The 72,089-nt window shown below is 40.7% G+C and overlaps 3 protein-coding genes and 1 pseudogene across 4 annotated transcripts; 2 read left to right on the plus strand and 2 right to left on the minus strand.

The window, feature by feature from the left end:
- Positions 1 to 20,752: 20,752 nt before the first annotated feature.
- Positions 20,753 to 25,010, minus strand: LOC125195548 (uncharacterized; annotated as a pseudogene).
- A 9,595-nt stretch (positions 25,011 to 34,605) lies between these two features.
- On the plus strand, positions 34,606 to 35,244 carry LOC148932563 (uncharacterized). Its single transcript, XM_089065158.1, has one exon. The coding sequence runs from the start codon at positions 34,606 to 34,608 to the stop codon at positions 35,242 to 35,244; it is 639 nt and encodes a 212-aa protein (XP_088921284.1).
- A 22,177-nt stretch (positions 35,245 to 57,421) lies between these two features.
- Positions 57,422 to 58,824, plus strand: LOC125200742 (putative methyltransferase At1g29790). The gene has a single exon (XM_048098493.2). It carries the CDS (start codon positions 57,589 to 57,591, stop codon positions 58,717 to 58,719), a length of 1,131 nt encoding a protein of 376 aa, XP_047954450.1. The 5' UTR covers positions 57,422 to 57,588; the 3' UTR covers positions 58,720 to 58,824.
- Positions 58,763 to 66,036, minus strand: LOC125200741 (potassium channel SKOR-like). Of its 2 annotated transcripts, none has more exons than XM_048098491.2 (13): positions 65,490 to 66,036; positions 63,558 to 63,782; positions 63,409 to 63,472; positions 63,003 to 63,342; positions 62,375 to 62,670; positions 61,540 to 61,620; positions 61,113 to 61,211; positions 60,453 to 60,674; positions 60,149 to 60,337; positions 59,725 to 59,800; positions 59,349 to 59,643; positions 59,139 to 59,266; positions 58,763 to 59,061 (listed from the first exon to the last, which is right to left on the minus strand). In XM_048098491.2, the coding sequence occupies exons 1-13, from the start codon at positions 65,729 to 65,731 to the stop codon at positions 58,808 to 58,810; spliced, it is 2,511 nt and encodes an 836-aa protein (XP_047954448.1). In that variant the 5' UTR covers positions 65,732 to 66,036; the 3' UTR covers positions 58,763 to 58,807. The 2 variants fall into 2 exon arrangements, with proteins under 2 accessions (XP_047954448.1, XP_047954449.1); XM_048098492.2 differs by having other exon boundaries at positions 58,763 to 59,058; positions 65,490 to 66,035.
- Between the last annotated feature and the right edge of the window lie 6,053 nt (positions 66,037 to 72,089).

The following is a 72,089-nucleotide window of genomic DNA, read 5'->3' on the forward strand; positions in this document are numbered from 1 at the left end:
AGAGATACTCCCAGAGGTGAATTGAATGGGCAAATCGTCTTCGTCTTCAAACTTGTTGACGAATCAGACTCTTTGTCGCTTCAATCTGCTCTCAAACGTGGAAACTGCTTCTAGGGCGTGTGGAAAGTCTGCTGGAGTTTAACCCTAGGCCCTATTTATACCCGGGGTGAAAATAGAACAAAATCAGCAATTACGAGCAATTCGCCCGGCTGAGCGTTTTTTAAGTAAAGAAACGCTCGACCGGGCGTTCTTCTTAAACAACGGCTTTGCACAAAACGCTCGACCCGGGCGTTTTTCCATGGGAAAACGCCCGACCACAGTGGATATGCCCGGTTTGGGAGGCCGAACGCCCGGGCTTGCGTTTAAAAACGCCCGACCAGATGTAGTAAATCGCCCGGCCTCCGGTGTTGGTACCATTTTCGTCCGTTTCCACCTGTTGTGACTACAAAAACTCGACAAACTCATCAAAACACTAAAATAGGGGATCATAGATGAAAACTCAAGTAAAGTGCTACAAAATACTCAATTATGCACTTTCAAACATCCTAAACACTTGCTAAACTGCGAGTTTATCAACTCCCCCAAAGTTAAACACTTGTTTGTCCTCGAACATGAAGAAAACAAAGAAAAATAAACTCTTGCAAGTGTGTTGGATTTTCATCATTGCCTCAGTAAAAGAAAACAAGTCATCATGCATCATTAACTTCGCAAACAAGTAGAACCATATCGAACATTGTTTCAAGCTACTAACACGTATTCCACCTTGTCAATTACCCTCACTGGATGTATATAGTGTAATTTTTTTTCAATATGCTCTCACGCTCAAAGTGTATGGGTAAAGTATGTAACTCTCAAGTCAATCAAAAATGTATAGTTTACCATAGGCTTGCTCGAAGTCTAGATTCTCCTCTGCTATGTTGTGACTATAGATTTAGGATCCGAAAGGTCTTTTCTTAAGGTTGTAATGTAAGGCTTTTTGGTTAGGTGAGGAACATTTGGCCAAAGTGACTTATAATCCCAAAATGAAACTACAACTACTCCGCCCATGTGTATTACAAATCTCAGTAGACTTAGGCTTTGCCTAAACTCTTCTCAACTTCCCAATCCTCAAAAAAAATTTCCTTAACAAATCTTATTCAATCTCAACTCAACTCTCTTATCCAATCGAACCCAGACTTTCCCTTTTCTTTCTTTCTTTCCCTTATTTTTTTGAATTTTTGGCTATCAAAGAAAAAGGCTTAAGCTCAAAATTGGCTAGCAAAGAATTATGATTCGCAATTTGGTTCAAGATTAAGATAAGGCTCCAAAGGATGGCCTAACGTCCTCTCCTATCACTATAACCACTTTGCAGATTCAAACAGACCGCGAGCAAGTTCTAGAAACATATAACATAGTTGATGAAAAATCACACATATATTTTTTTTTAAAATAGGAGATGGTCTTAATCATCACAAGGTAACTTTTGGCAATAGACAAGACAACGAGCAATTCACTTTAGGCAAATCACAAATAGGAAACACAAGTCACTTAGATAAATCAACAAGTTTTCGCAAACATTTTAACCATAATCATCATCGGCAACTCATCCAACAAACATGCTTAGTTTATCTTGCCAACTCAACCATTTCCCATTTCAATTTAACCCAAGGAAAGACTCGACCAATAAAAACACACAAAAGCTAGACACCAAAAAGAAGAAAATCAAAATCAAGCAAATAAACTGTCCTACTAACACCACATAAGATGCCATCATATCAAATTAGGGTACATGCCAGAATCACTCAAATCACCACAAATTACATCACGGGGAACACGAATTAGGGAGAGGGGAAAGAGAAAAAGGCCCAATTCCACTAGACACCCCCCCAAACTTATTCGAAGCCAAAGGCAAGGATAAGTTTGAAAGAATGTGGAATTGGGGCGGACCTCTACTGATTCGGCGGGTGATGAGGCGGTCTCCAGGCGGCCTGAAATCCTGCTGCTGCTGCACAAAAGTGGCCCATCTTTCATCGTATTGGACGTAGAAGTTCCCAAACTGGGCATTGATGTTCGCCCACTGCTCGTTGCTCTGTTGGTGCCACTGAGCCCATTGAGCGTCATTGTTCCCTTGCAGCTGCTGCACAGTCAGCTCCACGCTATCCAGCCTGTTGTTGATGGCATCAACTTCCTCCTCAATCCTCACCCCACGGTTCCTCCGTCGTGAGGTGCTTGGCTCGGCCCCATCTCCTCCTCTTTGTTGGGTCGGTGCTTCGTCATGCTCCTCGTCCTCTTCTTCCTCATCTCCATCTGCTGCTTCATCACCGCTTGGCCCCGGGCTCGCCACATATCCGGGTGGTTCCCTGATGTGATTTGGTGGTAGGCTGGACTGTTCATCAACCAGTTCTCCCTTTGCTCCGGTCCGTGGACATGAGTGGTGTCGGAGTTGGGGAGTGGGAAGTGATCGTCGGCCTTTTGCTTTAAGTAGATTTGGCCATGTTTGTCCGAGGCGATCACAGCCGTTCTCTTTAAGAACGTGATGTCCAGCACCGGACTCGGCGACTCTCCAACATCTGCTATCATGCCATTCAGTGGCACCTCGAGATGGAGGGCAATGGCGGCCACCACAGCACCAACACACAGCATCCCGTTCTTCTTCTTCGCGGCCCGTTCTAGATGTTTAATCATAAAGGGCCCAGGTTCAGAGCTGGTTGTCTATACAAGATCTGCCACAAAGGAAACAACTCGTCTCTAGTAATGCTCCTAAGCTCCACTCGGGCAAAGGGGAAGCAGACGCATGCCTTCTGGAGGATGCGTAAGACAGGGTTCCGGATGGAAGAGCTCTTTGCCCTGTTGGCAGATGACTTCCTTTCGCCCGTGATCTCCTGCTAGAACGTGTCTGTACTGTGGCTGAACTCATAGGGAATCTTGGACACCTCCCCCGTAATTCGAAATATCTCATTAAACAGTGCTAACGGCATATTGTGTACGGTATTCCGCAGCTGAAACGTGATGGACTCGATTGCATTCCGAGTCTTGTTCACCGTCAGCGTCGAAAGGAACTCCAGGGTCGAGAACTAAAAACGCCCGGCCACAGTGAGAACGCCCGGATTGGGTTCCAAACGCCCGGGCTCGGCGCCCGGTCGGGCGTTTCTCTCGCGTATAAAACCCGCGCGCCAGGTATGTTTTTCTAACCCTAGATTCTCGCCTCTCTCTCGTTTTTTTCGAAATAAACTCCCTCCACTCTCAAATTCCTACCACAATCTTCACTTTAGCACACACCCCACCCATCCTATTCTTCCAATTCAAGATTTAAACCAAGCAATTGGTGATTTTGCTCAAGAACAAGGAACAAACTTGGAAATTTTGAATTTTTCACCTCCTAAGCTACAAAGGTATGAATTTCATTCTTTTCCTCTTGATTTCACTTGGTATTGTGATGGGTATTGTTGGTTTGTTACTTGGGCTAGCTTAATTTTTGAATTTGTGAGGAATTTAGTGCTAAATTGCTAGTTCAAATAGGATTTGGTGTGAACGGTTGCTTTGAGCTTGAAATTGGTTTATTTATCTCATGGGCTTGTGGTATTATGTCTTGAATTCTAGCATGCCTTGTGTTGTGATGATTTTTTGTGGTGAATTGCTAGTGTGAATGTTATTCTGGTGTAATTGGTTGTGTCTTGAGCATGAATTTGGTTATTTCACATGGATTGAAGTTATAAAGGGATTGAGTCTATCTCCCAACTATGATTACTTGTGGAATTGTTGAATATGATGTATAATGGGGGGTGAATGCTTGTCTTGATTTTGGTTTTGTAATGTTAGGACTTGAGTCTATCGTCCTAATTTCTCGGTTGTTTGCACGATTTACATGACTTGCTTTGAGAAACATATAGGAATCGAGTCTATCTTCCTAATGTAGTGAAATATGTGCAAGACTTTGGTTTGAATAAAGTTTGGGGGAGTTGGGTAGCTTGTGGATATGTATGTGGTTTATTGTGGAACGGATCTAATACTTCCAATTTCTAGGTACCACTTGCATCATCATGGCTCCCAGCCCCACCGGTGTCAACCTCACCTCCGACTAGAAAAAGACGTGGAAAGCCTTCGCCAAGCTGCCTTACCAAGTAGCTAGGCTCCCATGCCTCTTTACACTGCGCCAGCTCGGGATCGAGCAATCCTTCTTGGATTTGTGTGAGGTCGGACAGCTTTTGGGCTTGTTCCTTGCACAGGGTCGTCCATCATACCATCGGCTCACCCTGGGGTTCCTTTCGACGCTGACGGTGAACAAGACTCGGCACGCAATCGAGTCCATCACGTTTCAGCTGCGGAATACCGTACACAATATGCCGTTATCACTGTTTAATGAGATATTTGGAATTACGGGGGAGGTGTCCAAAATGCCCTATGAGTTCAGCCACAGTACAGACAGGTTCTGGTAGGAGATCACGGGCGAAAGGAAGTTTTCTGCCAACAGGGCAAAGAGCTCTTCCATTTCAACCGGGAGGTGGCACGACTTCCCAAACACTAATTGGTAAGGTGACATTCTGATGGGGGTCTTGTAGGCCGTCCGATACGCCCACAAAGCATCATCAAGCTTGAGCGCCCAATCCTTCCGGTTTGCCTTGACACTCTTTTGAAGAACTTGCTTGATCTCTCTGTTGGCCAACTCAGATTGGCCATTGGCTTGAGGGTGATACGGAGTTGTCACCCGATGCTTTACTCTATATCTTGCTAACACCGCCTCTAGCCACCTATTGCGGAAGTGGGAACCTCCATCACTAATAATAGCTCGTGGTGCGCCAAATCGCGTAAAAATGTTCTTTTGAACAAACTTCGTCATGTTTAAAATAAATCGAGTCAAGTTTTTAGTTCTCGAAACGCCCGGCCGGGCGTTTTGTTCTGCCACCCGGGCGTTTCCATTTTCTGCGTTTTTTTTTTTTTTTTTTTTTTTTTTTTATACTCTGCAACAGAAACTCAGAACACACAACGTTAAAAACACCAAAAACCCAGCTCAAACGAATGTAGGGAAAAAAATTAAGCACTAAACATGTAAACATTCACACACCAAAAAGATAAGCCAAAATACACACTAAAGCAATAAATGTACCTACTAGGGGTTGCCTCCCCTATAGCGCAACTTTTTACCGTCGTATGCTCGACGCTCTTCAATCTCCACCTACTCAATCAAGCCAACAACAAAGACTTCGTCTTGTTGCTCCCTAGTATAGAACTTCTTCAAGTTTTGACCATTGGCCTTGAAAGTGGTGCCATCGGGTCCAAAGAGCTCCATCGTTCCATTGCTCATGACTTCCTTAATAGTGAAGGGGCCGGACCACTTAGATTTCAGCTTGTCCGGGAAGAACCTCAACTTGTGGTTGAAGAGTAGAATGGTGTCTCCCGGGTAGAACTCACGCCTCTCGATCATCTTGCCGTGGTGAGCTTTCATCCTCGCCTTGTAGATGGAGGAATTAGCATATGCTTCATTCCTAAACTCATCAAGTAGATTGAGGTGAAGCATCCTCTCCTTGCCGGCCTTAGTGAAGTCCATGTTCAATTGCCTCACCGCCCTATACGATGAGTGCTCCATTTCAACCGGGAGGTTGCACGACTTCCCAAACACCAATTGGTAAGGTGACATTCTGATGGGGGTCTTGTAGGCCGTCCTATACGCCCACAAAGCATCATCAAGTTTGAGCGCCCAATCCTTCCGGTTCGCCTTGACAGTCTTTTGAAGAACTTGCTTGATCTCTCTGTTGGCCAACTCAGTTTGGCCATTGGCTTGAAGGTGATACGGAGTTGTCACCCGATGCTTTACTCCATATCTTGCTAACACCGCCTCTAGCCACCTATTGCGGAAGTGGGAACCTCGATCACTAATAATACCTCGTGGTGCGCCAAATCGCGTAAAAAGTTCTTTTGAACAAACTTCGTCCCCACCTTCGAATCATTGGTTGAGGTAGGAATGGCCTCCACCCACCTTGATACATAGTCCACGGCTAAGAGGATGTATTGGAATCCATTAGATGGAGGGAAGGGCCCCATGAAGTCGATGCCCCAAACATCAAATAGCTCGACTTCCACGATCGTCGTCATCGGCATCTCCTTCTTCTTAGAAATTCCCCCCATTCGCTGATATTCATCACAATTCTTCACGTACTCTTGACAATCCTTGGTGATACTTGGCCAAAATAAGCCACTTTGTAGTACTTTCATGGCAGTCCGGTTAGCTCCAAAGTGCCCCTCCGACTCCTCTTGAGGGGCACACCTCCAAAACAAGCACGGGTCATCCCAAAAATAGAACTTCGCGTCATGGAAAAATTTCTTCTTTTGGTAATCTTCAAGTCCTTCAGGAACCATGACGGCCTCTGGTTGGTCTCTTCCACTCTCTCGAGTGTTGATGGCTTATCGTATGTAATTTGGAGTGTATCCAACTGATCAGGAAGAGATTCCCGACCCAGCTGAGTCGTTGGTACGATAACCGGAACCTGGCTTCAAACAAGTTTCCTCAACCCACTTCTACTGTTTAGTATAATGGAGGTAAGGGTCGATTCCCACGAGGATGGACACGTTTTAATAACTGCGGTGACTTTCCTGGGTGTTTTGGTTAGCTACCACGCTTGAGTTGAGATTTTACCTAAACAGGAAATAAAGGTGGTACTCTACTGACTAGTAGGCGTGAAAATAACAGACATGTGGGAGTGTTCGTGAAAATAGGGGACAAGGTGTCTCAGAGACATATGAAAAGTAGACAGTTACTAAAAGGGGAAATTTAGACTACAAGGCATATTTGGTGGCTGGGTGGTTCTCTGACAGGTCTGGGCAGTACATCTGAAAAGTAGGGAACAAAAGCAAAAGTAACTTAAAAGTAAGGTAGTTCAAACTAAAGTTGATTTTGCCGTTTTCTTCTTCACCAAGTATTAACAGAATTCAGATAAACACAAACACCATGACTGAACTTCAGATTCACAAATTCAAACTCAAGATCCATCAATTAAATGCTCGAACTTAAATTAAACAATGAAACTGCAACTTTACTTCTACTGACTGACATGCAAGGTGGTAATCACGGCGCAGAAAAGAAACTCATGCACGAAAACTTGACTAAACATAGCTACAACTTTGAATCAACAACTCCAGACAAGAAATACTTAGAAATTGAAAGTAATAACTAAATCTAACTTTCCTAGGCAGAATGAAGCAAACTCGAACCAAAGTGACATGCAAAATAGGAACTTCATAATGTAAATGTTTGAAAATAACAAAGTACTTCAAAAGAGCAACATCGATGAGTGTTTGCAAATAACTAACGATGAAAACAAGTAAACTTTAAACTAAGAAAGCGATTAAGATTGTTTGTGCCACTCCGGACGATGATACTACTACACTGCTACGATAACTGGCTGGAACGGCGGACTGATGACTTCTCCGGCAAACTCTTCGACGTCAAGTGACCATGGCTGTGGCGAGGAACGAGAGGTGGGATAATTCTGAAGGAACTGATCTTCTAGAGAGAATTCTACTAAGTGTGATTGTCCCCACTCTTCTCTCTCTCCAAGTGGCTTCTTTTATAGGGAGGCTTGCCCTTGCTTTTAGGGTAGACTTCTCCCGCGTTTTGACCTTTTTGCCCTTGTCAATGATCATCCCAGCTGTCCTCCTTCTCCATCTCGAGCCTTTTCTCTGGCATGCATCCTGGTCAGTATCGCACCCTTCTGGCGCCCTTTTCACTTGCGTCACCCGAATCGTCTCCTACTGACTTGGATCCTTTAATCCTGCACACTTAAGCAACTGTTTTGCAGATAATACATGCATTTCACGACATACTGACCAGTAACCAAGGCTTAAAATACGACTTATCAAACTGCTCACACTTACCACATGCTTGTCCTCAAACGTGAAGACAAACAAAAAGAACTAAGTCGAATTCGAGCCTGGTTACTCCCCTGACCGACTCTACCTAGCTAGACTCAAGACTCTGACGAAAAAGAAAAGAACACAAAATAACGACACAAACACATAACACATATAATTAACTTAAACACATAGAACAGGCTATATTTTCAACCACCCTTCCCCTCGAGATCAGGTGCAATCCGGCCTTAGGCAGCCTTGAACTTCTGCCGCTTCCCTTTTCTTCCCCAGTCAGTATATCTGCTTGTCAGGATCACCCAATCCTAGGCCAAACACTGGGATCACTCAGTCACTCATTCCTCACAGGGGATGTTAGACTGTTTCTCTCAATGCTAAACCACAGATATTTCGGACTAGTGGTTTGTAGTGTTTGGGGTAGTTGTCCCTAAGGCTCTAGGGTTCAAAAACTAACTACTTATTTGATGAGGGAGAACTGTGTGCACTCGGGCTTCTGGCTAGGGCTTCTTCTTCGGATGGACAATTTCTGACATTGGCTTCCAACTGGTCAGTAGCTTCTTTGTGGCTTCGCCACCCTTATTCCTTCTTCCTCCTTTCTCTTTTTGTGGTCAAGTATCTGCGACCATTTTCTTCAATTTTCCTTTCTGTGGCTTTGCCACCCTTATTCCTTCTTCTATTTTTTTTGGATCTGGAAACTTCATATCGATTTTCTCCTTTTTTCTTGTTTTTCTTTTCTTCAGCTGGTTCCTTTTGTATGTCCTCCTGGGCAGTTGCTTCCTTGCCTCATGCCTTGCACGCACACAGTTCCAGTGGCTGATGGGTTATTTCGGGGTATAAGTTAGGCTAGAAAATGGGGTTCTAAGGGTAGGTTTTTCTTTTTTTTTTATCTCTTTTTTTTTCAAGGGGGTTTCCTACTGCCTTCAGGGTTTGCTACACGCGGTCACCTTGCCCTAGACATCATGTGGTAGTCTCTCTTCTTTTTTTCAATATTTAGTGGAAAGTAGTTCCACTTTGGGGTTTCTAACTCACCTTTTAAGAGGGCTTTCGTGTCTGACCTAAGGGATGAGTTTTTCCTTCATACTTGCATCATCTATACTGACTAGGGGTTACTGGAGGGGGTGGTTTCTGTTTTTCAGCATGCCTTATCTCCCTCAATTCCCCTCACCGTCAGTTCGAGGCAGTTGAGTTTTAAGCCCATTCATAAAAAAAACATGACACATAATTCCTAGACCTAAACAAACCCCTAAAAAAAACTAACATGCACTGACTCAAATAACACATATATATATGTCATACTGGCCATTTGCTCCCCCCTCTCACTTCACAAGTGTCTGCCCCAGATACGGGTTGTGAAGTGAAAATTGGGAATGGCTAGTATGACAGACACACATTTATAACAAACACATATTATATCTAAAAACTTCTCACACTTAGACTATGCAATAGGCTAAGTGGGAGAGTTTCAGATATATAACTAGATTTATAAACAAAACAAAGCAAAATTTTACAAACATGAAATATAAACATATAAACTCCTCACACTTAGACTGCGCAGTAGGCTAAGTGTGAGGTAACATGCCCATCACAAAATACAAAGAAAAAAAATAATAAACATATGCACCAAAGCAGCAAACCCTTTACTTCTCACACTTAGACTATTAAATAGGATAAGTGTTATGAATGGGGTTTGCATACAATTAAAACACATAAATCTACCTACTTAATAAAAGTACGAAAACATAAACAAAAGAAAAACTTAAAAACTAAAAAGAAACTAAGTTCGGTCAGATGTTCCTCCTGCTCCTTCTTGGGGCAGGGTTCTGTGCAGGTGGGTCCGTTGGTTCTTCTTCAGTAGGTCCGGGTTGGTTGTCATCATCTTCCTGTTGTCCATCTCCTTCTCCTTCCTCAGGTCCGGTGGGTTTTTCCTCCTGTCTTCCATGTCCGCTTGTGCCAGCTCCACTTCTTGCTTTCTCTCTTGCCAACTCCTTTAGGACGCTCTCCATTAGGGCTGTCAGTTTCGCCATCTCTGCCCGCGATTGTTTATTCTCCTCAGCCAGCTCAGTCACTGCTCGCTCCAGATTTTCTTGCCTCAGCCTCTGCGCTTGGTCGATCTGGGCAGCTTGCACCTCCTGGCCTTGTTGTGCCCTTCCTCCAGGGGCTTCTCCCATTTGGTAGAATTGGGGTACACCTTCTCTGTAGTATACCAAGTTGGTGCGGACGAAGAAGGGTATATCAAATAGGCCAGGAGCGTCGACCATGTACATTGGAGACAGGTCTTCTGCCTCTGTTATGATGATGTTGTTGCGCATGAAGGCTCCTAGTATGTGGCAGAGCGACAAGTTTCTGGCTGGGTAGGTGGCTATCAGGTGGCATTGGTAGGCTGTCCAAAATCCCAGATGTAGTTTCCTTCCATGCTTAGCGCACCATACCAAGTACTATTCGGTCATGGACGTTTTTGCAGCGGAGTTGCTCTGCCCCAGTAGGTTATAGCCTAAGTAGAGCTGCACCAATTGCAGCATGGAATTGTTGAAGTGGGTGGATCTGGATTTAGTAGAGGCGAACTGGCCAGCATTGGGGTGGGTTAGCTCCTCCCAAGCTTCCTGGGGCTCAAATTCTATATGTCGCCTTGGTACCCCCCTCTCACGGCTTCTCCAGTCCGAACCTATAGCCTTTTCCAGGCTACACATACCCAGTCGCACAGTCCACTCTACCAGACTCATCGACAGTTCTCCACCGAATATCCTAAAGGAAATTGACACCTCGTCTAGGTCCGTAGTGAGTTGGAATCTAAACGTAGTGAAGAACTCCTTTGCTAATCTCAAAGATATCTCCGGGTCCCTATTCTCTAACAGCCATTCAAAACCCAATGCTTCCATACTGGCCAGGAAGGAATCACGAACAGACAACTCATCCAAAGAGGGTATGTTGAGTACCTTTCCGCATTTGACTTGCTTGCTACTGTCATCCTTGTCGTCAAATGCATCTTGAAGCTTTTTGGTGTCGTAGTGCTTCATGTCCTCCATAAGCTCATCAGTGAGCGTTACCCTCCACCGCCGGTACACGATCCTCTCTATCGGAGGATGGACTAGTTCAAGGTGGTTGTCGGGGAGCTGCTGCTCATGATATTCTTCTCCTTCCAGAGAGATATCACTCTCCGAGTCAGACTCCTCGCTGGAAGTGAAGTCGGTGTCGCTTGATCTCTCTTTCTCTTCCGGCTCTCTGATCACTATGCTTGCATTGGCAGTGCGCTGTTTCTTCATGACTTGTTTCTTCTTGACAGGGACTTTCCCCTTCCTCTTCCTTTCTTGAGTGTACTTGGTTTCTTCGATTTCCATTGCCTCTGCTTCTTCGTCGGCTTGTGTTGAAACGTCCTCCTGGGTGGTAGGCTCGGCCACCATGCGGGCACTAGTATCACTTCTTGCTGCCTCCTCCCGACCTACTGACTCTGATGCGAGGTCCAGACCCTCAGCCACCTTGTCAGTATTCTCCTCCTGGTCAGTCGGCGTTGCTGATACTGTCCATGTTGCCATTTGGGTGTCCTCCTGGCTAGCATTCGAGGGCTCCTCCCCAGGTTTTGTAGAACTAGTCCTCTCGTCATCACTCGAAACCTCCACTGCATCTGCTGCTGTGTTTGCTCCTGCCTTGTTGGACGTCCACTTTCCTAAGCATCTCTGTGACACTCTTTGGGGTTTCTGCCTTTCTGCCTTGGGGTCGTTTTTCAACACTAGCCTTCTTTTAACTGGTTTCGGTTTAGTTACCACTGAGGCTTCCTCTTGATGTGGTTCTGGCTCTTGCCTCTCCTCCTCAAGTTGTTCGGCCCTTTTCGGTTGTTCGTCTGTCTTCTCCTCTGCTGATTGGTGGGCTACCCCTTCCGACATTTCCGCTTCCTTTGTTGCTTCCCCCTTCCCTACTGCCTGGGATGCGAGGTCCAGTACCTCAGCCACCCCTTCAAGGTTTACCACGATCCTATCCCCTTTGCCCAAAACCGCTTGGAATTCATCATCCGTCATTAACCCTTGTTTTCTGGCCATTTCGTTCAGATCTATCGCCTCCCTCTCTGCTTCATCGATTTTGGCCTCAGTAGCCATTATCTCCTCCGCTTCACCTTTCTCGCTCTCGCTTGCTCTCCCTCCACTCTCCTTGTCTTCTGTTTCTCCCCAGTTGGGATCTTGATAGGCGGAAAAAGGGCTGACATTCAGCGGCTCTGTTTGTTGGTGTATGGGAGAAGGGTGGGAGGGTTCTGATTGTGCAGCAATTGTTGGGGAAATATTTTCGGACATTGGAATTGAGGTTTTTGGGGTGGTGGTAGGTGGGTTTTCTGTGGTTGCAGTTGGGGTAGGGTTTGATGTCGCCGGTATTCCTCCGGTTAGGCTAAATCCGGCTAGGGTTGTTGTCCAGTCTCTGTTGGGGTCTTGTTGCCTTAGAAACGCCGCCAGTGCGTCTAAAGGAACCATCGCCGGAATTTGTGTCGTCGGCGGTGGTTGTGATCGTTGTGGGCTTGGCGGCCGCGACTCGGTTGTTGGCTGGACTTCTGACGGGGCTTCGTCGGTGGTAGATGTTGGGTTGTTGGTTGCCTTTTGCTTTGCCATGACTGTACCGGTGGTGGTTTGCGGTGGTTTCTGTAGTGGGTGGTGGTTGTCGGAGTGGTTTCTGTAGTGGGTGGTGGTTGTCGGAGTGGTTTCTATAGTGGGTGGTGGTTGTCGGAGTGGGGTGGATAGTTGAGGGTGAGAGAATGCAGGTAAGGGTTTGTAAAGTGAAGGGGAGTAGGCGGTTTGGTATTTTATAGAGGGGTGGGTAGTTGAGGGTTTTGACCGGTGGTAAACGGTCGCCCGGTCGAGACGCTTCGTGTGGAAGGCGGTTGCACTTGCTGGCAGCTGATTGGACGTTGCTTGTCACGTCCTTGCTTCACGCGCCTCCCAGCCTCTGCACTCGCCTGCAAAGCTGCAACACCCCAAAATTCAAACTTTACTCATCTCCCTCTTCTCAATTAGCTAGAAATAGAAATAAAGCAAATTAATGGCTCTTTAATATAATTCAGAGTTTCACCCAAGTGGTATCCTCGTGGTCAGTACGAACTCCAAATTAATATTTAAGATCCGAAAAATCTTTTTGTTGTTTTTCCTTCTTAACTTAAATTAAATTACCAAATATTTACAATATTTACATCATCACTAAGGGTATTTGAAGTTTTACCCGGTCAGTAAGTACAATACATATGACGTTGACCAGGTGGAACTTCAAATCCCTTTCCTACTGGTCATTTAGACGCTCTTAAAGTGTACTGGAATTTCTTCCACTACACACACTTCTTCATTTTCCCTATATATTTTCAATCTATGTCCATTAACGACAAAAGGTTCAGAGTTTGGGATACTCCCTGAAATCTCGACCGCTCCATTAGCACGTAATGCAGTGATAATGTAAGGTCCTGCCCATTTGGATTTGAGCTTCCCAGGCATTAGCTTCAATCTTGACTGGAAGAGTAGTACTTTCTGACCAACTTGGAGATCCTTGGTTCTCAGATTTTTGTCGTGCCACATCTTTGTTTTCTCCTTGTACCACATGGCTGAGTCGAATGATTCCAATCTGAGTTCTTCCAGCTCCTGTAGTTATAACTTCCTTTCCTCTTCACAGGCCTTAGCATCCACATTAACCTGTTGTACTGCCTAGTATGCTCGGTGTTCAATTCCCACTGGCAAGTGACACATCTTCCCAAAGACGATGCGATATGGGGACATCCCTATAGGAGTTTTGTAGGCTGTCCGATATGCCCACAGAGCATCTTCCAACCTTGTGCTCCAATCTTTTCTGGAGGGGTTGACGGTCTTCTCTAAAATGCTCTTTATTTCCCTGTTTGAGATCTCTGCTTGCTCGTTGGATTGAGGGTGGTAAGGACTGGATAGGCGGTGGTGAACTCCGTACTTCTTCATCAATGCTTCGACCGTTCGGTTGCAGAAGTGAGTCCCTTGATCGGAGATGATTGCCCTTGGTATCCCAAATCGGCTGAATATATGACTCTTGAGGAACTTGGCGACTTCCTTAGATTCACAAGTGCTTGTGGCCTTGGCTTCTATCCATTTTGATACGTAGTCAACTGCCACCAGGATGTAGGAGTTCCCATAAGATGAGGGAAAAGGACCCATGAAGTCCATACCCCAGATGTCAAACACCTCACAAACTATTACTGGAACTTGCGGCATTTCATCCCTCGCGGAGATCCCACCGGTCAGTTGGCAACGGTCACAGCCTTTGCAGAACTCGTATGCATCTCTATTCAGGGTCGGCCAGTAGAATCCGCTATCTAGCACCTTCCTGGCAGTCTTTCTTGGCCCGAAATGCCCTCCACATGCCAAGGAGTGGCAGTGCGTCAGTACATCCCGTTGCTCCCAGTCAGGAACACATCTTCTAATGACCTGGTCTGCTCCTGCCTTCCACAAGTATGGGTCGTCCCAGAAATAATACTTTGCTTCGCTCTTGATCTTCATCCTCTGAGCCTTTGTTACGTTTGGCACCATTGGCAGCTCTCTCCTGTTACTAGGTAGTTTGCCAAGTCCGCATACCAGGGTTCCTGTCCTACCTTCTCCTTGCCCTTGGTTGTTGCATCCTGACCAGTAAGCCACATCACTTCTTCCCAATCGATCTTCCTTGCCGAGAAAATCACTTCACATAAATGCTCTTCCGGGAATCGATCCCTCACATCTTCACTGTTCCCTTCTTGTATTATTCTGCTCAAGTGGTCCGCTACCTTGTTTTCAACTCCCTTTTTGTCTTCTACCTCCCAGTCGAATTCTTGTAAGAGCAGCACCCATCTGATCAGTCGGGGCTTTGACTCCTTCTTTGCAATGAGACATTTGATCGCCGCATGATCAGTATAGACGATGACTCTGGATCCCAGTAGGTACTTCCTGAACTTCTCGAATGAATAGACAACCGCCAACATCTCCTTCTCGGTGGTGTCATAATTCCGTTCGGCTTGATTCAAGGTTTTTGATGCATAGAATATCACGTACCTTTTCCCATCGATCTTCTGACCCAGTACGGCCCCCACTGCATAGTCACTAGCATCGCACATCACCTCGAAGGGGTGATCCCAGTCAGGAGCCTGAATGATCGGTGTAGAAATCAATTTTTCCTTAAGGAGGTTGAAGGCAGCCTTGCAATGCTCATCGAAGACGAACTCCACCTCGTTCTGGAGAAGCCTGGTAAGAGGTTGGGCAATCTTGGCGAAATCCTTGATAAATCTTCGATAAAATCCAGCATGGCCAAGGAAACCTCTTATTCCTTTCTGATCAGTAGGGAAGGGTAGTTTGGATATAACATCCACTTTAGCTTGATCCACCTGGATCCCCTTTTCTGATACCACGTGTCCTAAAACAATTCCTTCTGTAACCATAAAGTGGCATTTCTCAAAATTTAAAACCAGACTCCTTGCTTGACACCTTTCCAGCACCACATCTAAATGTTGCAAGCACGAGTCGAAAGAGTCTCCATAGACAGTGAAATCATCCATAAAGATCTCTATACAATCTTCAATCAAATCCGAGAATATGCTCATCATGCACCGTTGGAAAGTACCGGGGGCGTTGCATAGGCCAAATGGCATACGCCTATACGCATAGGTTCCAAACGGGCACGTGAACGTGGTCTTATCCTGGTCCTCCAGGTTCACATAAATTTGAAAGTACCCACTGTACCCATCCAAAAAGCAGAAGTACTTCCTCCCAGCCAGTCGCTCCAGCATTTGATCAATGAATGGCAGGGGAAAATGGTCCTTCCTGGTTGCAATGTTCAACTTTCGGTAATCTATGCACATTCTCCACCCGGTAACTAGTCTAGTGGGCACTAGCTCATTTCTCTCATTCTTAATCACCTGGATCCCTGACTTCTTGGGGACCATATGGATTGGGCTAACCCATTCACTATCTGGTACTGAATATATAATGCCCAGTGAGAGCAACTTCAAGATTTCCTTCAGTATCTCTTCTCGCATGTTTGGGTTCACCTTTCTTTGAGAATCTCTATGCGCCTTGGCTCCATCCTCCAGCCTAATGTGGTGCATGCAGACATCCGGGCTTATACCTACCAGGTCCGTAAGGCTCCATCCAATAGCCTTCTTGTTTTTGCCCAGCACGGTTAGTAGTCTTGCCTCTTGCTCTTCAGTCAGCCCGCTATTGATGATTACAGGGAATGAGTCTCCCTCCCCTAGGTAGGCATACTTAAGATTCGCTGGCAACTTTTTCAACTCCACTTGCGGGGGCAGTGTGTCTGTAGGTAAAGGGTTCTTCTTTGAATCCTCCTCTTGCTCTTGTTCAGCATCTGATTTTTCCTCCATACTGGCCGGTGCAACGGCCCCTACGGATCCTGCTAGTTCTGACTTCTGACAGAATTCCGTAATTGCTTCTTCGATCTCTTCGTCAGTCAACCCCCGGCTACTGATCTGATCACACCATGCAGCTGCTTCCACATCAACCTGGGCATACACATCCAAGGCTTGGAGCTTTTCCTGCAATAATTCGGTCTCAAGAAATTCTTGGACTAAGGGGTCAATTACATCAACATAACATAGATTTTCAGAATCTATTGGTTTTTTCATGGCTTCATTGATGTCAAAGACAAATTTCTTACCATTAAAGTCAATGCATATTGTCCCCTCGGCCATATCCACAATTGTTTTAGCCGTTCTTAAAAATAGTCTTCCTAACAATATCCCGCTAGACTCCCTAGCTTCTGGTTCACTCATTTTAATGACATAAAAATCAGCGGATAAGTAAAGTTCTGTATCCTGACCAATACATTTTCTAACACACCCTCAGGATTGATACATGACCTATCAGCCAGTTGGATCAACACCCTAGTATTCGACAATTTTACCCCTTTTAACCGATTATAAATGGATAACGGCATAACATTGATAGATGCTCCTAGATCACACATTGCATGCTCGATTTTCACATCTCCAATTGTTATGGGTAGGGTAAACATACTTGGGTCGGCTCTCTTGGGTGGTAGCTTCTCCTGTACAATGGCTGACGCTATTCCCTCCACCATGATCTTTCCATCCTCCTGGGCCTTCCCGGCTATGAACTCCTTTATAAACTTCCCCAGAGGGGGCAGTCTCACGGCTTGGAGGAATGGTATGGTGACATCCAGCTTCCCAAAGATCGACATGAAATCCACCGGGTTTTCTTTCTTCCTCTTTGTCACAAACCGATATGGAAACAGTTTTTCTCCCTTAGCCTCTCCAGTCAGTCCTTGTGGAATCCCCCTTGGCTCCTCCTGGGCTTGAGGTCCCGATGTGGGCATTACTCCTCCCGGTTACTCATTCCCAGGTTGTGTTTCTCCCTCCTTTTCTTCCACGGTAGGCTCCTTGTTTAGAAAAAATGGATCCTCCATCTGAGGCAGAGGCCTCTTGAGTTCTTCCGCTGGGATGACGTCGCTCAGCACCCCTTTTCTACTAGACTCCCCAACAGGGTTCTTGAGCTGAGGTCCATTATAGGCTATCCCGGACCGCAGTGTAATTTTGCCACATTTGCCTTTTCAGGTACATGGACTGTAGATGGGAGTTTCCCTGAGTTCCCTTTCATTTCGCCCACCGAGTTAGCGAGCTGGGCCAACTGCCTGTTCATCATATCTATATTCGCCCTATGCTCCTTCTGGGCACTTTGCATCCCTTGCATTGTTTCATTACTGGACTGCAAGTCATTTTTAATGCTTTGCTGCGAGGCAAGCATCTCCCCCATCATGTCCTCCATAGACCTCCTCGACCTGTTTGGCTGATGGAATTGGCTTGAGCTCTAGTGCTGGTTATACTGAGGTGGTGGGTTTGATTGGTAGCCTGAGAAATTTTGTTGGTTTTGGTTCGGTGGGTACTGGTTATACTGGGCAGGAGGGTTATACTGGTCGTGGTTGTGCTGGTACTGACTTTGGTTTTGGTGGTGGGTGTTATGTTGAGGCCCTGGGTGAAATTGGTTCTGGTTTTGGTTCTGGTTTTGGTTTTGGTTGTTTCGCTGATGGGGTGGCACATAGGTAGGGTTCGGGTTCTGGTTTTGAGAGTTTTGGTTCTGAGGATGCTGGTTTCTTCCTACCCAGTTAGATTGGTAGTCAGGGTTTGTTGGGCCACGGTAGGGATATTGGTTCGGTTGGGGGTTGGGTTGATTTGGAGCCTGATTTTGGTTCTGATTCTGATTTCCATCTCCCCATCGGAAATTTTGGTGGTCCCTCCACGGTGCATCTCTTTGCTTCCCCGGAATTCAATTGTCGTTGGAATTGTAGTATCCTGCGGCATTTGCTTGCTCCACATCCAACGAGTTGTCCGGCTGATCATACGGTAGTGTTGGGGCTTCTTGGCCTCCAGTTGGAGAAGGTGGTGGAGTGTTCTACTTGATTGCAGTCAGCAATTCCTTCTTTAATTCCTCCATCTTCAAGTCCATCCATTCCTCCTGGTCAGTAGCCGAAGCACTCGCTACCCTTTCTCTGCTGTACCCATCTCTCGCGTTGTCGTACGTCTTCTTCGCATTCAACAGCTTGTGTAGCACCTTCTTGGCTTCACTTACTCTCAACTGGGTGAAATCGCCTCCAGATGATGAATTCTCCAGATCCTTGGTTTCCTTATTCATCCCTTCATAGAAAGTGTGGTGCACTTCTATCTCCTTCATGCGATGGTTGGGGCATGACTCCAGAAGGCTCATGTACTTCTCCCAGTACTCACTCAGAGTTTCATCATATTCTTGCCTTATGCACGATATTTTCCTCTTCAATGCACTTGTCTTCGAAGACGGGAAAAACTCGGCTAGGAAAACTGACTTGAAATCAGCTCATGTATTGATAGAGTCGGCTGGCAGGCGCATGAACCAAGTGTTGGCCTCTCCCTTCAGGACAAAAGGTAGGGCTTTCAGTCTGTAATCGTCCTCGCTCGCTCATGCTGGCCGCCTCTGTGCCTTACAGATTTTGCAGAACTCATTTAAGAATTCGTATGGTCCCTCGTAGCTCTTCCCACAGTACGTTGGTAAGATTGCGATAACGTGGGGTTTAACATCACAGGCGGTCTGGCCTGGGGTGACCACTATGGCTTGTGGGGGATCTCCGTCGGCGTGTGCGGTAAGTGTTGCGAGCTCGGGATCGTCCTCACCATGGTCAGCCATCCTCACTAGTGTTCTTACTGGCTGGGGTGGAAGCTCCGAGAGTTGGTACTCTAGCTCCTCTTTTTCTTCGTCGCTACTCGTGCCTAGGTCGGACAGTGCTGTCGACAGGCCAGAACGAGTGGTAACGAGTATTGTTCCTCGGGGAAGTATCCTTGGTCTCCACTGGCCAGGAGCCGAGCCACTTCTCATAAACTGAAAACAAAAAGAAAAGAAAAATTATAAAGAGTATGTACACCAAAAAGATCACACACAATAACAGGTATGAACGCCATCCATCCCCGGCAACGGTGCCATTTTGACGGCCTCTGGTTGGTCTCTTCCACTCTCTCGAGTGTTGATAGCTTATGTAATTTGGAGTGTATCCAACTGATCAGGAAGAGATTCCCGACCCAGCTGAGTCGTTGGTACGATAACCGGAACCTGGCTTCAAACAAGTTTCCTCAACCCACTTCTACTGATTAGTATAATGGAGGTAAGGGTCGATTCCCACGAGGATGGACACGTTTTGATAACTGCGGTAACTTTCCTGGGTGTTTTGGTTAGCTACCACGCTTGGGTTGAGATTTTACCTAGACAGGAAATAAAGGTGGTACTCTACTGACTAGTAGGCGTGAAAATAACAGACATGTGGGAGTGTTCGTGAAAATAGGGGACAAGGTGTCTCAGAGACATATGAAAAGTAGACAGGTACTAAAAGGGGAAATTTAGACTACAAGGCATATTTGGTGGCTGGGTGGTTCTCTGACTGGTCTGGTCAGTACATCTGAAAAGTAGGGAACAAAAGCAAAAGTAACTTAAAAGTAAGGTGGTTCAAACTAAAGTTGATTTTGACGTTTTCTTCTTCACCAAGTATTAACAGAATTCAGATAAACACAAACACCATGACTGAACTTCAGATTCACAAATTCAAACTCAAGATCCATCAATTAAATGCTCGAACTTAAATTAAACAATGAAACTGCAACTTTACTTCTACTGACTGACATGCAAGGTGGTAATCACGGCGCAGAAAAGAAACTCATGCACAAAAACTTGACTAAACATAGCTACAACTTTGAATCAACAACTCCCGACAAGAAATACTTAGAAATTGAGAGCAATAACTAAATCTAACTTTCCTAGGCAGAATGAAGCAAACTCGAACCAAAGTGACATGCGAAATAGGAACTTCATAATGTAAATGTTTGAAAATAACAAAGTACTTCAAAAGAGCAACAGCGATGAGTGTTTGCAAATAACTAACGATGAAAACAAGTAAACTTTAAACTAAGAAAGCGATTAAGATTGTTTGTGCCACTCCGGGCGATGATACTACTACACTGCTACGATAACTGGCTGGAACGGCGGACTGATGACTTCTCCGACAAACTCTTCGACGTCAAGTGACCATGGCTGTGGCGAGGAACGAGAGGTGGGATAATGCTGAAGGAACTGATCTTCTTTTATAGGGAGGCTTGCCCTTGCTTTTAGGGTAGACTTCTCCCGCGTTTTGACCTTTTTGCCCTTGTCAATGATCATCCCAGCTGTCCTCCTTCTCCATCTCGAGCCTTTTCTCTGGCATGCATCCTGGTCAGTATCACACCCTTTTGGCGCCCTTTTCACTTGTGTCACCCGAATCGTCTCTTACTGACTTGGATCCTTTAATCCTGCACACTTAAGCAACTGTTTTGCAGATAATACATGCATTTCACGACATACTGACCAGTAACCAAGGCTTAGAATACGACTTATCAAACCACCTTAGCAACGTGGTAGTTCACAATGTTGGCTTACCATGCCACTTTCCCCTTAGCCACAAAGAATAGATGCTCGTCCGGAAACTCTTCGTTGATGGCTAACTTCAACTTCTCCTCTTCATTCATATGCTCCATCCTTGACAAGTGGTCTGCCACCGCATTTTCACATCCTCTTCGGTCTCGGATCTCCAAGTCAAACTCCTGTAGGATGAAGATCCACCTAATAAGCCTTGGCTTCGCGTCCTGCTTTGCAAAGAGGTGCCGGATTGCGGCATGATCGGTGAAAACGATGGTCTTGGCCCCGATGAGATAGGGGCGGAACTTATCAAAGGAGTAGACCACTGCTAGCATCTCCTTCTCGGTAGTGGTGTAGTTGACTTGGGCAGGGTCCAAAGTTCAACTTGCATAGTGGATTACCCGGAATATCTTATCCCTCTTCTGTCCCAAAGACGAGCCTACCGCCACGTCACTCGCATCGCACATGATCTCGAAAGGTTGAGACCAATCCGGCGAGATAAGGATAGGAGCGCTCACCAATACCTCCTTCAACTTCTCAAAAGCCTGCAAACAATCATGGGAAAAGTTAAATTTCACATCCTTAGCTAACAAATTGCAAAGAGGTTCAGAAATTCTCGAGAATTCCCTGATAAATCTCCTATAGAAGCTGGCATGCCCCAAGAAGCTTCTTACTGCCTTCTCATTTGTGGGTGGAGGCAGCTGCTCAATTGCAACGATTTTGGCTCTATCGACCTCCAAGCCACCTGCAGAAATTTTGTGCCCAAGTACAACGCCATCCCTAACCATAAAGTGGCATTTCTCCCAATTGAGCACGAGGTTAGTCTCCTCACATCGCTGCAACACTTGAGATAAATTGTCAAGGCAGTTATCAAACGAATCACCAAATACAGAAAAGTCATCCATAAACACTTCCATAATATTTTCAATCAAGTCATGGAATATGGACATCATGCATCTTTGAAACGTGGCGGGAGCATTACACAAACCAAAAGACATTCTCCTATAGGCATAGACACCATAAGGACAGATAAAGGTTGACTTATGTTGGTCTTCGGGTGCTATATGGATTTGGTTATACCCCGAGTACCCATCTAAGAAACAGTAGAACTCATGCCCGGCCAACCTATCTAACATTTGGTCAATAAAGGGGAGTGGGAAATGGTCCTTTCTAGTTGCGGCATTTAAGGCACGGTAGTCAATACACACTCTCCACCCAGTGACCGTCCTAGTGGCTATCAACTCATCGTTTTCCCCCTTCACTATAGTAGTACCCCCTTTCTTTGCTACCACTTGGGTGGGACTCACCCACTCACTATCAGAAATGGCATATATGATGCCGGCATCTAATAATTTTATCACCTCCTTCCTTACCACATTTTGCATAATAGGATTAAGTCGCCTTTGGTTTTGGGCCTTAGGCTTATGGTCATCCTCTAAATGGATCCTATGCATACACAGTGATGGGCTTATTCCCTTCAAATCCGAGATTGACCACCCTATTGCTCCCTTGAATTTCCTAAGGACTCTCAACAGTTTATCCAATTCAGAAGCGGAGAGAGATGATGATACAATTACCGGAAGGGTGTCATCTTCTCCTAGGAATGCGTACTGCAAATGTGATAGAAAAGGCTTCAGCTCCACTTTCTTGCTCTTTTCCTCATCCTTGTCATCTTCTTCTTCATTCCTAAGAGGTAGGAACGGTTGACAGTGTGATCTTGGGATCTCCTTCCCTGAATCCTGAGCACCTACAAACTCAATTAACTCATGATTAGCGTCCATAATATCAATAATATGGGAAGAATGAATAGAGTTAACGATACACCCCTCTAATTGATCTTCTGGTGAGTTGGTGTAGGCCATCTTTCTGACACAATCATCCACTATAGTCACTACATTGCAATGTTGTAGGCTTCCTCCTGGTTCCACACAATGCCTCTTCAAGGCTCCATAGATGGAGAAAGTCACACTCTCGCCATTGAAGCGAAAAGTAAGCTCTCCATTGTCAACATCGATCAAGGCCTTCCCTGTGGCTAGGAAAGGTCTTCCTAAAATGAGAGGCACCTTCTTGTCTTCCTCCATGTCCAATATCACGAAGTCAGCTGGGAAGACGAAGTCATTCACTTTCACCAATATGTCCTACACAACACCCACTGGGCGGGACACCGATCTGTCAACCATCTGCAACATGATGGGTGTGGGTTTCATCTGGCCAATCTTCATCTTGTTATAGAAGGACAAGGGCATGAGGTCAATGCTAGCCCCAAGGTCGCATAAGGCATTCTCCACAAAGTAGTTTCCAATAGTGCACTCAATAGTAATGCTTCCCGGATCCTCCATCTTGGCCGGGAGCTTCCTTTGCAGGATCGCACTATAGTTTTCCGTCAAGTTGACGGTCTCATGGTGCTCCCACTTTTTCTATTTGGCGACAGCTTCCTTGAGAAACTTGACATATCCGGGCATCTGCTGCAGTGCCTCAATCAGCGGAATGTTAATCTGCACCTTCTTGAAGATCTCCCAAAATTTGGCGAACTGATCATTCTTTTTCTTCCTTTGCAACACTTGGGGGAATGGCACTCTAACCTCTGCTGGCTTGACTAGTGTGTTCACCTCAGGGTGAACTGTAGGAGATGATGTCTCAAGTTCCTCCTCTTCTACTTCAGTCGCTACTTCCTTCTCTGGCTCAGCTACAGGCTTTGATGGAGTCTCTGGAATGGAAGGACCCTCATAACTCGTCTCCACTCCTCAAGTGTATCGCCTTGCAATCCTTGGGATTTATCGTTGGCTGCCTTGGGAATTGCCCTGGCTTATGCTGGCCGCTCACAGACTGAGTGATCTGACTCATCTGCACCTCTAAGTTCTTCATATGTGTCGCCATGCTGTGCACATCATTCTCTACCTTCTCGAGTCTCTTGTTTGAATGCTCCATATTATTCTGCGACTGGGTCATGAAGGCATTCAATATGTCCTCTGAACTCCTCTTCTGCGGCTCATTGATCATTCCTTGAGACACTGTAAACCCCGGAGGTGGCTGAGAGGCATTGTTGGGGTTCCCATAGGAGAGATTGGGATGTGGCTTGTTCCCAAAGTGGTTGAAACCTCCACCCCCTTGATTGGGGCGGGAGTTGTTATAGTATCTGTTGCCCCCTTGGTGTATGTAGCTGACATCTTCTACACCTTCTAGGTTATCTTGCACCGATGATCCCACTCCCATAAGATCCAACTTCTTGTGGATGAGCTCCAATTGATTCGCCAAGCTAGTGTCGGGAATGACTTCTGAGGCAGAAGCTATTATGTGCACCTTGCTCCTCTCATTAGTCCAAGTTCCATCATTCGAGGCAACTCTCTCAATCACCTCCATTGCTGCCGCCTCACCGATCTTTATTAGTGATCCCCCAGCGCTCCAGTTAAGCTCGCTCTTTGCATCAAGCAAACACCCCTTGTAGAATGCGAGGACTTGATGGGTTGGATTTAAACCATGATTAGGACACCGCTTCAAAAGGCTCTTGAATCTTTCCCAAGATCCTCTGATACTTTATTGAGGAGTCATCTCAAATGCTAGAATCGCCGATTGCCTATTCAAAGCTTCACTCGGAGGGTAGTATTTTGCTAAGAATTTGGCCACCAATGCATCCCACGTACGGATGGAGTTGGGCTTCAGACTGTCCAGCCAATCCCGGGCATCATCTTCTAGAGAGAAAGGAAATGCCCTTAATCTGATCTGTTCATCTGGGACTCCATTGATTTTCGTCGTATTGCAGATCTGGATGAACTTGGTGATATGTTTGTTAGGATCCTTCGTGGATCGGCCTCTAAACACATTGTTCTCTACCATCTGCAGGAGCCCCCTCCTGAGCTCAAAGTTGTTAGCATCCACGTTGTTGCTAACAATTGTTGGATTTGACACCTCATTATAGGCAAACATATTCTGCACTGGTATCCCATTCTTCCCTTGATCTAACCGCCTCTGCAATGCTGCGAGTTGCTCTTGAAGTTGAGCATTCGTTAGAGGAGGTGGTGGATTGTTATTCCTATTGTTCCCCCCGTTTCCTCCGTCCATCACAAAAGGAGGATGTGGCTCAAACTGAATAGGAGAGTGAACTGGTGATAGAGTAGGTGACAGTAGTTCTTGAACTGGTGAAAGTGACTGTCTCTGGACCGGAGAAGAAACTCGGATCCGCTGGTTTAGCCTCTTCAAAGCGTTTCTCCTTCTGTTGGATACGTCGATCTCAAGATCAATAGGCTTTAAAGGTAAACCCTTAGAGCGTGTTTGCATACAACCTGAAAAAGACAACACAAATCCGAGAGCTCAAAAATAAAAATAAAAATTAAAGCAATAAAATCTAGAGTAGTAATCTCTATCTTTACCACGATATTAAGCTAAGAACACAAATTGTCCCCGGCAACGGCGCCAAAAACTTGACTCGATTTATTTTAAACACGAGAATTACCCCCAAGTGTACGGGGCTAGTGTAGCAATAAACAAGTACGAGTATCGTATCCACAAAGACAAATTGTGCAACTCAAGTACCACGAACCGATTTTGATTACTATCTAGAAAATCCGGAAAGGTTGGTTTTGATTTTGAAAAACAATTAAACATAAACAAGATAAAAGCACGCAACAAAAGACAAGTTTCAAGTAAGAGAACGAGGTAGAGTCTTGGATCCAACTACAACGAACACGAAGTGAACAACTCAACAACTTCGATAACCCAATTGAAGTCTCTAGGATTACTAGGAAAGCCGCTAGTCTAGACTAAGCCCTCTCTCTTGTACTTAACCAGTTGATTAATCATTAATATTGAATTCTCCTTCTAATACATCACAATTAACTCCTTAAATCAAAAGGCTCAAGCCCTCACTCTAAAATTCCTTCTCTCGAATACAAATTATCTAGGTATTGTTCATTTTTTTATCAATCCTAATTAGGTATCTCTCGATTACTCAAAACTAGATCAACAAACTCAATTGGTAGCTAAGCAATTGAATTGAAAAGGCACAAGAACGAAACAGAGAAATCACAAGAGCAAAGGTAATCAAAAGTCCTTGAATTAATCAAAATTATTCATTGTAGTCTTCACCAAAACTCTACAAATGATTTAGCTACTCATATTCAAAGCAAATTCACAAGAGAAATCCATAGAAAGTGAATTGAACATCGGAAAACTAATAGAGATACTCCCAAAGGTGAATTGAATGGGCAAATCGTCTTCATCTTCAAACTTGTTGACGAATCGGACTCTTTGTCGCTTCAATCTGCTCTCAAACGTGGAAACTGCTTCTAGGGCGTGTGGAAAGTCTGCTAGAGTCGAACCCTAGGTCCTATTTATACCCGGGGTGAAAATAGAAGAAAATCAGCAATTACGAGCAATTCGCCCGGCCGGGCATTTTTTAAGTAAAGAAACGCCCGACCGGGCGTTCTTCTTAAACAACGGCTTTGCACAAAACGCCCGGCCACAGTGGATATGCCCGGTTTGGGAGGCCAAACGCCCGGCCTCCGGTGTTGGTACCATTTTCGTCCGTTTCCACCTGTTGTGACTACAAAAACTTGACAAACTCATCAAAACACTAAAATAGGGGATTATAGATGAAAACTCAAGTAAAGTGCTACAAAATACTCAATTATGCACTTTCAAACATCCTAAACACTTGCTAAACTACGAGTTTATCACCAAGTTTTTAATAGTGGTAATGGTATACAATATATAAAATGTCAAATTAAAAATAAAAAATCGATATCCCTTGATCTAGTGATGCCCAAGCCGAATTCGACTAACAATTATCTATTGGTTCAGAATCGCCTATTCCGGGTCAAAATCAGGACCTAATTGATCTTATATAGGCCCATAAATAACAATCTACTCCATAAACTGTTGGGTTTTGGTGTCCCTGGCACAACCAAAGTCATATTTTCACAAATAAATCATACATATTGATCTATTTCACAGATTATGTGATTAATAATTCACATGTTAAACACATAAATTGCATGCTAGAACACATATAATTCAATTGAAAGGAATTAAAAACTAAAACATGAATTTTCTATGGTTTATAATTATCGATTAGATTCTCCAAAGAATCGTCGATTGCTTGTGTCTTATCCACGTGATGATATCCGTACATGACCACAAATCTTCTAATCTATATCTCGAACTCATATAATCGCCTTTGGGTGGCAAAGCTTTTCAGGATTGAACGGACTCGACTTGAAAATAAGATAGATCTCCAGTTCTACAAAGAATTGAAAATTTCCACTATAGGAGAAACTATGCCACAAAAATTGTAAGTGAATTAGGACAACAATCTTCTTTCTAATCTCATTTTATATAGAGTTATAATGGGTCAGATTAGGGATCCATGGAGGTTAGACTTGAGCCAAACTTGTTGGACTTTTACTAATTAAATTGAACCTCAATTTAATACAAGTCCAAGTATAATCAATTGCTACAATAAACCAATATTGATTGTTCATCCAATCACAAATTATGAATAATCTGGGCTTTCATTCTTTCATTAATTATTTCTTATGTTTAAGGTATAAATATCAATTAATTAATTTAATTCTTCTATTTCACCTTAATTAATTAATATTTTTTCCAAGAGTAGTTTAGTGAGAAAGTTTATTTATTATTCTGGAATAAATTTCATTAATCGGTCAGGCTTCTGAATAATAAAATCTTTTTCAAACACCTCATGAGGGTATTATCAAACTGGTACTCACTCGACACATGATTCATTGCAATAACAATACTAATATCTCTAAACATTGATCACCACTACTGGATTACAAAATATTTGCACCATTTGATAAATCAAAGTAGTGCATAATCAATTTCGTATGCTCAATGTTATGTCAACATTGATTAAAAGTTAAAAATCAATGAGAACTCGTCTTTTAGTAAATAACAAGAAAGACTTATCACACCTAATGCAAGTGTAATAACAGAAGATGTAATAATAGGTTTAGTGTAAAGATAGAATGTCTGCTACTTCACCTAAAAACGTCAAGTTAAACGACTTGTAGTGGCACTAGAAAGTGTGATAAGATGTCATCTGAGAATAAATTAACTTACCACATGTGAAAATTTACAAAAAACCACCTATGAATAGGTCTAAATACAACCCCTCTAGCCGTATGTAACACTAGGAGGATCGCCCTCCCAATTACAAGAGTCGTGAATATAAAGAGACTCGTGACTATGGCAGGGCGGTATGCTCTGCTCTCTCGCGACCCCTACTCTAATCAAAACACTAAAGGCCCTTCCTGATACTGAAGATAGGTCACCAAAGTACGACTCCTTCAGATCCTTTAGAAGGGCTTTAATAATTTATTTAGTAATCCTTTGAATATGATTGAATTATAATTTCATCCTTAAAATACTTAAAATTTCCATCTTTCTATAGATATATAATTAAGTTTGAACTTCCAATATATAAAATGCATAATAAACTACTATTATTAACCCCACATATTTTGTAAAATACTCTATAAAATTTGAATTTATAAAAGTCTAAAGTATTCAATGGTATATATTACACAAAACTCTAAGCATGCATTCCAAACAATATGAAATGTCAATTCATTTTCTTCTTAAACTAAGTGAGCACTAGTACAAATTATAAAGTCTAATCTAATATAGAGAGCATAACATATTTGTAGGTAAATTGCTTCTCTCTTTATATATATGTGAGCCTCTTCTCTATTTGTTGAAAGAATGAGTCCTCTGCAACATGCCCTGAAAAACCTTATATAAATCAACTTCCAAAAATTATTACCATGAACTAAAAAGTTACATGTTTAATATAGTATAAAAACCTCAAATAAAAAATCTTCCAAGAATACAACACCTGATAGATTTAGAAATTAAAATAATATTGTCACAAATAAAACATGTGAAAGAATGTAAGTCGTAAAATGAATTATAGCACAAGTAAAATAACAAAAAGCATAAACCTAGATCGGTCATAAATAATATACTTAGTTACTTAATTAACAATAGTATACCTGAAATCCAAATATAAATCGAGAAATTATCTATACTCAATAGGAGTCACTTACATATATAAGTTGAAAATGTAATTAGAATCAAACTAAAACGTAGTATTTGGTAATTATATGGTAATAAATAACTGATAGGATATACCAAGGAACATGGCCAAGAAATCATATGACCAAGTGTTTGGGAAAGCTCTTGAAATTGGTCGTAGGCCTGATCAATTGCTCCTTAGGCTCAACCACAACTTTAACATTTATATCACACCAATTCAATCCTAACATTTGTCCCCCAAACCCAACATTTTTTTTGGATCAATGCTCTGAACACATCCTTTAGAAACGATTTTCTTTGTGTGTATACTTCTCAGAGAAACATATGTTCCTACCTCTGATATGCTCGGATTTTGCACTATTTTAAGACCATTATTTGGTCTGTTTTGAGTGTCAAAGTTGCATTACATGTCCATTATATGCATATTTTATCCATTTTGATATTTTGACGTGTTTTGTGATAAATGTGCAAAATAGAACTGAAAAAGGGCATAAAAGGTCAAAATTCGGAAGCTGGAGCAAAAGGCACGCCTGCGGTCGCTGAAAACCAGTCCAGAGAGCTGGAAAATTTCCCAGCAGCCACTAAGCCTGTTCGCGTGGCAGCTTCACTTCAAACCTATTTTTTGGCGATTCGGAGATTCGATCAAGGCGTGCTACATACCATTCTCTTTTTCTTCGAATGAGCTTCACATTGGTACCTTGATTATCTCAATCGGAGTTCTGTTGGAAAAGTAATTGTCATTCTACAAAATTCGCGCAATACAGTCAAAGTGCTGAATATAGGCGAAAATTCAAGGAAGGAAAGAAACTATTCCCTTGTGAAGCCAAATCTTTTCCTTAACCAATGAAGCATGAAATTTCCATCTTTTCTATAACTTGGAGGATACCTTTTACCAATTTTTAACCTTTTTCAAGCTTATAAATACCTCATAACCTAACTCATATTATTCACCAATCTTAGAGCATAAATTCCATCTTCTACAAAGAGCATAAAATTAAAGAGAGATCAAGCAAGAGCAAGATTAATTCTTCTGGATTTTATCTAGTTTTTGTTAGATTGAACATGTCTTATTTTTCTTATATTTATTTAGATCATCTATCTATAGGTAGCTAAATTTATAGAATCTTAGGGGATGAAAGTAATTGACTCTATGTAGTTCTTTTTATTTGTTTAATGTTTAAAACTCGTTTTTACTTTAATCATTCCATGGTTTATATTTATCTGTTTGGTTATTACTTTGATTATTGTTAATCTCTGATCGGTGATGACTTTGATTGGTTTATATTTTATGTGTAAATACAATATTTGTGACATGAGTGTTGATACACGATAGAAATAACTCCTAGTAGAGCTTGAGTCGAATGAACATCGAACTAAATAATTAGTATTACTAATGAGTTGATGAAATCACTACCCTAGGATTCCCTTGTCTCATTTGCTTTCTTAAACCAAGTTAACTGCAAACTGCGAAACTGTTCACTGTTTTCATTTAATTGCTTTCTTTACTTGCTTTTATTTACTGTTTTTCTTAAATTAATCAAATCTCAATCGTGTGTACAAATAGTATATGAGACTAATTATATGGCAGATAGTTTGTAAATTTATTCCATGTGTTTGATAGACCTTTAGCTATACTAGATCTACCCTATATACTTGCAGGTATTTTTAGTGCTAATAAAAAGAGCATCAAGTTTTTGGCGTCGTTGCCAGGGAATACTTTTACGCATAGATTGATATCATAGAAAGGAAGATAATACTCCCAACGTCCGCCATTAGGAGTCCCATTCCTTGGCGGCACGGGTTTTAAGAAATGTTAAAAAAAGTGGGTGGAAAAAGGTTAGTGGAATAGGGGTCCCACTTGTATATATTAGTTTTAAATGAAGTGTGAGTGAAATGAGTTAGGTGAATGTGGGACCCAATTACCATTTATGGTAAAAGTGAACCGAGACTCTTATTCGCGGACTGAGTAATTAGGAATACTTTTATTCGCGGACGGAGGGAGTACTACTTTGGATTTTACTGCTTTATTTAATTTTTATATTTATTTTTAGTGATAATAAAAAGAGCATCAAGTTTTTGGCGTTGTTGCCAGGGAATACTTTTACGCATAGATTGATATCATAGAAAGGAAGACAATACTACTTTGGATTTTACTGCTTTATTTTATTTTATTTTATTTTATTTTTATTTTTATTTTTATTTTTATTTTAGTTTTAATTTTTATTTTTATTTTAATTATCATTTTTGTTCTTCTTCATTTTAAAAGTTTATTTTGTTTGATAATTAGGAATGGAGGAAATGGCTAATGAATTGGTAGACCTCAACTCAAAACTAATCAACGGGAATGTTGTGGTATAATTTCATGGGACTTGTCTAAATTTTAGATAGAGAACGATGGCAACTAAGTGAATATAACAGCAACAACCTTTCCGGTCTTCTCCTCAAGTCTCTCTTCCCCTCTTTTCCTCAGTACCGTTTCTTTTCAATGTACTCCCTTTGTTCTATTCTGCACGGAATTTTGTGTAGTGTTGTTTTGTAAGTTAAAGAAGAGTGATAAAGTAAATGAGATGAAAAAGTAGAAATAATATTGTTTCCATTTTAATAAATGTTTCAAAGAATAACCCAAAAAAGAAAATATTTTATTTTAATGGATCCGAGGGATTACGGGCCAAAAGTTAGAAATGGACTGAATGTTAAAAAAATTACATGGGCTTTAGTTATATGTAACCCTAAAGTTATCATGTACTCCCTCGGTCTTAAGGAAGATGGCATACTTGGGAGATGTCACAGGATTTTAGGAGATGTTGTTTTGTGTGTTAAATGGTGAGAGAAAATATAATTTTATAATTGATGTGAGAGGAAACTTTTTCCAAAGGGGGAAATATGACATTTTTGTGGGACAAACTAAAAAGAAAAGTGTGACATCTACTATGGGACGGAGGGAGTACTATAGAAGCAACTATATAAATACTACTCCATCCATTCTATAATAGATATCATATTTTTTCCTTTTTAGTTTAGGATTTGAATCCCATGATGTGGAAAGAAACACAACAGGGATGCTGTAACATCCCGGAATTTAGAACCTTAATTTTAGAGCCCTAGAATTTATTATTGATGACGTGGGAGATGTGAATTAATTTGATGAGTGAATTTATTGCATGAGTTTCTTTGATCGGGAAGTTTGAAAAGTCAATTTGTTGACTATGTGATGTGGCATGTGATTTATTGAATTATGAGATTATGTGGTGAATTATTTGTTTAAGGGTGAGTGAGAATATTAGAGAAAATTTCCATAAATAATAGCCACCTAATTGTTGAGAATTTCGAACCCTTGGACTTTTGGAGAGGGAATTCTTTTTTTCCGGATTTAATTTAATTCTTGGGATATTTATCCAAATTAAATCCAAGACCCAATTATTCCTTATTTTAAAGAGGAAAAATCGACACCCCCTTTGTGCCTAGTGATTTTCGAAAATCACCAAAATAAGGAAGGGAGCATTATTTTTATTTTAGTTAATCCCTTATTTGATTTCCTTCCATACCTAGAATTTAATTATTCTACCAAATCTTTCGAAACCCTCTCCCCCCCCCCCCCACTCTCTCAAATTTTTCTTCTTCCACACACCAATATTTTGTCATCCTTTGAGAAGAATTTAGAGTTTGAACGCCAAGAATCTTGAAGAACCAAGTCTCTACTTCGTTTTTACCGATCGTTTTTCTCTAAAAAGGTATTTTGTTTATGAGTTCTTTTTATTCTTCTTCCTCTAACCGATTAATCGGTCTTCTCGAACCCTCATGCATCTTGGATGAGTAAAAGTGGTATAACATGGATGTGGGAATATGTGTGTGTGTGTGTGGCGTGTGTGTGTGTGTGTTGTTGTGTTGTGTAGTGTGTGTTTGATGGCTAAATATTCTTGTGTGATAAGCATGATCTTGATTAATTAATAATAATAGGATGAATCGATGGGAAAGGGAAAAGTATTGAGACATGCATGAGTAAGAGTAGTGTTGAACCTAATTTGTGATATGTGCCTATGTGATTAAAAGGTGAACCTTTGGTTGCGAAGCCGGATAACGGAAAAGCGAAACTACTTGAAAACTAAGCAGTCGAGGTGGGCTTTACTCTAAAAACTCTCTTTTACTTTATCAAAATGTTGTTTGGTGTTATAAGGGTGGTTTAACTGTTATGCCATGCCTATGTCTGTTTTATTGTGATATTGTGCGCCCGATGCCTAGTTTGTGAGTTCGCTCCATTGGGCTAGGGCTATGGATATGCTTATACGAATTCGGGTCTGAGTATGGGCCACAAACCCTACCAGGCTGTGTACACGATGGGATCGGGAGCCGTCCTTGCTAGTCGGCCGGTCTCGTGGGCGTAAAGTGTGGCCACACTTTCGTCGCACCATGGAATGATTGTGATTGTTGTTTTGTTGAGGAAAATGGGGAGTTATTTTGACTGGCCAGTCTATGAAAATATATTTTGTGATACTCGTGATATTTCTCTTATAACTGCTTAAAACTCGAGTTCACTTGGTAAGGGTGGCATAACTTATAAAATGTTTTGGCAATGAGCTACCTGAGTATTTCAAAATACTCAGCCCTGCATGTGTTTTCCTTATGTGCAGGTTGAACGATGACGAGCGGTGGCGGGTGTTGAACATGATAACTAATTAATATGGATATGTTGAACTTCAAGCGTAGTGTCTTCACACATAGCTATTCTTTCTCTTGGTCGCCTTCCGCTGAATCTTGATGCACTTTAGAATTTCTTTTGGGATATTTGCACCTTGCCTTCGGTTTGAGGCCTTAGCCCTTTTCTTGTGATTTTGTGTTGGATATTATGTCGTACTCTTAACATATTTTGATCGTTATTTATGATACCTTCCTTCTCCTTTTAAACTTCTAGGTTAAGTAGTTGTTTTAAATGCTCTGATGTTTCCTTTAATAATTTGGCCAACACTCTTTTAATAAAACCCTAGCCTATGTTTACTTCTTTAGAGTCGGTTCGGGTAGCAGCCGCCGCATTTATTGTACCCTAGGAGGGCGGGCTGTTACAGTTGGTATCAGAGCCTCAGTTCTTTCCGCTCTGGACCCAAGAGTCTTTTCAAACTTTAGGTTGTCCTTGTAATCTTTTTGTAAATGAACTAAATGTGGAGGGCTCAACACCGCGACTCGTCTCATTCAACCACGAAGAAAGAGGTACCAAATATTTCTATGATTGAAACTTTTGCTCTTGGAAAATTTTTAAGGAAAATGTCATTTGTTGAAAACATACTTGGAAAATTTTTTATGGAAAATGTCATTTGTTGAAAACATAGAAATCATGCCATAAGTGTTGAGAATATTGTTGTGCTTGTGAAGCGATGCTTCTTAAATGATTATTCCTAGGAGTTTGGAAATATTATGAATGTGAAGCGATGCTTCTTGAATGGTGAATTGTTGAATGTTGTATGAGAACTTGTTAGAATTTTGAAATGCGAATGTGATTACATGAGATTATGTTGAAATGTTACGATGCTTAGACTTGGACTTTGAACCTAGCATGTTTTAGCTATACGATCACAGCGCTTGTACCAACAATAGAAACGTGGAGACTAGTATAAGGCCGTTAGAGTATGTGGAGATTCGACGAAACGCGAATGGAAAACGCGCAATTAGCTATCTTAAGAACGGGAACCTTGAACGCGACGTTACCCTTGTACCACCATCTTTTGACTTTTATACACTTTCGCAGCACCATTTGAAATCACACACTTTCTATTCTTTTCCACCTTTTGTGACGATGCTGACTTGTTCCTTTTTCCCCTTTATGTAGATGGTTCAACCCTATCACACCCTTATGCGTCGCCGTTATGCTAAGAATAGGAACTTTCCGGTGGAGCGCTATAGAGAGCTGGAATGGGACGGAAACCAGTTCCTCTTGAACTTCGTCACCGATTTCTATAGTCATTGGCTGGACGCTTACGCGTACGGGACTACCCATCACGAGGGAATCATGCGACTTATCCACATACTGCCTTCCCCTTGGAGCGAGTGGACCGCTCAAGCCTCAGCATCCTACACTTGGTTTAGCCCGCCCAGGTACATGCCTCGAGGAGACTTCGTCGGCATAATAGGAGTCATACTTCCGGCCATGTCTGCCGCCGTTGAGGGACCTCCACTCCATCCGCCAACGCAAAGGTACTCGCCAGGAGCAGCACGTCGAATGAAGTATCGCGATGATGAAGAGCCGCACGTCGCTCGCGTACCCCAAAGGAGGACACTTAGGATGCGTGTTTCGGCCCCTCGAAGGATCATAAGAGAGGCCGAAGAGATGCTTACCTCGATTCCTTCGCCCCTAAGCGACGAGAAGAAAGACGAGGAGATGGGACCGTTCGAGAAAGGAGAGAGTTCGAACGCGGAGAGTGTCGGAGAGTCGGAAGAACCCGAAGAGAACGAGGGCGGAGATGTCTAGTACTCGGGATAGTGATTTTGTTTTCCTTTCCCCATGTTTTGAATTCTAGAACTTCTATTTACGTTGTTACTTTCTTTCGCAATTGTTCCGCTCCTTTTTCATTCATTGTACCAAGACCTTTTGAGATCCTTTTTGAAATTTAATGGGGAATTCATACCTTTCATTCTATTGTCTGGCGAAGAGCCGTCTTCACTCTTTTCTATCCTTATTGCGTGAATATACTTGCTCGTTCTATTATCTTCCAAGTGTTTTCCACCTTATGGTACAACCTTATTATGTTCTCTCTTGCACGACTGTTTTCCTTACAACTGCTATTGTGTGGTCTTTCTTTAGACCCTGCTTGTGAATGAGTTAAAAAAAAAAAAAAACTTCTCTTTTCTTTTCTTTCAAAGTACCCTATCGCTACCTTGAAGTTTTAAATAAGTGCGCTAACAACTCGAGTGTGATAAATCAGAATGCCGCCTAGACGCAACGTGAGGAACGAGGGACCTACCTCCCGGGCTTCGGTAGAAGAAAGTGTGACGCAACCAAGGCCGCCGTCACCACCACCACCTCCACGAGTAGATAGGGAAGTGGTGAAGCTGTTCCTTGACCAAAAGCCTCCTACCTTCGACGGGATGGGTGAACCTGCAAAAGCTGAAACTTGGATACGTGCCTTAGAGCGCATCTTCAAGACATTGGTGTGCAACGATGCGGAGAAGATGATCTGTGTGACGCATCAGCTGACCGGATCCGCCGACTTTTGGTGGGATACTAAGTTAAAGACCATGCCCCAGTATCGCATAGACGAGATGACTTGGGAGGAATTCAAGACTGAGGTTTACGACAAGTACGTACCCAAGAGCTACCGCAAGGCGAAAGCAGCCGAGTTTCACAACCTTACCCGAGGACGTCTGTCTGTGACCGAGTATGACTATGACCATGCACTTTGTGACATGACCCGCTATGCGTCGGAACAGACCGATACCGATGAGAAGTTGGCCAATAAGTTTCGTGAGGGCCTTAGGCACGAGATTAGGATGGCATTGGCAGTCTGCGGAACCCTTACGTACGCCGAGGCGTTAGCCCTTGCACTGGATGTAGAGGCAGCAATGCCGAAGGAGAGAAGCGCGGGGAACACCGCAATGACTTTACCCCCGCCACGTCCTAACCATGATAAGAGGAGATGGGAGGAGAGTAGGACCCACTATGACAACAAGCGATACCGCCCCACTCAGAATAGGCCGCCGTACGGAGGAGGACAAACTTCGTTCAATCCGAGGAGCGACCCCCGTGCCAGGCCACCCCAGTGTAACGTTTGCGCCAAGTACCATTTCGGGGAGTGTAGAGGACCGCACTCGACTAGGTGCTTTAACTGTGGAGGGAACGGTCATTTCTCGAGGGAGTGCCCAAGCAAGAATATGGGAAACGGGTCGAGGCAGAACCATCAGGGTTTCCGTCAGCAGCCGAGGGCGCCACCTACGGGCTCGGGAGCAAACCGGGAACAGCCACTGCGGCTGCAGCAGCCTGTCCGCCCAAGACTTCCCGCCCCGGCTAGAGCGTACGCTATAAGTCAGAAGCAGCCCAAGATCGAGCAAGGGAAGCCCGAGAGTGGAAATCTAGCAGGTATAGGCGAAATCCTCGATACCCTATTGTTGTTTTATTTGACACGGGCGCATCTCATTCGTTCATCTCTGAGTTATGTGTGCATACCCTAAGCTTGCCTACTAGGAAGTCTGAACATAGGATGATGGTGTCCTCACCAGTAGGAGGAATGGTAGAGATCTCTCGATTTTGCTTGAACGTAGAAATCATACTAGGAGAACTTAAGTTAGTTTCTCACGACCTGCGAGTTATGGCGATGAGAGATGTCGACATAATTTTAGGAATGGATTGGTTAACCGCGAACTTTGCGACGATTCGCTGTAAGGAGAGGCTAATAACCCTACAAGCCCCGGGTACGGAACCCGCCGTGTACCATGGAATCTCGATGAACCGACGAATCGCTATAGTCTCCGCGTTACAAGCCACCGCCATGTTGAAGAAAGGACGCCCGACCTACCTTGTCTATCTCCACGGAGAAGAGAAGGAGGAAGCGAGGCTTGAAGACGTTGCTGTCGTACGAGATTTTCCCGACGTTTTTCCCGAGGAGTTACCTGGACCGCCGCCAGATAGGCAGTTAGAGTTTACAATTGATCTTGAACCTGGAGCCGCACCCGTATCGAAGGCACCGTAGCGCATGGCGTCTAAGGAGTTAGAGGAATTAAAGATTTAGCTACAAGAGCTCATGGATTTAGGTTTCGTGAGGCCCAGTGTTTCGCCATGGGGCGCACCGGTGCTCTTCGTTAAGAAGAAAGACGGGTCAATGAGAATGTGTATCGACTATAGAGAGTTGAACAAATTGACCCTCAAGAACAAGTACCCTTTGCCGAGGATAGACGACCTGTTCGATCAACTCCGAGGATCTGGAGTGTTCTCTAAGATGGATTTGAAGTCCGGATACCACCAGCTGAAAGTGCAAAAGGAGGATATCCCTAAAACAGCATTCCGTACCAGATATGGTCACTATGAGTTCGTTGTGATGCCGTTCGGTCTGACGAATGCCCCAGCCGTGTTTATGGACTTGATGAACCGAGTTTTCCATCCGTACCTAGATACGTTCGTCTTAGTATTCATAGATGATATCTTAGTCTACTCGAAGGACGAGAAGGAGCACGCGGAGCACCTGCGAATCGCGCTGGAGACGTTGAGGAAGGAGAAGTTGTACGCCAAATTCAGCAAGTGTGAATTCTGGCTGAAGGAAGTCAACTTTTTAGGACACATCGTGTCAGCAGAAGGAATCCGAGTGGACCCCGCCAAGGTTGAGGCGGTGCAACAGTGGAAGTCGCCATCGACGCCGAACGAGATTCGGAGTTTCCTGGGTTTGGCAGGATACTACCGAAGGTTCATAGAAGGGTTCTCTAAGATAGCGAGACCAATGACCCAACAGCTCAAGAAAGGAATCAAGGTGAATTGGACGCCGGAGTGTGAAGCGATTTTCCAACTTTTGAAGGAGAAATTGACCACCGCACCAGTGTTAGCTGTGCCAGAGCTTGGAGTGAACTACGTAGTTTACACCGACGCTTCGAAGGTCGGATTAGGATGCATGTTGATGCAGAACAACAAGGTGATCGCTTACGCGTCGCGACAGTTAAAACCGCACGAGTTGAACTACCCCACCCACGATTTAGAGTTAGCCGCAATAGTGCATACCCTAAAGATTTGGAGGCACCATCTCTACGAAGTTAGGTGTGAAATCTTTACGGACCATACGAGTTTGAAGTACTTTTTCGAGCAGAAGGACCTGAACATGCGACAACGGAGATGGCTCGAGCTAGTGAAGGATTACGATTGTGGCATCAACTACCACCCTGGCAAGGCAAACGTAGTAGCAGATGCTTTAAGCCGTAGAGACCATTCGCAACTCGCTGTTTTTCTGACAGAAGAGGAAAGCCTAGCACGAGAGTTGAGTAAGTTGCGGATAGAAGTAGTTAGGACACCCGAAACCGTGAAGGGCCGAATCGCCGCGTTAGTAGTAGAACCTGATCTAAGGACGAGGATCGTTGCAGCACAACGGCTAGATATGAGATTGGAGGAGATTCGAGTCAAAGTAAGAACCGGTGAATCCAGAAATTTTAGCGAGGCTTCCGATAACGCTCTCACCTTTGAAGGGAGACTGTGCGTGCCGGACGACGAGGGACTTAGGAACGAGATCATGAGCGAAGCCCACAAAACCCCATACACTGCTCACCCCGGGAGCACAAAGATGTACCAGGATCTGAAGAAGTCCTTTTGGTGGAACGGCATGAAGAGAGATGTCGCAGCTTTTGTGGAGCGCTGCTTAGCCTGCCAACAGGTGAAAGCCTTACACCAACGACCGTACGGGAAGCTACAACCGCTTGAGATACCCGAGTGGAAATGGGAGCACATCGCTATGGACTTCGTGATACATTGCCAAAGACCCTCAAAGGGAACACCGCGATCTGGGTGATCATAGATCGACTTACCAAGAGTGCGCATTTCATACCAATCCCCGTAACCCATCGATCGGATAAGCTAGCTCGGATCTACATTCAAGAGATCGTGCGATTACATGGAGTCCCAGTGACGATTACGTCTGATCGTGACCCGAAGTTTACCTCGAAATTTTGGATTAGTTTACAGGGCGAGCTTGGAACACACTTAAACTTTAGCATCGCTTTTCACCCTAAGTCCGATGGACAATCTGAAAGAACAATACAAACTCTCGAGGATATGCTAAGAGCCGTGGTGCTCGACCGAGGCGGAAGTTGGGAGACCGCACTCCCTTTGATCGAGTTCCCCTACAACAACAGCTTTCAAGCAACGATCGGCATGGCGCCATATGAAGCACTTTATGGGAGAAAGTGTAGATTTCCGCTCTACTGGGATGAAGTTGGCGAACGAAGAGCGCTTGGACTCGATGCAGTCGAAGAGATGGTCGAAATCGTTCGACAAATCCGCGCGCGAATGAAAGAAGCTCAGGACAGACAGAAATCGTACGCCGATGTCCGACGGACGGACTTGCAGTTCCATGCTGGCGATAAAGCTTTCCTCAAAGTATCCCCGTCGAAAGGGATAACGTGTTTTGGAGTCAAAGGCAAACTGAAACCGCATTTTATCGGGCCGTACGAAATTCTTGAAGGAGTAAGACCCGTAGCTTATAGATTAGCGTTGCTACCCAGCCTTGGGAATGTGCACAACGTCTTTCATGTGTCGCAGTTGCGAAAATACGTGTTCGATCCGAAGCATGTGATTCGTTACGAGGATATCGCCGTAAGCCCGGATCTGAGCTACGAGGAGCAACCCCAGATGATCTTGGATCAAAAGGTCCAAACCTTGAGAAATAAAACCACTACCTTCGTAAAGATTCAATGGAGAAACCACGGGCCCGAGGAAGCCACGTGGGAGCTCGTGGATAAGATGATGGAACTATAACCGGAACTCTTTCCATAAAGGTACCAAATTTTGGGACGAAATTTCTTTTAAGTGTGGTAGGATGTAACATCCCGGAATTTAGAACCCTAATTTTAGAGCCCTAGAATTTATTATTGATGACGTGGAAGATGTGAATTAATTTGATGAGTGAATTTATTGCATGAGTTTCTTTGATCGGGAAGTTTGAAAAGTCAATTTGTTGACTATGTGATGTGGCATGTGATTTATTGAATTATGAGATTATGTGGTGAATTATTTGTTTAAGGGTGAGTGAGAATATTAGAGAAAATTTCCATAAATACTAGCCACCTAATTGTTGAGAATTTCGAACCCTTGGACTTTTGGAGAGGGAATTCTTTTTTTCCGGATTTAATTTAATTCTTGGAATATTTATCCAAATTAAATCCAAGACCCAATCATTCCTTATTTTAAAGAGGAAAAATCGACACCCCCTTTGTGCCTAGTGATTTTCGAAAATCACCAAAATAAGGAAGGGAGCATTATTTTTATTTTAGTTAATCCCTTATTTGATTTCCTTCCATACCTAGAATTTAATTATTCTACCAAATCTTTCCATACCTCAAGGGATCTTGCCTTAACTTATTCTAGTCAATATTTAAAAATCCATGCCTTATTTAAAAAGGCATAGGGATGCCTATTTCCATCCCAAGTTGGGAGAATTCTTATTTTTATTTTGCTCCGTGATATTATATTCTACTCCGTAAAATATACAAAAACAAAATCTTGGCTATCTTAGAAGCCTAATTTTCGAAAACTAGGAGATTTGCCCTAGGATCTATTTTTGTTAATTCTTCTTACCTACTTCACAATATTTATTTATTTAATTGTGGAGAATAAAATCTTACCAAATATTCTAAAGATCTCATTGGACTCTATAAATAAGAACCAAAACCCCAACCCTAGCCCCCATAATTTTCGAAACCCTCTCCCCCCCCCCCCCCACTCTCTCAAATTTTTCTTCTTCCACACACCAATATTTTGTCATCCTTTGAGAAGAATTTAGAGTTTGAACGCCAAGAATCTTGAAGAACCAAGTCTCTACTTCGTTTTTACCGATCGTTTTTCTCTAAAAAGGTATTTTGTTTATGAGTTCTTTTTATTCTTCTTTTTCTTCTTCCTCTAACCGATTAATCGGTCTTCTCGAACCCTCATGCATCTTGGATGAGTAAAAGTGGGATAACATGGATGTGGGAATATGTGTGTGTGTGTGTGTGGCGTGTGTGTGTGTGTGTGTTGTTGTGTTGTGTAGTGTGTGTTTGATGGCTAAATATTCTTGTGTGATAAGCATGATCTTGATTAATTAATAATAATAGGATGAATCGATGGGAAAGGGAAAAGTATTGAGACATGCATGAGTAAGAGTAGTGTTGAACCTAATTTGTGATATGTGCCTATGTGATTAAAAGGTGAACCTTTGGTTGCGAAGCCGGATAACGGAAAAGCGAAACTACTTGAAAACTAAGCAGTCGAGGTGGGCTTTACTCTAAAAACTCTCTTTTACTTTATCAAAATGTTGTTTGGTGTTATAAGGGTGGTTTAACTGTTATGTCATGCCTATGTCTGTTTTATTGTGATATTGTGCGCCCGATGCCTAGTTTGTGAGTTCGCTCCATTGGGCTAGAGCTATGGATATGCTTATACGAATTCGGGTCTGAGTATGGGCCGCAAACCCTACTAGGCTGTGTACACGATGGGATCGGGAGCCGTCCTTGCTTGTCGGCCGGTCTCGTGGCCGTAAAGTGTGGCCACACTTTCGTCGCACCATGGAATGATTGTGATTGTTGTTTTGTTGAGGAAAATGGGGAGTTATTTTGACTGGCCAGTCTATGAAAATATATTTTGTGATACTCGTGATATTTCTCTTATAACTGCTTAAAACTCGAGTTCACTTGGTAAGGGTGGCATAACTTATAAAATGTTTTGGCAATGAGCTACCTGAGTATTTCAAAATACTCAGCCCTGCATGTGTTTTCCTTATGTGCAGGTTGAACGATGACGAGCGGTGGCGGGTGTTGAGCATGATAACTAATTAATATGGATATGTTGAACTTCAAGCGTAGTGTCTTCATACATAGCTATTCTTTCTCTTGGTTGCCTTCCGCTGAATCTTGATACACTTTAGAATTTCTTTTGGGATATTTGCACCTTGCCTTCGGTTTGAGGCCTTAGCCCTTTTCTTGTGATTTTGTGTTGGATATTATGTCGTACTCTTACCATATTTTGATCGTTATTTATGATACCTTCCTTCTCCTTTTAACTTCTAGGTTAAGTAGTTGTTTTAAATGCTCTGATGTTTCCTTTACTAATTTGGCCAACACTCTTTTAATAAAACCCTAGCCTATGTTTACTTCTTTAGAGTCGGTTCGGGTAGCAGCCGCCGCATTTATTGTACCCTAGGAGGGCAGGCTGTTACAGATGCTATCTCTCACACCTAATTATTTTATAAAAAATGATTTTAATATTTTAATGCTATATTTTATGATTAAAATAGTTAGGTGTAAGAGATAGCATCTCTAGCTATGCTTCTCTCCATAGCAGGGGTTCCAAACCCTTCAGTTTATCCCACAAAAGATATCGCATTTCTCTTTTTGAAAAAAAAAATCTTTTACATTAATATTAATGTACTATTTGTTCTCTCCACTTAATATACAAAATAACATCTATGTCATCTATTAGGGAACGGAGGGAGTACATTTTTAAGAGTGTTATATAGGTATACTGACCAACCAAACCTGATATCATTATAACTGAAACATATTATGATACTATCTTTTTGATAAGAATATTTGGACGTTATAGTTATACGTTGTATCTTGGTCTATTCGATGACTGAAAAACAAGGTGATTTTTAAAATACTGAGTCAAATTGGGAAGTTGAGGAGGAGCTTATCCTTTAGAGATTGAGTTCTTATATTAAAGCTGATGGGTGAATTTTCCATTACTACCGTGTCAAGTGGGTGGGAGCTACCCAAAGTTAGAAGATGGTCAGGAAAAAATCGACAAACCATCAGTGTTTAATGGTTGTGATAAGGTGACACTTCCTTGTATTGTTTTGCTGCTTGAGCGTTGAGTTTGTTGTTTCTTTTAGTCTGGTCTTATTGGTTTGGGTGTCTCTTTTGCTTTTGCCTTGTTTTTTGTGCTTTTTGTCAATTTTTGCTTCCTTAGTTCTGTTGGCTAATTATATCTTGACTTAGCTCACTCATTTTACATATGGTTAAGTCTTTATTTTATTGAAAAAAGTTATCATTTTGGCAAAAAGTAGTTTCTGTAAACATCAAACGTGGTATTAATATTCTATTCAATTCAATGCAATTGTAAGATAAAATGACTTTTGTTAAAATCTTATATACAATCTGAAAACTAATATAATATTTTTGTGAACAATCATGCATGCATGTATCAGAACTGAATACTCTTTCAACTTTCAAGGTAAAATCAAGCATGTATACCTTTTTCTTATTAAGCAGTGGTGTTGCCCATGTCACAAGGTTCTTTCCCAATGGCATTGTACGGTCACCTAATTTCTTACCTGTCAAGAGTTCAACGAGAACTATACCAAAGCTATGAACATCACCTTCTTGACTATCCCCATCCCTCTTAAATCTGCCATTACAAATAGTATAATTGATGGTCAAATGTCAATACAAATTAACACTGGTCTTCATCTCTAGAAAAAATAAAGAAAAAAACATGTGATCTGGAATTCATGTTGAAGAAAGCAATGCAGAATAATAATAAAAACATGTCATATATGAATGAGTTGTAGCTTTCATTGAATTCAAAATTTTGCAACATTACATATATATATATATATACTACTGCTAAGAACCATATAGAACTAGTTCTTAATCCATGTACTACAACATAAACTCACACTTAACAGACTAATCACAAAAGAATCTACTACTGCTTTTTTCACTACTCCTTTGATCAACACGTCTCTCCAAGTACATTGGTGGTCCCTTGACATAGCTGTTGGCTCGTTGGAAGTACTTTCACCAAGCTGAGATTGCATACAATCAGCCACGTCAACCTTCCCTTTACATGTAGGATCAGCTTTCTTTACTTCAATGTTGCACAGAACTTTATCTTGAGGATTGGTCTCTTCACCAAGTTCTCTAACACTCCCCCTAATCCGAGTGAGGCTAAAGAAACTAGACCAAGTCTTTCTCTTAGCTTCACGAATGATTGTTGACTAAGAGGCTTGGTGAAGATGTCTGCTATTTGAACTTTTGTTGGAACATGCCTTAAATCAATTTCCTTTGCCAGAACTTTGTCTCGGACAAAGTGTATGTCAAGCTCTATATGCTTGGTTCTGGCATGTAACACAGGATTTGATGCCGAGGCTATGGCACTCATGTTATCCACCAAAATCACAGAACTTGTCTCTTCCTAATATTCAGTTCTCCCAGTAAAGAATTCAACCATGCCACTTCAAAAGCAGCTAGAGCAAGACTTCTGTACTCTGTCTCAGTACATGATCTTGCTACAACAGTTTGCTTCTTCACACACCAAGAAATAAAGTTTCTTCCAAAATAAGTACAGAATCACTGTTGTTGACCTTCTGTCATCCAAATCTGCAGCCCAGTTTGAGTCTGAAAATGCTGAAACATCTCCATTTGATTTATGAATCTGAATCCCAAAATCCAAGGTTCCTGATAGGTACCTTAGAATCCTCTTGACTGCTCTCCAGTGTGTGTCTAATGATGAAGACATATATTGACTAACCACCTTGTTCACAACATAATTTATATCAGGCTGAGTGATTGCTGGATATTGTAAAGCCCCCACAATACTTCTATACAGCTTGGCATCTTCAACAGGTTCACCAATATTTTTGCTCAATTCACAACTTGAAACCATGGGAGTTGGACAGTCTTTTGCTCTTGTCATGTTAGCCTTCTTTAAAGATCATTGATGTAGTTGGACTGGCATAAATGTAGCCCATTCTCAGCAGTCTTAACCACCTCCACTCCTAGAAACAAGCTTACCACCCCAAGATCTTTTAAAGAAAAATGGGCATTAAACTGAGATGTAACCTTTTGGATGGAAGATGAAGAGTTACCTGTAACCAACATATCATCCACATAAATCAAAAGATAGATGACTTCACCCCCTCTCTTCCTGAAGAACATAGAAGTATCTGCCCAAGACTGAGAAAAACCAAGAGATAACAGCACAGAATGTATAGTGAGAAACCATGCCCTTGAAGCTTGCTTGAGGCCATATATTGCCTTATTCAATTTGCAGACCAGATGAGGACCACCCTACTCAAATCCCAACGGTTGTTTCAAGTAAATATCTTCTTTGCTGAATTTTGATGAGAGATTCTAACTGGTATGGAAAAGTGAGCTCATCAAAAATAACATCTATAGTGACTAATAATCTTCCATCAGGGAGAAGGACTTTGTATCCTTTGTGTGAGTCACTGTATCCTAAGAATGTGGCTTTGACAGACCTGAAATCTAGCTTGTGTTTGGTGTATGGTCTGATCAGAGGATAGCAAAGACAACCAAAAACCTTTAGAGTAGAGTAATCAGGCTTCTTAGAGAACAATTTCTCAAATGGAGATAAGTTTTTGATGACTTTTGATGGCATACGATTTATGAGATGCACTGCAGTAGCAAAAGCATCATCCCAGAATTTCTGAGGCAGAAAAGACTAAGCTAGAAGAGTTAGACTAGTTTCAACTGCCTATGTTTTCTTTCAGCAAAGCCATTCTGCTGTGGAGTGTAAGGACAAGAGATTCTATGAATGATTCCACTCTCTTTCAGAAATGAAGTTAGACTCTGGAATTCACCTCCCCAATCAGACTGAAAAATTATAATTTTGGAATTGAGAAGATTTTCAGTCATTGCCTTGAATTGTTTGAACACAGTGCAGACATCACACTTGTGTTTCAAAAGGTAAATCCAAGTGTATCTTGAGTAATGGTCTACAAAGGACACATAATATCTAAAACCATTTCTGGATAGAACTGGGTATGGACCCCACAAATCACTATGAACCAATTCAAGTGGTGAGTTAAAGACAGAATGTGATAAAGAATAACGCAGTTTATGAGCTTTAGAGACACAACATGGATGGCAAAGTGAAGGATCTTTCATTGAAGTAAAAGGAATTTTTACAACTGTTCAAAGCAAGTTTAACAACATCTAGAGTAGGATGTCCTAGTCTATTATGCCACAAGGCTATATCTAGACAAGGATTAAGTTTTGAACTATTGCTAGAGTTTGAAGTGGCCATGCTGAGAGAGTGAACAGCTGGGATATCTTGGCTGGAAGAGGAAATGGAGCTACAACTTCTCTTGATTGGTGAATGGTCAACTAGGAAGTGATATAATCCCTTGTCAAGGGTTCCCTTGAGGACGGTTTCCCTGGTTCTCGGATCCTTAACAAAGCACAAGTTAGGGTGGAATTCAAAAAACACTGAGTTATCCTTAGCAAATTTGGAAACACTAAGAAGGTTCTTGGTGATACTAGGAACATGTAAGAGGTTCTTAAGAGATAGCTTTCTGGAAAAATTGACAGAATGAGACTTAAAAGAAGATTCACCAATATTTGCAATAGAAACAAGAGATCCATTTCCAAGTACCAAGTTTTTACCTCCAGTATATTCTGAACTGGTGTTGAGGTTGTTAAGATCATTAGAGACATGGTGGGTTGCCCCAGCTGGTAGAAGCACTTGAGTTAAAATTGAACTCTGATGGATTCCCAAGAGAAAATGAGCCTGATGGAGACCTTGGCACTGATGGGTTTAAATATCCCTGCTGCTGTGGTGGTGCACTGCCTCTGAACTGGACTTGAGGAGGAGTGTAGTTCTGCTCAAATCTGTGCCAACACTTCGCAGCTGAGTGGCCTGGCTTTTCACACAACAGACAAATGATTTTGTTTCTTGCTCTTCCAAAACCCCTACCACCTCTGCCACCTCTTTGATTTCTGGAACCTCCTCTTCCTCCTCCAAAATCAAATTTGTTGGTGTAGGATGGTGTATCTCTCTTATGACCAGATTGCTACACAAGGTTAAGCACTGGCTGTGAACCCTCAAAACTGCCAGTGTGGGCTCTTAATGTCTCCATCCTGGACTCAAATCAGTAGGAATGAACTGACATCTCCAAGACTCCATGGATCTGTTCTTGAAGTGATTGCACACACGGCTGGGTCATATTCTTGGCCCAAACCTCCCAGAATATGTAAGATTTGCTCTGCATCAGATATCCTGCACCCAACAGAGCTAAGATGATCAAAGTAAGTCCTCATCTTACTGATATAGTCACTCATTGTGAGTGAGTCCTTTCTCAAATTTTGCAGTTGCTGCCTGTACTGCATAACCTTGGCAGTAGAACGTCTGGCAAAATTGGTCTCAACGGCACTCCAGATGTCCCTTGCTGACCCGAGCCCCACAACAAGAGTAAGAGCTCCCTCTGACAGAGAAGAGAGCAACCACCCTGCTACTCTTCTATCTTGCCTTTGCCATGATATCAAGGATGGATTTATCACCATTGATTCTCCTGATGGATCGTATCCATCTGTGGTGGAGGACTTATTTCTCCTGTGAGAAAAGCTTCAAGCCCGTAGCCATATATTGTTATATCTACCTGCTGCCACATTAGGAAATTCCCTTCAGTCAGCTTCACTGATACCGGAGGCAGCTGTGAGAAAATAGGTAGTGCACCTAGGTTTTGGATGGGGTTGGCAAAAGAATCGTTTGATTCTGCCATTTTGAGTAAAGAAATAAAAACCAAAGAAAAAGGGTAGGAGAGACAGGATCAAAAGGATTCTGCTCTAATACCATGAAAGGATGCATTGGAATTCATGTTGAAGAAAGCAATGCAGAATAATACTAAAAACATATCATATGCGAATGAGTTGTAGCTTTCATTGAATTCAAAATTTTGCAACGTTACATATATATATACTACAGCTAAGAACCATCTAGAACTAGTTCTTAATCCATGTACTACAACATAAACTCACACTTAACAGACTAATCACAACAGAATCTGCTACACTGCTTTCTTCACTACTCCTTTGATCAACACGTCTCTCCAAGTACACTGGGGGTCCCTTGACACAACTGTGGGCTCGTTGGCAGTACTTTCACCAAACTGAGATTGCATACAATCATCCCTTTGTTTCTCTTGTGCACCTGATACTTCAGCAATGCAATCAGCCACGTCAACCTTCCCTTTACATGTAGGATCAGCTTCCTTTACTTCAATGTTGCACAGAACATTATCTTGAGGATTGGTCTCTTCACCCAAGTTCTCTAACAATTATTTCATGTCAGTGTTAGCATAAACAATGAAATTGGGGGCGTCAACTAAGCTTATGTTAAACAGATTATACGTCTCAACAATTTATTTTGAGAATGTATAAGACGCAATATCTTAGGAGTTTAAAAGTTGTCAAAAATTTTAAATGATTGAACTTATAAACTAGAGAGAATTGTAATTTGAGATAAATGAGACTAAATCCTAGTTAGAAATAGAAAGTTAAATAAAATAATTGGAATTAGTATATGTTGGAAGTAACAAGCATATATAATAATTGTTGTGTGTTTATAAATTTTGATAAAAATAAGTTGGGATTGATGAATATAGTTTTAGAAAAGTTTATACTCCCTCCATCCCACAAAAGATGTCACATTTCCATTTTTGGAAAAAGTTCTCATATTAATATAAAAATTATGATTTCTCTCTCCATCTAACAAACAAAACAAAACCTCCTAAAATCTCGTGTCATCCCACAAGTGTGACATCTTTTGTGGGACGAATGGAGTAACATCTTAGAGTTTATTTTTGAATTTTATAAGTTGTTTAGGAACTTTTTTTGTCAAACACTCTTCAAGATCTTATAAGCTCCTAAACAATGTATAAGCTATTTAAAGGAGCATATAAACTCAACCAAATACCCTCTAAATAGGAGGAGCTCACCATGTAAAATGTCATGTAGGGACCCTTTTGATGCAAACGCAGACACAAGATTTGCTCATCCTCATAAATACCATATAGCTTTACAATATTTTCATGAACCAGGCTTGATAGTGTTGAAGCCTACAAACCATACATTATTTCCCATGTTATATAGAGTTCATAGCAAATATATTACTCTATCCGTCTCTCAAAAATAGGTTAATTGGGGATGATCCCATAAATGATAAAGTAAAGGAGAAAAGAAAAAAAGGGTTTTCGTCAATGGATATGGACTACTTCTATGGGACGGATATTCAACCTATTTTTATGGAACGGAGGAACGGAGGAAGTATAAATCTAGTACTAGTATATTTTAATGAATCATGCATCGTAGGCCCAAATGTAGATTACTTTGGAGATGTTTGTTTCTCATGACTAATAAAACAGAGGATTTGATAAGTTTATTATTCCACATATCTTGCATTATTATTCAGTTGCATTATTTAGGGATTGCATATCTTTTTCATATCTTTTGTCTTGCTCATTAAGTTAGTATCCCTATTATAAATAGGGCTATTGTTATTCTCCTTATTCAATCAAGAAATATCAGTTATCCTTTTATTTTATCTTTACGCTTTTATCGTATCATTTCTGGTTTGATCGACCAGCAAAGCTCCGACGACTACCTTTTATCCTTAAATTTGACGCCGGAGTGATCGTCGAGCAACCGCTCCCGCGACGTTCGATGCAAATTATCCGAGTTAAGGAACTTCATCCTTAACAATTGGTGCTTCCATTTTCGAACTCATGGCTGAAGCCAATCTTCCTTCATGGTCGGAGATATCACAAGCATCTGAAGGCTTGCAATTGACTTCAACAGCAGCAACGTGGGAGAATATTCTAGCTAGGTTGGCAAGAATCGAGTCCCGATTGCTTGAGCATGAGTGTAGGGAAGAATCCACGCGCCCTCCATTGCGCCCACCGGACGGACCTCTACTGTACGCCGCTGCACAGCCGCAATTCCATATCACCTGGTACCACCAGCCACCTGACAATTACCTGCCTCTCTCACCATACACCTACGCCACCAGCCTACTCCACCAAACACACTAGCCGCCACCGCCCCTGAACAATTCCATAGGCCATCAGCCCTACACTACGTTTGACGCAGCCGCACAGCCGTTGTTCCAGTCCACCAGCCACCAGCCCCGCTACACCGCCGGACCAAGCCCGACGCTGCATCCCCTGCCGCAACTACCACCAAATTTTTGGAGCACACCCATCCAACACCAGCAGCTTGGATTTCAGCTATACAATCAGCCCCCGGCTCGCACACTTTCGTGTTGGGAACCACCGCTAACAGCGACCACTGCCGCAAACCTACCCTACCAAAACTACCAGCCCGATGCACAGCGGTCCTACACCGGGAAGCCCCCAACCGGCTGGCCACCGCCACCACCGCAACAATCGCAGTCCTGCTGGTCTCCGCTGAGTCAAGGCTGTTCAGCAGCACCGCTGCTAGCTGCGGCTGTCCCGATATCAATGGGGAAGGAAAAATCTTTTCTTTCGGGATCAATTCTATCTGGGATGTTTGAAAGTGATGAAGGGATTTATATTTTTGGACATGGAAGTAAGCATCAAATAAAGGAGCAGGAAAGAGACGCCTTTGATTCATCGAGTTTAGATGTCCAAATTGAATGTTTATGTGATGGTGCCAGAGTTGTCAACTGCGTTCGTGATCGTGGTGAGGGAGAAGTGGAGCTTTGTGATTCAAAGGACTCTATAGTAGAGAGGGCGGCAAAGACATCCATAGATCGTGTATCATTCCTATCAAATGAGTACTATGATTTAGATATTATCTTGATGGAATCAGATTCAAAGCTGGATATTACTATTGGCCCATATGAGGCATATGAAGATACACCTTTGGGATGCAAGGCCACTTTTGAGGCATTCTCAAAATTTTGTGGTTGGAACGAATTATTATTTGTGATTGCATTTGATCCGGGAGGGAAAAGTGTTAAATTCTTCAAATCATTGTCCCACATCGGCTTGGTGATGATCCTAGCTTATCTATATAAGTGTAGATAACTCTCCCCCTTATGAGGCCTTTTAAGGGGCGAGTGGCCCATTACTAATATGGTATCAGAGCAGGGCCCAAGTCGATGATGGTTTATCTCTTTATCTCTTCTCTTGCCTACCCACGTGATGGAAGTCCGATGTGTCATTCCGGCCCACACGTGAGGGGGCGTGTTAAATTCTTCAAATCATTGTCCCACATCGTCTTGGTGATGATCCTAGCTGGTTTATCTCTTTATCTCTTCTCTTGCCTACCCACGTGTTGGAAGTCCGATGTGTCATTCCGGCCCACACGTGAGGGGGCGTGTTAAATTCTTCAAATCATTTTCCCACATCGGCTTGGTGATGATCCTAGCTTATCTATATAAGTGTGGATAACCCTCCCCCTTATTAGGCCTTTTAAAGGGCGAGTGGCCCATTTCTAATAAAAAGCTCCCGGTTTCTGTTATCATCGACTCTCTTCGTTGCTTCGTGGGAACTCTGTTCCCACCTTGAGGACAAGGTGGATTTTAACCGCGGGGGAGTTGATACGTTTATTATTCCACATATCTTGCATTATTATTTAGTTGCATTATTTAGGGATCGCATATCTTTTTCATATCTTTTGTCTTGCTCATTAAGTTAGTATCCCTATTATAAATAGGGCTATTGTTATTCTCCTTATTCAATCAAGAAATATCAGTTATTCTTTTATTTTATCTTTACGCTTTTATCGTATCATTTCTGGTTTGATCGACCGGCAAAACTCCGACGACTACCTTTTATCATTAAATTTGATGCCGGAGTGATCATCGGGCAACAGCTCCCGTGACGTTCGACGCAAATTATCCGAGTTAAGAAACTTCATCCTTAACAGGATTGAACTTTGTTATGCATGTTATCTGGATTTCACCTTTCAATGGGATATGAGTCAAGTAAAACTAGCCCCCATTATAGTATATCCCAAAGTTTCATTTTATCTAACTAATTAATAAGCGATTAGCCTTGTACTATTTTTATCTCCCTTACTGAATTCTAAGATGAAAATCAAGTCATTTTACCATTCAAGAAAAATATTTTTTTGTGACTTCCCTACATATATAATGCTACTGCCAAACCTGTGCAAGAAATTCTGGTTTTGGCAGCTTGGTTTTGTAGCATTTAATTGCAACTGGCTGTGTTCCACCGTACACTCCATACCACACAGTACTGTCTCTAGTAATGGATCCACTAGCAATCCAATATTTCCTATCAAAATCTTCAGTCATGTTCTGCAAATCAGCCATTGAAAACACAGGAACTGCAATTGGCAGCGTATTAACATTCAGTTCATTGTCTAATTCATCAACTAAAATGTCATATGTTAACCGGGAGCATACCGTTACTCGTCTGCTCGAGCTCTGATGTATCCTCTTGTGTTGATCCTGCATTATGATTATAGCCAAATTCACAGCAGACCCAAATAAACTATAGCATATTTACTTTTTATTATTGAGCCTCATTACCATATTTCTTCAATCTAATCCTCTTTATAATTGATAAAAAAAAAAAAAAAAAAAAAAAGCTTACATAATAACAGGAGTTATTCCAATCCATGTGATTATACTATTTTTGTCTAAGTCAATAATCAAGAGTATAGATCCGGCTTACCGGATAGTTCATCTACATATGGGTAGGTTGGGTTCTGTAAACCACGCAGGGCTTCCTGGAGCTCGGCCAAGACACGACTCATTTTAGGCCGTTTCTTTGGTTGATATCGCAAGCATTTTTTAGCGATCTCATAACATATATTGAGGCTACCTTCCGGGATATTTCCACTCACATTTCGGTCTATAATACTGCGTGCTCCTCTGCTCAAAGCCCAGTCAGAGAGGAGCCATTCTCCATTAGCAGCACGGTTTGTGGAATATAAGTAATTCACGTCCCGATCCGATACATATCGGGTACCCGCTACCCAACGACAACGGATAATGGGGCTGGATCGGTTAGTATTTTTTAGAGTTTTCGGCCGCATGATTATACTCGTTAACCCCAATAATACCCGATCTATTTGACTTATTATGGATCAGTTAATCACATGTTAAACATTCAATTGCATACAAGAACATAAAAAATTCATGTAAAAGGAGTTGAAATCCTTATTCATAAATTTCCTACCGTTTAGAAATACTGATTTTATTCTCTAAAGAATCGTTGAACCTTCTAATATGTATCATGAACAGATAATGACTTTTGGGTGGACAAAGCTTGTCAGTATCGAAAAGGACTTTATTAGAAAGACATAACTTCTCTTTAGGGTTTAGGGTTATGATGAGCCAACCGAAGAAACCATCCACTCATAGAGGAAAGGGAACAAAATTTATTAATTGATTCTTCTAAATCTCCTTTCTAATCTCCTTTTATAGAGAGTTATGATGAGACAGATTAGGGATCCATAATTAAATTGAGCCTCAATTTAATACAAAGTCCAATAGAATATTATTATCAGCTACTACAGTAAAATAATATTGACTGCCCGTCCAATCCCAAATTACGAGTAATCTGGGTTTTACCTCTTTAATTTATTATTTGCCTTGTTTAAGATATAAATATCCATTAATTAATATAAGTCTGCTATTTGACTTTAATTAATTAATATATTTTTTCAAGAGTTGTCTAATTCATAATCTTTATTTATTGTTTTGTAATAAATCCAACGGGCTAGGTTTCTGTATAACAAAACTTTTTCCAAGCGCCTCTTTTGAGGATATTATCAAATTGGACTCACGCAGCATACGATTCATTGCAATAACAATACTAGCACCTCTAGACATTGATCACCATACTCAAGATATCAGGATTCTTGGATTGCAAAAAATCTGCACGTTTTAATAAATCAAAGTAGTACATTATGATGTTATGTCAACAATGATTAAGAAATAACAATCACCGAGACCTCATCTTTAGTAAATAGGAAGAAAGACTTATCTCAACTGTTAGATCATTCAGTGTTATACCATACCAGTGTCGTTCATTTCCAAAGGTAAGGAAACATGCGGACTAACACTACAACCTTTCACGATAGGTAGCCAAAGTCTATCTAGGTTGTGAAATTCTATTTCTCTACTACAAAGAACCGACTGCATCACCTTTTATGAATGTCATTCACGACCGACTAGTCTACTAAGCAGAAAAGTTAGACTTGTTTGCTTTTAATACATTGAAATGTTGTAGAAACATCTTATATATGAATAAGCAAACACCAATTCGATAAAATTACTTCTTCTCGCATTGGGTTAAAAGTGGATTGTAGAGTTTATTGTATACAAGCAATTCTACCCGTGCAACATGCTCGAAAATTTGCTTTTCAGTGTACCAATCATAACATTAGCCATGTACCGTCTTTCAATACTTTATACTCCCTCCGTCCCACAATAATTGTCACACTTCATTTTTACCATAAATGGTAAGTAGGTCTCACATTCCACTAACTCACTTCACTCAAATTTTATTATAAAACCAATATAAAACAATGGGTCCCACAAACCACTAACTTTTCCAACCAACTTTTCTTTACATTTCTTAAAATTCGTGCTCACAATAAAAGTGACAATTATTGTGGGATGGAGGGAGTATTAAATTATTGTCGTGAGACTCCGCAGGGAATGAGTATACATGGCGAATAAATAAGCCACCAAAATTAATACTGTAAAATTGGGGAACATTGTTGGCTACACTATTATTGGAAGAGAGAATTTTTCAATATTTTTTATACATTATAATATATTGTTTTTATTTTTCTCTCACAATAATCAAATCTTAATAATAGTGAAGAGTCGGAAAAGGACATGTGAAAAAGCAAAGCTTCAACAATCTTGGGTTTTTTATGCATCCAATTTTTGGTTTGGAACACTTTCTTTGCACGATTGAAGGGTCCAACTCACCATACTCAGACTTGGAAATTTCACATTGTCTCATATAGAAGCATCAATTCGGGGTTGGGTACGAGTACATGCAATGTCACGTAAAGAATACCCGACACGGGTAGTGATAATCCTTATAAGTTGCGGGACGAGTATTAGGGCATCAAATTTTGCTGAAATCGAATGCGACTAAACGACTTATCCGGTACGGGTACCCGCTGATAATATCCCATTTCATCACCCCTAACGACACATGTGTATCCAAACAAATAAAAGGGTACAAAGATTTAAATATGGACTATTAAGTCAAAAAGTGCGAAAGGTTACGTGAAATATGTAATTTATAATATGTATTTACAATCATATTTTATGGGATGCGTTATAATGTTAACTTTTTTTAAATTGTTAACTCATCAATGTAGTGTATTAACAATGTCAACACGATCACATTAAAATGACAACACATATTTGTGTTAGACATTTTAATAAACTGTGTTGACATTTAAATATTAATGTCAACACAATGTATTAAAATATCAACTTAAATTTATGTTGACATTTTAGTATCATCGTATTGACATTTTTAATACACTACGTTGATGAGTTAGCAAATTAGCAATTTAAGAAAAGTTAGCAACGGATCACTTTATTAAACAAAAATGAACTGAAATAATAATTATGGCTAAAAATCAAAGACACTGGTTTTTTATATATAAGTTCATTATAGATGAAACATTTTTTTAAAATCTTATTAGCAGTTTATTAAATACTCCCCCGTCCGCCATTAGGAATTTCATTTCTTAGCGCCACGAGTTTTAAGAAATGTTAAAAAAAGTTGGTTAGAAAAAATTAGTGGAATATGAGTCTCACTTATATATACTTTTGAATGAAATGGGAGTGGAAAGTGGGACCCTATTATCATTTTATGTTAAAAGAGAACTGGAATTACTATTCGCGAACGGACTAAAATGAAAAAACATGACTCCTATTTGCGGATGGAGAAAGTAATTAGTACTACATCAATAACATTTTTTTATTACTTTTTTTAAATCACTCAATGTTTACTTTAAATTTTGAATTTTTGACTTTCCCAATTTAATGTTTTGAGTTGAAAGGAATTTTTAATATTACAAGCATTAGAGATCAGTTATGCAAAAAAATTTGAAACCCCACCCCAAGAACCCCCACATCCCAGCCGATAGTATTGTGAGGGGTATTAAATCATGGTATGCAGTGGTCCGCTAAGTAGGAGGATATCTTGCCAGACGCTCACTTCCCAAAGCCTCAGACTTGTGCTTGTGAAATGTTTTAATTACCTAGTAGTGAGAATTGATCCTTGCCCACTTATGCTGATGATGGAAGTCAATCGATCCTCTCAGGGCCTCATACTTGCCCATTTTTTTTGTTGTGTAAAGATGACGATGATGGAATCGATTAGAGGGAAAGAAATTTTGAATTAATTAGAAGAGTGTTGGCTTTGAAGGTTGGTGCTAGGTTGGAATATCAACCTAATTTTAAATACTAATTAAGTTACAGTAATAACTAATAACTAATTTTAATTTTATATGTTGAAAATATCAATATAAAGATATAAATTTATCAATTTTCATGTGTTGATAAACTTATGTCTTTGTGTTGATATTTAAATTTACATATTCTATTGATATAATTATGTGTTTGTGTTGATAATTTTAATACACAGAATTGAAAGTTACTCCCTCCATCCCAATTAAGATGACACGTTTTCCTTTTTAGTTTGTCCCAACTAAGATGACACATTTCCTTTTTTGGTAACTTTCTCTCTCCAATTAATACACTCAACCACTTTTTCTCACTCCTATTAAAATATCCATCTTTTTTTATCTCTCTACTTTAATACTTACATCTACCTTCTCTCTCTCCAATTAAACACTTTAACCAATAACTCCTAAAACCCCGTGCCGGCTAAGTAATGTGTCATCTTAGCGGGGACGGAGGGAGTATTAGTTATTTCTGTAAATTAGTTAGCACACTAAGTGTGTGATCAAATACTAACTAAGTTACAGTAATAACTAATAACTAATATCAATTTTGTACGTTGACATTAATATTATTGACCTTTGCTGTTTAAAGTCGAATCCGTATAGGATTTTGATGAGTGAAGATGGATGAGACAAAATACTAGTGAACATACCAAGTTTCATAAACTCTAGTAGAATACATTAAAATTAATTTGGAATGGGTTGAGATTCACCACTGACTTTCCTCACTTGAGTAGCTCTCACTGCTCTGTAAGTCAGTACCCACTCCTATATTTTATTCAGGACACTGAACACATATTGCTATAGTTTAAACAATTAAGTAATTGTAAAGCACCTACTTCCCCCATAATTGAAGCTGCATCCAAACATTGACCCTTATTATTTAAGTTCAAGCAACATGAGCTTGTAATATTAAATATGCTAACATCCAAAACAAAATGAATCTCAAACCACAATGGAATACACTTGCAACATCCTCTTCTTCCTTCTCCTTCTACTCTCATCCAATCTCCTCACTTTATTCATCTCCACAACTTTCTACTCTTCCACTTGCTCCCTCAACCCTCACCTCCAAACCACCCCCTCCGCGGCCACGGCCGACGAGCCGGACCTCCCCTCCGAGTTCGTCGCCTTCACATGTCCACAGAAGCTCCCACTCGGCTTCAACCGCAATTTCGACTCCGACGAGATCCTCCCTTCCGTGGGCAGCTCATGCACCCTGTTCCAACGCGACCTCCGCCGATACATGTCGTACCAAGTGAACGGATCATGCCCGGACGACGAGCTCCTCTCCCAGAAACTCCTCCTCAAGGGATGCGAGCCCCTCCCCCGCCGCCGCTGCCGCCCTGCCGCCCCTCGCCACGCCGCGGAGCCCCTCCCCCTCCCGGACTGCCTCTGGTCCACCCCCTCGGACGCCTCCGTCGTGTGGACCGCCTACACCTGCAAGAACTACACGTGCCTCGTCAACCGCGGCCGCAGCCAGAAGGCCTTCGACGACTGCAAGGACTGCTTCGACCTGGCCGGCCGCGAGAGCCGCCGCTGGACGGGCCACGCATCCTCCAACCTCGACTTCACCATCGACGAGGTCCTTGCCGCGAAGTCGCCTGGGACCGTCCGCATTGGGCTTGACATCGGCGGGGGCGTGGCGACCTTCGCGGTGAGGATGAGGGAGCGGAACGTGACGATCCTGACGAGCTCCATGAATCTGAACGGGCCATTCAACAACTTCATAGCTGCGAGAGGGGTCGTGCCGCTCTACATCAGCATCTCACAGCGGCTTCCGTTTTTCGACAACACATTGGATATAATCCACTCGATGCACGTGCTGAGCAACTGGATCCCGACACAGCTGCTGCATTTTATGGTGTTTGACATATACAGAGTGCTGAGGCCGGGTGGCTTGTTTTGGTTGGATCACTTCTTCTGCGTCGGGGATGAGCTGGAGAATGTGTACGCGCCTCTCATAGAGAGTGCCGGGTTTCAGAAAGTGCGGTGGGAGGTCGGAAGGAAGCTCGACAGAGGGGAGGAGCTCAATGAGATGTATCTGTCTGCGCTCTTGGAGAAGCCATTAAACAATTCTTGGTGATTAGGCAATGGAAAAAGTAACATGTTCATTGAGCAAAAGGATGTGTACAAAATGCATTCCTTTATTGCAATTGCATCTAATAAGATTTTCAAGCTGTTTGGTACACGAGATACAACTTTTGTGCTTCTGTAATCATGTCAGCCTCGAGAATTTGGCCTCCGTCTTCGGATAATATAATGCATTCTGCATCAAGCATCCCGAGTTGATGGGATGCTGCTTCTATTAGCTCTTCCATGCTGTGACGAATCCACATCACGACTCCATGTCTTCGGCCTTCTTTAGTAGTATCCCATGGATGAAATGGAAACACTGTGCACTTTTTCTTTGCATGTCTTAGCTCTGCTACAGTTAAAAACCTACATTAATCCACTGATTTTCCACATTCTCAACAGACATTCTTGAATTATAAATATGACTACCTGTGACCTCATGGGAGTAGGGGCTCTCGGGATATTCGGATAGTTGGGCTGTCTTCGCCTCTTCCATGAGTCTGATCATGTTTTTGTTTCCGCATATTCTCGCTTCATCTATTGGACTGTTTCCCCATCTGAAGACAATGGTGATGTTTCAGTTGCGGAGTAATTTTACCAATAAATAAAAGTGAACAATCAATTATGTATTTATGTTACCTGTCTTTTGCGAAGATGCTGGCTCCTGCTTCCACAAGCAACTTGCCCATTAGATACAATCCTTGAGAGGCAGCTACGTGAAGGGGAGTTCGACTATCGTAGTCTTTCGAGTTGGGATCGATGCCATTGGACAACAACCTTCTCAGGAAATCTGAATCTCCTCTTGCAACCACTGAGCACAAGTAGCTACCAACATTGTCAATTTTCACCATGGCCCCTTCTTTATAAAGTAATGAAGCAACCTTGTCATGTCCATTCTTGATGGCTTCCAGCAATGGTGTGTTACCGAAATTATCTATTTAGAGACACAATTTCATCAGTAATATGACACAGTTGTTACTAAATGTGGACCCATGTACTTGGTTCTGGATCTTACCTTCGGCATTGATGTCTACACATTCTTGTATCAGGAACAGAGTGATATCTTCATATCCTCTTGATGCAGCAAGATGCTGAGGAAAAGATAAACCATCTCATCACTATTTTATGCCATTTCATTTGATGCCTGAACTTGACCTCAGAAAATTGTACATTCAACTATGCTTTTCATAATACAGATATATAGATGCCTAAAGAAATAAAGATGACAGGAAAGAAAAGAAATTTACAAACTTTTATATATATTGGCTTCATTGGATGTATCGCGAATCCAGAATTAGTAAGTGATGCCAGAAACATTTTAAGAGAATAAAAAGAAAAGGCAGGAGACAGTGAATTACCAAGTTATTTATGTTACATTGTAAAGCACAAAATGAATGTCTACTACAGAATATTAACAGGTAACTGTTCAAACCACATACCAGAGCTGTCCTTCCATCATAATCTTTCTTGCTTGGATCTGCTCCAGAACGGATTTCGCTTTTAAGTTGATACAAGTCACCGTAAAATGCTGCACTGTTCACTCTCAAAGCAAGATCAGCTTCTTGTTTACCAATATGGAACGTAATATCCGACTCCAATTGCTTCAGGCGAAGATTAGATTCTTTTCCCTATCGTAAGTTGAATATAGTTAGAAGAAAGGGGAAGATTAGATTATTATCTTCATTAATGCTAAGAGTGTAAGCATAATGGCAGCTAGTAGGCATGTTTCTATAGTTGAATTACCTCCAACAAGTTAGTCAAGACTTTCCGTCCATCGTGGAAAAATATCTCAAGAATATTGGAGAAAGATTGCTTATCAATACGCATGAGTCTGCAGAGTTCACATACACGGACAGTATAAGGTTGAGGAATGTTGCACAAAATCGAAATCTCTCCAAACGAGCTGTTAGGCTCTAGAAGAGACACAGTCTCTTCTAATCCATCAGCCCCTATTCCAACCTCCTCCTGTATAATATGGTACCTAGCGATTAATCTCAAATAAAAAAGGACAATAAAGATGCACGACAAAAAATCAGTTAAAAATGTATCTAAAACATGTTGCATGAGTTGTCAATTCAAGAATATACAGGGCCTATTCAAGTCGTAAGCTACTGTGTTCTAACTCCTGATAAATTGCAAGACAAGATTTCTGGTTTGCCTACGACGACTAAAAGTTTAACCATCTGTCCTGCAAAGGTTTAGATAGATCCACTTCCACAAGTATATGCTTGATACCAGCCATAGGTTCTCTTATAAGATATACATATATCTCTATTTTGCATGACGAGTAAGTAATTACAATGTCAATTTGAAAATGTTAACGCTCATGGAAAAGAGTTTGGGAGGAACTCATGTTTCAAAATATATAACACTTTTTAAGATTTGGGCGTAAGAAAGTCATACCAAGACACCATGACAAACAAAATAGAGTTGATCCACAACATTCCCCTGTTCCATTATGACTTCTCCTGGAAGGAAAAATTCCTCGTGGACCCGAGTTACCTGCAGAGAGAAATACGTGTGGAAAGAATTAGCAGCATGAACCAAAGATTGAATGATATACAATGAACATATTTATCAATTGAAGGCAACCCAGAAAGGATATATAAGGTAAAGAAAATTTACTAAATGAAGTATTTTACAAACTGTATATGTTCAATCCAGACTGCATTACATACATTCTTCACATTAATGTTGATACCCGAACAACTTTGTGTATAAAAGAGTTGATGGACATATAAGTAGCCCACACATAAAAAGAAAAGAATAATATCCAATAGCGCATTCAATTATTGAACGAAATTAGTTGGTGACCAAATGATTAACTTACAATTTGATTGATGAATTCTTGGGAGCAAGATTTGAAAATGGGAATATTTTCCACATATGACTTGTACAAAGTCTGAGATATCTGCAACAAAATAAATTACCGTGTCAATGAAAAGGTTCATTTTTTGCTTTGTGGGTGATCACACGAATGAACAGTATAACTGGATAACAAATGCTTTGCATTGAAGATACATCTAAGATAAACAATGGACTAAAATATCTCAAGTTCTCAATAAAGGAGCACTTTAAACAATAAGAGACAGCAGCGCACATATCAAATATATAGCTTTGTAATGCATAATTAACATGTGTAATGAATTTAAGATAGAGCATCAAAACAGCTACAGTCACTCAGAATCATCCAAGAATTATAATTCAAGGAATTGTTCGGATCCAACTATAATGCAGAAATCTTCGGCATAGGAGAAATTGTGCACATTTGTTGAACCAAGAGGTTTCAAATATCAGAATAGTAAGTTCCACAAAACAGTGGACAGACAAATCAGCTAGATCAAACCATCAAATATTTAGAATTCTGAATTGGAACTCTACATTGCAAAAATTCAGCAAGACAGGCAAAATCCAAAATTGGGCATCAACGAACAAATAATGAAGTAATGATGGTAAGTTTCATGAGTAAACTTGAGTTAAGCCCAGTTCAACCAACTTGTTTTAATCAGATGAACTAAGAACAGACATTTCTCTCTTATCCACACACACACACTGACATAGTTTTGACCATAGACTCTATAATAGCATGCATTGCAATTTTTCAACTCACGAAAGGTGATATCTTCTAACTAAATATGTTTTGTATAGAGTTTCCAGATTCCTACCTTGGCACGAATAGACATTGGGATATCTTGTAGAACAGCGGCATCAGTATAGCTGCTTTCATATTGCAAACGCAAATGCCCTTTTATTTGATTACGTAGGTCCCTACCTAATCTGTTTCTGTTCATATATTTGGTAAGATCAGTCATTTTGTCTCTATATCTTACAGTCTTTGATCCTTTCACAATCAGCGCTGTCATGTTACCAATCAAATATGCACCAAGAATCATGTCAAAGGAGACATAGATCATGATGAATATCATTTCTCTCAGATTGACTGCATGTATATCTCCATAACCTGCACAAGTGAGAGAAAACAATATAAATGGAACATTCATATTGATTATAAGCATAGTGTGTACCATAAAAGACATTATAGATAGCATGGAGAAGGAAAAAGCTAACACATTGTCGAAATACTTATGTGCAAGTAATTTTCTCATTTTTCAGTAAGTTACACCATGACAGAAAAACATATTTTAGGAAAAGCTAGCCTCAACTAACATATCTCCATTATAACTTAATAAAACAAGTTGTAATGCAAAATTGAACTTGTTAATTTTATGAAAGAATCAAATATTGTTATAGAGTTTTTTCTATGCTTAATGTGAAAAGTTAAAAAACACTTACCTACAGTTGCCATGGTGACAATGGCAAAATACAATGAAGTAATGTAACGCTTCCATATGTCTATATCTCTGAATTGTGAATAACTATAGTCACCCAATTGCAAGCTCCCAATCCATGTGTAACCTTCCTGCTCTTCAGGGAGCGTAGTGGCTAGGTAGTAGAAGATGCAAGCTGCTGTATGCGTGCAGTAAAGTTCAACAGCTATTAGTTTCACTATCCTCGTGAAGAGATAATTGATTCTGATGTCCTTTTCCATCCTTTGAAAGAAATCCGTAAGTCTGCGAACCCGTATCAATCTGATCCATAGAAGATACCTCACCCCTTCTTTTCTTCCGCAAACCTATTGGAATGTATATATTACATGTGTGTTTTTCAAATATGTTAAAAGAAAACACATGAGCCAAACCTTGTAGATTATATCCCACGGCATGCAAGCTAGTAGGTCCGGAAAAAAATGAGATTTAATATACCTGCAAACAGAATACCCACCTTTATTTGTGGATGGTGCAATATAAGTTATTGCATACAAACTACAAGGAAAAAGAACATAAGTACCGTAGAGCAATTGGATTACGCTTGTAAATCATTTTGTAGGAATGACTGTCCCTGTAAGCCACAAAGAATTGCAAGATAATGTCGAGTAGGAATGCCACCTGGCCAACAATGTCTAAAATGAAGAGGTTCTCTGGTAGTCCCCTGAAGAACCCGAACTCCAACGGAGTAAAGAATGACGAGTATATTGCCCATATTAGTATAAATTTCTCCCATGCCTTGTACCACCTGCATATTTTTTTTGAGAATCAACATTCCCGAGGCGAAGAAATTTCTGAAAGTTGGAGTAACTCTGCTTAACTGATTTAATCGATTGATGGAGGTCCAACTACAGAGGTTACAAGATAGAGTTTTATGCATTTATGATCTCTATAAATGACAACATAGAAGTGATGTGCCAATATGCCAAAGCTACCTTCTTCTTGAAGTTTATATTTGCTCCTAGCAAATGCAAGAAAAACCCATTTTTGACAACGGCTTTGCCATTGCATTTTATCCCAACAAAACAAATGAAATTTTAAGAAACGTGATATTTCAGATGTATTTTCCTGTTTGAATACAGAATCTGATCCATGCAATGCAGTTGTAGTTCTATGTTCTACATTTTTTTTTATCTGTTTTTTCTTATTTGGGTTGAAGTTTTCAATTTACTATGTTAAGAAGGATAAATATGATACACTGATTAACCTACCATGTTAAATAGGATAAATATAGTGAGGTAATATATACAGTTGCAACCCGCTTCAACACACTATCTGCACTTATATGTTGAAATGTGATACAAACATAAAAAGAAACATGTTTTCCATTCACCACTCCAATTAAATTAATGGATAAAAATAATTTATATATACAATTTTTGCAGATTTTTTTTGATATATAGAGCTTTGAGAATTAAAAAACTTTGGATTATTTGAAAAAAGAATAATCAAAGATCGATCTATTTTTCATAGTTATCAGAGTTCATAGTATTTATTTACATCCCATGTGATGCATCAAATCTACAGGTTATATTGTGTATAAAATAAATGTACAAGGTCCACTGGACAGAGGTTACAAATTGCATTAAACTGACAGGCTTACCACTTGTGTTCAATCAATTTTAATAATAACCGGATAAAATAAGGGCCTTGGTGATATTCTTTAAATTATGAATGAAATAAAACATAATTCGACCAAGTTTACTTGTGCAATTTTGATATACTCCCTCTGTCCCACAAGAAATAAAACGTTTTCATCTTTGGTTGTCACATTAAAAATAAAACGTTTCTTAAAATAACTAATTTTATCTCTATTTTTCCCTTTCTCTTACTGTATTCTCTCTTCTTTAACTCACAAAACAACACTACATAAAATCTTGTGCCGAAAAGCAAACATTTCATATTTATTGGGACGGAGGGAATATTTATTAGCGATGGCTTCTTTGTGTCTGAGGTCATTTACTATATGAGTTTTATTTATAAAAATAATACTAGTACTGAGGATATGACAACTGTTACGTATAAAAATAAAATAGTTCAAACCACCTTTGACTTTCAAGCACCCAAAATAATGAAAAATGTGTTGAAATTTACCGAACTAGGCGCAGACTAACAAATAGGTTCCCACCACGTCTCTACTAGTATCAGTGGCGGGAACAAAAAGACTCCAAAATTATTCCTAAACACCACTACTTTTATCAAATACGATATCCAATCCCCATTATTTTCAAACTTCGACTCAATAAACGAGTAACCGCATCCCACAACAGCTGTACTAATTTCTTGAAAAAATAATAAAATTAAGATAGAAATAAAAAGAAAACGAGATTAAAAATCAATTATTAGAAAAACTTGTGTTTATGTATACAGTAATTTAAATAATGACTGTGCGTTAATTTCCGGTCAATTTAAATAGCAGGATGTGTTTAAAAATGAGAAACAATAAATAAATTACCTGTTGTCAGGGTGGATGAACAGATCTCTGAAGCCATTGATGAGGTTGTGCCTGCTGAATCTCCGGCGAGTCGAGTTCATCTCCAACTCGTTCTCAACCAGAGTTAATCGGCTGCCGCGTGACGACTGTATTCGCTCCCTTAGATCCTCCACCTCGTATTCCTCCCCGCCGTGGCTCGAGCTTCCTTCCTCTCCAATATCACCGTGCCCTATTTTAAATGATTTCCTCTTGAACGACTCCATTTTCCTCTTCTCCAACAGAAATCAAGGGTTTTGATGATAGTTATCGTTAGTTGATGGTGGAAGGTTCGTGAATTTTCGGATTTTCTGGAAACGATTTGATTTTTTTTTTTTTTGAGGGAGAAAGTGTGAATTGTTTCGGCCGGAAAAATTGGGAGGGAAAATCACGGGAGATGGATGTTGGAATTCACGGAAAAGATAAGCAATGTTACCGTTGATCAAAATGTACGGCTGCGATTTGACGATGAAAAATGCAGGGATGGGATTCGGCGGTTTTGGAATTCATAAACCCCTCGCCCCTGCCTGAACCGATTTGAGTACTCTATTATTTATAGTTAAGTTATACAACGAGATCTGAATAATATGGGTTATTAAAAAGTATAATTAAATCAGTTGTAAATTGTGTATCCAGGAATGTTTATTTCATATTTTTGGTTGTAAATGTTTATTTCATATATTAATATACTGTGCACATTTCATTACACGTGGTTGTTGGCACTTATAATTTCAAAAATATATTCTCTCTCTCCTAGTAACATTTCCAATAATAGAGTCATTTTATCATTTTAATATATTCCACAACAATAGACTCATTTTGTTTTTTAGAAAAAGCCAACATACTTTTTTCTTTTTTACTTTATTATTTTTTCACCTCTTTATCTTTTTTCATTTTTTATTATTCTTCATTTACTTAATTCACTAAACATAATCTTTCTTAGATTGCGTGCCGAAATAAAACGCCTTCACTATTATAGATCGAAAGGAATACTACAATTAGTGCAATATACTAGTCAGGGATTGTCATCGAAATAAGAAATGATCTTAATACAAAATACTCCCTCCGTCTCATAAAAGATGTGGTGGAAACACAGTAGGGGCGATTGTGCCAAAATACGACGCCGTTTTGTATCAATTTCTACAAATTAGAAATTTTATTATTCCGACCAAATTCAACACAAACACTAAGTAATCCATAATTATGTGATTTATATTGAAGCAATTAAGTAGCACTCAAATATTCCACCGTCCCGCCGCTCATGAAATGAAACAATTCTTTAATAATTTGCTAAAAGTATTATTTTTCTATCATATAGTAATAATTTATGGAATGTTTATTTTACTGATTAGAATTTTATTTTTTTTATTTCAATACTAATTAGTTCATTTATTTAATTCACTTGCATCAGGTCATTTAAATTCTAGTGTTTAACTATTATATTATGACAAATTAATATAAAATTAATAATTATTATGAAAATTATATTTAAAGCTAATCAGTTGCAGAGTTATCAATTTCTAGTTATAATTTCTTTTAGCTAAAAAAAATTATTAACTCTCAATTATAATCATATTAACTCTTAATTTGTCGATGTATGAAAAACGACGTGATGTTGTTATCATATCATATTTTTTATTTCTTCATATTAGTAATTCCCCGTCTCCAAAGAATATGCACTTTGAATCGGCACGAGTTTTAATGCAAAATTGGTAAAGTAAGAAAAAGATATAGAGAAAAAGTAATTAAAGTACTGTTACTGAAAAAAAGGTCTCACCTCATTAGAGTGAAAAAAATATAAAAAAAAAAATAGAAAATGCATATTCTTGTAGGGCAGACTAAAAAGGAAAGTGTGCATATTCTTGTGTGACGGATGGAGTATAATTTTAACCATCATGAGATCATTGAGAAATTGAAATGTTATATTCGAGTTTCAAAATTATGGAATTGACTAAAATTAATGAAAAGTTATAATTTAAATAAAAACACTCCCTAGATTTAAATAATAAATGGGGCTTACAAATTTGATAATTTTTTAGTCAAATTAAATTAGAATTGGAATTATTAACTCCTGATTGAAACAATAAGCTCTAATTATTATTTTAAATGATAATTGATATTGACATTAGTTTATAGATAATACTATTACATAAAATAATTTTTAAATGAGAAAAAAATTTAATTAGTAAAATTAATAGTATTGAACAAATTACTATAATAGTAAATCATTACAGCAAATTATTAAATAAGATTTTATTTCATCAAGACAGTATGGACGGTGGAGTAGTGCAGCGTTAATCAATTGTTTTTAACTAAATCATTGTTTTAATTTATTCACGAGCATAGTACAGCATGAGTAACCTTAAATAAAACTGAAGCGTTGTAGAAATTAATACAAAACGGCGTCGTATTTTGGCACAGCTGGGGTGTTTCCACCACAGCAGGGGATCCACTTCCGTCACATTTGTGGGACGGCATGGAAGTTTAGGGGGTTTTGTTTTGTGTGTAAAATGTGAGAAGGAGCCTTTTTTTAAAATGAAAATGTGACATCTTTTGTGGGACAAACTAAAAAGAAAAGTGTAATATCTAATATAAGATGAAGAAAGTACATGTTAAATCTTGATTATAGGATTTTTTCAATCTGATGGTAAATAAAATATGTATTTTATACTTATGTTATTACTTATTTGTTAGTTTTTAAATTATTTTATAAAATTTGAATTTGATGTTATTTTTAGATAAATTTAGATTATCTTTTTAAAGTAACTTAAAATTAAGTTTATAATGACCTCCAGTATTTTGATTATGTATTTTATAATAAGATTGAGTTTACATATATCACAAGATTAAAATTTTAATAGCTTCAACGTATTTAGGGCAAAATAGATGCATTTAATATTATAGAGTACTGAGTAGGGATGGGAATACGGATATCGGGTATTGGATTAACCCATACCCGACCCGATATCCGCAGGGTTTTGGATATCCAATATCCAATTTTATGGGATTGGGTATTGAAATTTGAGATAAATCGGGTATTGGATAACCCGAATGGGTATCGGATATTACCCGAATATCCAATTTATTATTTAAACGCATTTTTTAAATTAGGTTTAGGTGTTTAGCAATTAATACTTCTATATTTTGCTTAGTTGTTTAATGACTTTCACGTATTGCACAACCAACTCACGTGGTTTTTATATTTTATTTAATTATTTTGACTTTTGAATTATATTATTGGTTGCTTCTACAGTTATATTAAATGCGTAACTTTTATGATTTTACTTAAATATTGCATAACCAATCCCCAAAAATATAATTGTATACTTTAAAATAAATGAAACATTAAAGAAATTAGTCAATTTAAATATTTCTATATTTATTTTGATATATAAAATTTGAATTTTTTTATTAGTTAATAACACTTGTAAAGAGTCGGGTATTTGGGTACCCGATACATCGGGTATGGATACCCGGGGCGGGTATTGGAGTATCCAAAAATATATCGGGGCGGATTTTGGATAGATATTTCGATGATTTTCGGGTTTGGGTACCCGGTTTTTCGGGTCGGGTATCTACGAATACCCGTATTCCCACCCCTAGTACTGAGCGAAGTATCGTGAGTTTTATAGATTTACTTTCTATCTCATACAATAAATATAATTATAAAAGTACTGGATTTAATTTTTATTTTTCACAAAGAACAGGATGCACGTTAAGAGATATAGCATGTTATACCATTTTCAATTTCTTTTTCTTGGGTTCAGATATAGTGATTTTAGTTAAATGTATATGATGTATGCTTTGATATAATTAGCTATGATTTGCTTTATAATTTAATATTCTTTACTTTTACTAATTGAGATTTCTTTTAAATTTATTTTTTTTCTAATTTATTTTTTCTCTAAGTTTTATTTCGCTTATATTAAGAAATAAATGCGGCATTGTCGGACAAAAAATATACACCTTTGAATATTAATAATATTATGAGCTTTATTTTTCCAAAATTTTCAGTTTATGGAATCTTTCATCCGATTTATCAAACTTTTATATTTGTTTGTGGTGTTAATAATTTCATCCATGACTTGTGAACGGTTATTAGGCATCCGCATCGCTGTGCGATGCGGTCTCGATCTCGTCTCGACGAGACAAGACGGCATCGAGACAGCGATGCGGGATCCGTCTCGTCCCGACGAGACGGGCTGTCTCGATGCATGACGCGTCTCGGCGAGACACGCGCCCGACGCCACGTGGCACGCGCGGGCGGCTGGCGTGACACCTACTCGCCGACCCGCGAGTGGGCGTCGGAATTATGACGTCATAATTCTTTTTTTTAAAAAAAAAATAAAATTTTCGAAAAAAAATATTAATTTTTTTTTAATTTTGTTTTGTTTTTTTTTAAATTCTATAAACACACTTCTCCATTCTCCATTTTACACACAAACACACATCTATTCTCTCATCTCTCTTTCTTTCTTCTCTAATCACTTCTATAAAATCATTCCTTTATTTTTTTCTTCTCCCAAATTTAATCCATTATGGATCCATTTGAGCAAATGCGTCGAATAATGGAAGAATCGCTAGAAGAAGATCGACGTAGGGAGGAGGAAGCCGTCGTGCCTTCTTAAAGGCGACGCCGGACTTACATCCATCGTAACCGGGAGGAAGCCGCCGCAAGGTTGGAACGTGATTACTTCAGTCCGAACTCGGTATGGGGAGATATCTACTTCCGTCGCCGTTTTCGTATGTCACGCGCGCTATTTTTGCATATCGCGAATACATTGGCGGGACAGGAAGAGTACTTCAGAGAAGGGTTCGACGCTGTTGGCCGTCCTAGCCACACGACGCTCCAGAAATGTACTGCGGCGATCCGTCAGCTTGCTACTGGACAAACGGCGGATTCGTTCAACGAATACCTGCACGTCGGAGAATCCACTGGGAGACTTTGTTTGTCGAACTTCTGCAAAGGTGTCCGGGCAGCCTTCACCGATGAATTTCTGAAGAAGCCAACCACCGCAGATTGTCAGTTTCTGCTCCGACTTCACGAACAAGTGCACGGATTCCCCGGGATGCTCGGGAGTGTCGATTGCATGCATTGGCAATGGAAGAATTGCCCTGTGGCGTTGAGGGGGTCATACACAAGCGGCCACAAAGGCACCCACCCCACCGTTATACTCGAGGCCGTCGCCGACTACCGGCTATGGATTTGGCATGCGTATTTCGGGGTCCCCGGCTCGAACAACGACGTCAACGTGCTCAACAGCTCCGACCTCTTCGCTGAAGTTCTGAATGGTAAAGCGTCAGCCATCAACTTCGTCGCTAACAATCGCCAGTATAAAATGGGGTACTATCTTGCTGACGGCATCTATCCGAAGTCGCCAACCTTCGTGAAGACGTTCAACAGGCCTGCGAACGAAAAGCAGTCTCTTTTTGCGCAGAAGCAAGAGGCTGCTCGCAAGAATGTGGAGAGAGCGTTCGGGGTTCTCCAAGCTCGATTCAACATTATCAAAGCCCCGGCTCAACAGTGGTTTATGGAGAATATGGTCGACATCATGTATACATGCATAATCTTGCACAACATGATTGTTGCCGACGAAGGACCTGAGGCGGGAAATTGGTTCGACCCTGAAACCCCAGGAAGCTCAACCGCAAGTAGTCCGCCTCGAACGGGAGTGCATCCGTCTTTGCAAGAGCGGTTGTCTATTCGGGTGTGGACACGTGATTCTACTACCCACGCCCAACTTCATGAGGATCTAATGGAGCACATTTGGGCAAAATTTGGCAACCGATCGTCACTAGAGAGCTCCTTCTTCTGCTTCTTTGCCTCCATTTTTTTTATTTGAGTTTAAGTGTGCAATTTGTAATTTCTAGTTTTTTAAATTATGTATTTTTTTTTTTTTTTTAGGTTTTTAAATTGTAATTTTTATTTTATTTAATGAAGTGTGTTTTTATTAATTTAATTTGTTGGAATTAAAAATAAAAAATGAAATTGAATGAATAGTTAAGAGATGGTTAAGAGATGGTTAAGAGATGGAGGGACGCAGGTGCTGTCTCTTAGTTAAGAGATGAGCTGAAAAGTACAATGTGGCCCATGAATAATTAAGAGATGAGACAGTTGAGAGACAGAAATGCGGATGGCCTTAATCCCATTTATGACCTGACTCATCCAATCTTATCAAGACGTCCACCACAGTACAAGTGGTTCCATTCCATCATCAAAACACAATTCATTCCTATACTATTCATCAACTATAAAATCATCTCTTATGTGCAGTATTTGTTAGAAAAGTTATCAGTGAGTAATTAATATTGTTGTATTTGTGATAAAGAAAAGAAGAGGGGGTGTTTCTAAATATGCGGGTCGAGGATGATACTTTAATCAAAATCTTATCATTTGGTAAATATACGTGTGCGGGAAATTTTGCTTGTTTACATTAATTTATAACAATAATCAGTCAGTTGTCAGCCAAATCGGCTGCTTTGAACAATGTATATTAGTTACATTTATTGCCAACTATTGTATAATGATAACACGTTACCAATACCAGATATTCATTTAGCATAGTCAGATTCACCTTAGCCGCT

This window comes from Salvia hispanica, chromosome 2 (assembly GCF_029641045.1).
Source record: "Salvia hispanica isolate PSC_SH4W2 chromosome 2, Shi_PSC_v1, whole genome shotgun sequence".
Classification (NCBI taxonomy): domain Eukaryota; kingdom Viridiplantae; phylum Streptophyta; class Magnoliopsida; order Lamiales; family Lamiaceae; genus Salvia; species Salvia hispanica.

Bases quoted from the DNA above. Each gene is read 5' to 3' on its own strand.
- LOC148932563 (XM_089065158.1), top strand. From the start codon at position 34,606: ATGGTTCAACCCTATCACACCCTTATGCGTCGCCGTTATGCTAAGAAT.
- LOC125200742 (XM_048098493.2), top strand. From the start codon at position 57,589: ATGGAATACACTTGCAACATCCTCTTCTTCCTTCTCCTTCTACTCTCA.
- LOC125200741 (XM_048098491.2), bottom strand. From the start codon at position 65,731: ATGGAGTCGTTCAAGAGGAAATCATTTAAAATAGGGCACGGTGATATT. The intron at 61,621-62,374 runs GTAGGAATCTGG...ATTTTGTTGCAG, and splicing joins CAATGTCTATTCGTGCCAAG to ATATCTCAGACTTTGTACAA. The intron at 60,675-61,112 runs GTATGACTTTCT...CATATTATACAG, and splicing joins TTGTTTGTCATGGTGTCTTG to GAGGAGGTTGGAATAGGGGC.